This window comes from Nanorana parkeri, unplaced genomic scaffold, assembly GCF_000935625.1.
Source record: "Nanorana parkeri isolate BGI_ZX_2015 unplaced genomic scaffold, ASM93562v1 scaffold215, whole genome shotgun sequence".
Lineage (NCBI taxonomy): Eukaryota > Metazoa > Chordata > Amphibia > Anura > Dicroglossidae > Nanorana > Nanorana parkeri.
In genome coordinates, this window is record NW_017306483.1 from 1,498,188 (window position 1) to 1,570,276 (window position 72,089).

Below are 72,089 nucleotides of genomic sequence, written 5' to 3' on the forward strand. Positions count from 1 at the left end.
TACTTTTCAGGGATTATTGATTTCCTGCACAAATGGGCAGTGAAATGCTGGAGGAGATACTTCACATAACGGAAGTGAATGCTGCTGCTAAAGCACATTTTTGGTAGGGTGCACTGCACTCCTGATTCCTTGTAGGATTACCACACAGACAAGAAGTCAGTGAAAATATCTCCCTAATGGGGTCGCACTGAAATAATAACTTAAACTAAACAAAATAAAAATGTGGCTGTAGTTTATCTATAAAGCTCACCACACACATTACTATCTGTGCAATCTATATTAGCTTTACCAACAAATATGTGGTGGAGGAGCTAGCATACAGGGTTGTATACAGACTGATGGGATTGTTTAGGTAGGCTGATTGTATAGAGATTGTATCATAACATTGTAACGTTACAATCTAATAGATTTAGATTTACAAAAACCGTGTAATAGGAGGGGCATCTTAAACAATCTATTATTTTTTGTTTCCAGTTGCCTAGGCCTTTACAGTGCATCATGGACGTGTGGTCAGGGGAGGCAGGTGGGGCTGAGCCTCACCTACAATTATGGAGGAAAAGGCTGACAGCTTTTTCTCCATTCAGATCAGCATCTAACAGGTTACAGAGCAGGGAAATCCTCCCCTAACCTGTCATGGACGGAGCGCTGGATGTTAATTACAGGCGTCGCTGCATCCAGCTTTTGACAGCTAGTTAAGTTACACAGCAGCGGGCTTCCCCACTGCTTGTGTAACCTAACTATTGAAGCCAGAGCTGTCACAGCCTCTACTCTTTGTTAGAGGCGTGAGCTCTGTGGATGGCTTGGGCCAATGGCAAAGCGCCATTGGTCCAAGCTGTCCAATCAAAACAAGAAAAAAAAACGCTGAGGCCATCAATCTTGATGCCTCAGCAGTGACGAGCAAATGAGGGACAGGGAGGCTCATCCCTGTCTCCTCCCTTCCTCCTTTACACTAGCTTGGGGACCAAGGGACGTGCAGTCAGGGGAGGAAGAGCCTCACCTAGTATTATGCCTCACCTAGTATTATGGAGTCTGAAGCTGACAGCTTTTTCTCCATTCAGATCGGCTTCTATCAGGTTACACAGCAGGGAAAGCCTCCCCTCTATGTAACCTGTCATGGACGGAGTGCTGACTGTTAATTACAGGCAGCGCTGCATCCGGCTTTTGACAGATAGGTTACGCAGCAGCGGGCTTCCCCACTGCTTGTGTAACCTAACTATTGAGGCCAGAGCTGTCACAGCCTCTACTCTATGTTAGAGGTGTGAGCTCTGTGGATGGCTTGGACCAATGGCAAAGCGCCATTGGACCAAGCTGTCCAATCAAAAAAATAGAAAAACGCTGAGGCCATCAATCTTGATGCCTCAGCAGTGACGAGCAAGTGAGGGACAGGGAGGCTCATCCCTGTCTCCTCCCTTCCTCCTTCACACTAGCTTGGGGATGGGGGTGGTGCTTCGGCCAGCAGGGGCGGGGCGGGACATGCTGCGGGCAAGGCTGGGGAATGTCTAACCCGAAACCAGAGGTACCGCACGTCGCTGATGCACACACCTTTTAGTAGCTGTCTGCATGCAGCAGTGCAGGCTGCAACCTTTCAGAACAGCTGAAGTTAACATCGGTTACAGGACAATCCATAAATAGACAAACCTGTTTTTTAGACTAGAACATATTAATACACTTGCGATATTAAATAATAATTATTATTATTTTTAAAAAACAGCACATAAAATATAAAGATAGAGCTGCATCCTTCTGCATTCAGAAGTTTCTTACTGAAAACACCATTGTACAACAAATCCCAATAAAATGTTGCTACGCACAACCAATCCTACACCACATGGGTCTATAATGAGCTTTATTATTTCCTTATGCTCAAAAACACATTGAACAACCTAAAGTAGAAGGATTAGTATAGCAACACCACATTATCAAAAATACAGAAAACACCCTGATGAGTCAAGTAGAGAAAGATTGCTTTTTTCAGCAGTAAATCCTGGGCCCAATACACAGTTTCCCAAAATGGGTGATGTCATTCGGGGGGTGGAGGGGATCTGCTGTCAGAAAGGGCCATTGGTAGTGGGGGCTGGAGTGAGTGGCTGATTTGTCTGACAAGGGCAGGGGTAGGGTTGCCACCTGTCCAGGATTCACCCGGACAGTCCGGGTTTTGAATGCTGTGTCCGGGTTTCATGGCAGCAGAAACCCGGACACAAGACGTCAGGCAGACAGGGGCAACCAAAATTAAGATAGGGGCTACTGCCCCCCCACTGAAAATAGTCTCAACTGTGATATTTACTTATGAATAACTAGCGCTATTTACATATGAACACGTCACGGCGTGTCGCTAGAGTGTTCGGGTTTCACTTGAAGAAAAGGTGGCAACTCTAGGCAGGGGGCGGTGATGGATACTGGGCCGCGCTGTCAGCGGCTCTGTCCAGCATCCCACTCGGCTCACTGATGTCATTGGTTGCCAAGAGCTTGGCGGACGCAAGCCAGAGCGTCCCCACTCAGCTCCTGGCAACCAATAACATCAGTGAGCTGAGTGGCACACCACAGAGTGTCAGAGGTTGCTAAGAGCTTTTAGCTCATCCTTGGATGCTATTAATAAAACAGACAAATTGTTTTTGAAGGTCCTTTACCTAAACTTTACTGCAAAGGAAGAAAAACATGTTAAATATATGAAATTCTAGCTTCCTACCTGAGGAAACAGTAGAAGAAGATGAGAAAAGGATCACTGAAAGCGATATATAGAGTAGATATCGCTCCATTATCCAGCTACTGATCACTCTTTCCCCTAATAGATGTCTCCTCCAGTGTGTGGCAGAACCAGATTAACCTGTGGTTGGATTTAGCCGTAAAGATATATCATTGTCACCCTCTCAGGGCTTCAATCAAGGAAATAGAGGTGTGTCCTGGCAGCTATTCATCAGTAACAAGAAAAATCCCCTTTTGAACCGAAAGTAAATGAACAGTAGTTTATTTTTTGCTGTTGGCTCACATGGACTGCCATGGTTTTAACACACTGGAGTTAGAAAGATGTCAAAATATTATTTCTTCTAGCCTAATATCTAGTTTAGTTGAGGAACACAGTTTTTCATTTATGATTGTGTTCAACCTTTCGCTGCCCATACTTCTCAATTTTCAGAGATGGCAAAAAAAGGAAACCTTTTGTAACACTATATACTGTATGTGAGATAGAGAAGTAAGCTGGCAAAACATTTCTTTAGTTTCATTTCAAATGTTTGAACGTCAATTCGTTTCGGCATTTGGACTCATGTGAAATTAACGAAAATTCGTATTCATCTGAGTTAAACAATAATTAAAAATAAAGATTTGTTGCAGAAAAGTGACAGTAAATGTTTACTTTGTTTCTTTTTAACTGTGGACAGTTCCACAGAAACAATAAAAGCAGAAACAGCGTACGGTTCCCCCTGGCAAATCATATTAGACCCTTTTGCTCTGGTAGGAATTTTAGGGGGTACCCCAACGCCAAAAAAGTTTTATTTTAAAAGCATGGGGTCCCCTTAAAACCCCTTACCAGACCCTTGATCCGAGCAGCAGCCTGGTAGGGCAGGAAAGGAGGGGGATGAGTGCGTGCCTCCCCCTGCACCATACAAGGCCCCATGCAGATAAGCCCCCTGCCCACAGACCCCCACAACCACCGGGCCAAGGTTTAGGGGAAGAGGCCCTTGTCCTCATTGACAAGGGAACAAGGTGCTTTTCCAAGGGGCCCCCCTGGAAAAGCACCCCGCCTAATGCCAAGGGCATGTGGCCTGGTATGGTGCAACTTCGGGAACCTTGTGGTTTAGCCGAATGTTCTATGTGAGCTGCAGCTTTTGGCTTCAAAAGATTTAAAGGGAAATATTTTTAAAGAGTTTTCAGATATACAAGGGAAAACAAAGGTTGATACAAATAATCCTGCATGTGTGTGTGAGCGAACATATTCAAAATATTGTTCAGTTTAGTTATTAATTATATGCAGATACATGGTGCAGCCATGAGAAGGGGGAGGGGATACATGGAATTCTAGTGTAGTTATCTTACCTGCAGAAAAGGGGTGAAGAGATGAGAAAAGAATCAGCAAAAGTAAGATGTGAAATAGATATCCTTCCATCATCCAGATACTGGTGAGATTTCCACCTGCTGGGTGTCTCCTCCAGCCTGTGACAGAACTAGGATAACCTGTGGCTGGCTACAGCTTGTAGAAATAGACTTCCCACCCTACTACAATCCAACAGGTCCAAGTAAATCCTTGTTAACTTAAAGTTAACTGGAACTTATAGGTATGAAATGTAAAAACATGTATCTATAGAAAGTGTAGCCCCCTATCACCTTCTGTGAGGTGGCTGCTAGACATTTAGTGGTAGCCAGGGCCGCAGTCTGCCTGACAGTATTATAGTGGCAGTCATCTGGTTAATTCCAGGCGTCTAGCCTTGCCTATATCCCCCTGGGTGGAGTGGGACTCTGTCATATTGTGGGTCAGCCAATGAGAAACACTGTAGTGTATGTACAGTACAGCAGCCAATCACTGGGTTTCTCTTAACAAGTGGTGCATGCTGGGATAGGGTACATATACTGGAGGGATTTGCAATGTTCTCAGACTAGTCGGGACCAGCCATGGATTAGGGCTGGATGCTGTCCAGCCACCCCCCAGGCTAGGCCTGAGGCCTCGGGGTGGGGATATGCTGGTGTGAGGGAAATGTTTCCCTGAGGCCTCCAACATGGAGGAGGCCTGTGTTGCTGCCAGAGGAGAGAACCAGAACAATGGAAGGCTTTTGAAGTTACCTGGAACTCAAAGGACTTCAGGGGCAAGGCTGGTGTCTCTCCTGCTGAGGATTTATACTCATCCTTACTGACCTGCCGCTTCATATGCTATCCACTGTCTCCCTAGTGGATCTACACTGAGATGCTAATCAGGTCTGGTAAGTCTGGAGCTTATGTCTTTACACCCTGGAAGCTTAGGATCCCTATACCCTCTCTCCCCAGTGAAGATGTTCAATAAAAGTTATTCAGCATTATACTACTGGAGTGGACATTAGTTTGTGGGCACCAGAAGAAGGGCGGTTAATGCTAGTGGGTGGGCACCTGAAGATCATACCCTAGACAGACGAGATGAACCGGGCATTCCAGCGGCTCCTTCGGGGGTGAGTGCTACAAAAGCAATAGAGATGTCAAAATCTTTCAGTCCCAAAATCACATTCTTCTACTTTTGTTGCCCTCTGTTGCAGTTGGCTGTACTCTAGCTGTGAGAAGTTTCTCTTTGGCCAGTCCTTGTTTCAGTTTGGCCATTCCATGTTTTTCTTTGGTCTGCCTTGTTTCTGTTTGGCCATTCCATGTTTCTCTTTGACCATTCTCTGTTTCTCTTTGGCCAGTCCTTGTTTCTCTTTGGCCAGTCCTTGTTTCTCTTTGGCCAGTCCTTGTTTCTCTTTGGCCAGTCCTTGTTTCTCTTTGGCCAGTACTTTTATCTGTTTGGCCATTCCATGTTTCAAACCTGCTTATCCATGGAGTTATCTGATTAGCCAATCGTGTGGTCGCAGGGCAATTCATAAAATCACACAGATTCAGGTCAGGTGCTTCAAATAATGTCTACATTTTACACAGCTCTTGTTTATGAAAGGGTATCTATGATCAAAAACATCAAATCTGTATTTCTATCCCACTCCTAATAACCATATCCATCTAGAATTTTGTAAACTGAAGATGCCGTTAGGATGTACTTCCTCAATGCACTGACATGATTTCACTCAGCCCTGTGAATATGCACTTTCTGTGTCACCACTCTCACATGGCCTGCCTTCTGAACTACAACTCAGCGTCTGAACAATGTAACATTATCATTGCTTGCTGGAAGTAATGCATGATGGGATATGCAGTTGTAGCGCTCACCCCCGAAGGAGCCGCTGAATATTGAAATGGGTTCTCCTACCTGTTGGTTCTAGCTACATCTGGAGCTTATGTCTTTACACACTGGAAGCTTAGGATCCCTATACCCTCTCTCCCCAGTGAAGATGTTCAATAAAAGTTATTCAGCATTATACTACTGGAGTGGACATTAGTTTGTGGGCACCAGAAGAAGGGCGGTTAATGCTAGTGGGTGGGCACCTGAAGATCATACCCTAGACAGACGAGATGAACCGGGCATTCCAGCGGCTCCTTCGGGGGTGAGTGCTACAAAAGCAATAGAGATGTCAAAATCTTTCAGTCCCAAAATCACATTCTTCTACTTTTGTTGCCCTCTGTTGCAGTTGGCTGTACTCTAGCTGTGAGAAGTTTCTCTTTGGCCAGTCCTTGTTTCAGTTTGGCCATTCCATGTTTTTCTTTGGTCTGCCTTGTTTCTGTTTGGCCATTCCATGTTTCTCTTTGACCATTCTCTGTTTCTCTTTGGCCAGTCCTTGTTTCTCTTTGGCCAGTCCTTGTTTCTCTTTGGCCAGTCCTTGTTTCTCTTTGGCCAGTACTTTTATCTGTTTGGCCATTCCATGTTTCAAACCTGCTTATCCATGGAGTTATCTGATTAGCCAATCGTGTGGTCGCAGGGCAATTCATAAAATCACACAGATTCAGGTCAGGTGCTTCAAATAATGTCTACATTTTACACAGCTCTTGTTTATGAAAGGGTATCTATGATCAAAAACATCAAATCTGTATTTCTATCCCACTCCTAATAACCATATCCATCTAGAATTTTGTAAACTGAAGATGCCGTTAGGATGTACTTCCTCAATGCACTGACATGATTTCACTCAGCCCTGTGAATATGCACTTTCTGTGTCACCACTCTCACATGGCCTGCCTTCTGAACTACAACTCAGCGTCTGAACAATGTAACATTATCATTGCTTGCTGGAAGTAATGCATGATGGGATATGCAGTTGTAGCGCTCACCCCCGAAGGAGCCGCTGAATATTGAAATGGGTTCTCCTACCTGTTGGTTCTAGCTACCAGTCCCCTTGGTCAGCAACAGCACACCGACACTCATGGACAGAACGGCTCGAGTCTCAGGGTCTTTTTAGGGTTATTTATTTGCAAGATCAATAGGAGAGAGAGGGTTTAGGATCTGTAGGATGCCCTTGGAATCTTCTGAGGACAGCTTTCTCCCCTAGCAACCGATAAGGCTGAAATCACTGCGATCTGGTCCCAGGGACCAATAGTAGTAGTAGTAGTAGTAGTAGTACTGTGAACAGATACCTGGAATAGGGTGTGGGATCTCCCTTATGGATCCCAGACGGACGCTCGCACCAGCTCCTCTGCGGTACCCCTCATCAAGCGGACTCCTCCCCGACCCAGCTTCCATCAGGTATTTTCCTTAGCAACAGGATCTGGAATCTCTGCCCTCAGCATCTGCAACTGCCAAGGAGCACTCCAGTTTAGTGGTAGTATCCTCTTAGAACAAGGCACCCATCACCTGCCACGTGCATGGGCCCAGCGAAGTATCAGTGTATCCTAGGCCTCCAGGGCCCTCAGCACCTGCCATGTGCTGAGGATGTTGGAAGTGATGGGCAGACGGAAGGCAGTGCTCACTACATAAAAGGGTTTTTTCAAGTAAGCTTTGATTGCATCATTGAAAACACCTCTACTATGTATTCCTATTACAATGCTGATGTCATAACCAGAGAGGATACGCTGGGACTTTACAACTCCTTTAACGTCTTGCCGTCCGCCCGTAGTACAAAAACAGACGGACGGCACTGCTGCATTTGCGGGTTGCCGTCTCCAGACGGCAATTATTTTCTGCTCGTGCGCGCCCCCTAGCGGGCACGCACGGGCAGAAAAGACCCGACATTTTTTTTCAAAATTTAGGGTACTTTTTTTGTTATATAGTAAAAAATAAAAACCCCAGTGGTGAATAAAAGCCACCAAAAGAAAGCTCTATCTGTCCCCAAAAAATGGTATGAAAATCGTTTCAGTAAAGCGTTGCATGACGGAATAAACATCAGTCAAAGTACCGCAGCGCTGAATACTGAAAAATGGCCTGGCCAGGAAGGGGGTGAAACACTATGGCCTTCAAGTGGTTAACACCGCGGATGTCAACTGGTTAATACATAATTGAAGCAGAATTCCAGGGACAATTATTTTAATCTCTGCAGTGGCGTTACACCTGCACTGCGAGGGTTAAGTGCTCATTTTGGTCTAGGGTGGAAAATAATTAATGTATACTCACCCAATCTTTGGAGCCAGCTGGTCGTCACACCGCTCTCATCAGCCCGTTTCCTCCTCTGCTGCAGCAATAGAATGTCGAGTCACAAGGGGGGTGCAGGGGGTGCGGCCCACACCCGGGTGACACCACTGAAGGGGAGACACCAAAATGACTGACAGTCATTTTGGTGTCACCCCTTCTGCAATGGACCGACAGTTGCAAGAGAGAGAGGAGGGGACCCGGCGGCATACCTTATCTATCCTCTCTCTGCCGGCATCACCAAGGTGGACGCTGGCAGGCATCAAAAAGATGACCGCGCATGCGCGATGACGTCGCGGCAGGTGACACCCGGCCTCGGGATGCCCCTGCCTCGGTGTCCTCATGTTCTATACACTGTATAGAATATGATGATTTACAGGACCTTAGGCTGCTGCACGAGAGGAGGAAATGGGCTGCAGGGTCCGGTCTAAGAGCAAGCCGGCTCAGGGGATCAGACGAGTATAACTTTGTCCTCCGTAGACCAAAATGAGTACTTAACACTACTAGGATTATTAGTAATTGTCCCTACAGTTCTTTTTTTTAAATACAAGCATAGTAAGTACCTGAATTTGACCTGGTAGCAGCCTCTTACCGCAGAGCTCAGGCTGGGAGAGAGAAACAGCACAAGTAGCCAATCAGTCGTGCCACAGTGCACATATGCCAACAAGGAACATGCTTATAGGAGGAGTGAGCAGAGTGACATTAAGAAAAGCTCACCAATACATTCTCAATGTCTAGTCACAGGCTGGGGGGGGGGGCTAATCTCTTGCCAGACAGGGATGCCCCGCATGTAAGAGCTGTGTAAATCTCAGAACTGGATAGACCAAAATTATAATTCTTTGAATGGTAATACAACTTCTTTATATGTATTTTATAGGTGCATGCAGATGTTTGGACGGAGTTTAATCCTCCCGACATCCAAACTTCGCCAATCCTGAAAACCCGGGAATTTCCATGTCTGTTTTGCATATTTCATTCAGCAGAGTTGGGCTGGGCACCTTAAAGGTTTGGGAACAGATTTCGAGGGCGATGTCACAGCAATGATCCGGCACAAGTGATTGCTCTTAATAAGGGTGCCGGACACCCAGCAATTTGTAGACTGTAAATGACAACTAATTCAATCTGAACTCCGGAAGATACAAAAGACATAAATGAATGAAGCTATGGAATCATTAAAGGAGAACTATGGGGTCAGGGCTTTTCCCCATAGTTCTCCGAAGGGTAACGAGAGGACACAAATTAGCGTCCTCCCGTCACCCAAAACACAGTATATAGTGAGCTACAGCTCATGGTATACTGAGACGCCGCAGCCGCAACGGATCCCGACAATTCTGTCTGGATCCACCCAGCTACGTGAGTGACAGCTGGCTCTGCCTATCTAGAGGCAGAGCCAGCTGTACCCACCCCCTCCCCCGTCCATTCCGCCAGTCAGCGCTGGAGGATCGGAGAGGGGGAATCCCTGCATGGAGCCGTGAGTGACAGTCACGGCTCTCTGCACAGATAGATCGAGAAGTGAGCGAGTGCCGGTATGTGTTTGCTCACTTCCCGATCTACTGAGCCGACCTGTCACAGTTTCATTGTCACAGGTCGGCTCTGATTATGAGGCTGAGTGAAAATCACTCGCCTCATAGTTCTCCTTTAAATGTATATTTTAAATACAAGCTGTGTAAGTACCTGAATCTGACCTGATACCAGCCTCTAGCAGTTCCTGTACAGAGACTGCACTACAAGGAGCAGATTGGTTCATGTGCTGACAGGAAGCATGCTAATAGGAGAGAGCAGATTGACAGCTCTGCTGTCTACAGAGAACAAGATACGATGGAGTTCACCGAAATGGAAGAGCTACAGATGCGGCTCTCTAATCGTGCGGCCGCTCACTCCTCAAGGAGTACCCGGGAGGCCCTCTGTCTAACAAATATGATTAGAGGGCCGCATCTGCCTGCTCCAGCCAGCCCGGATCACCTCGGTATACCCTTGAGAAGCGAGCGGCTGCGCGATTAGAGAGCCTCTAGTAGCCTCTACAGCCTCTGTAGCGGTGCAGGTGGCAGAGAGGCGGTGGAGGGAGCCACTGCACCTGCGGCCGGGGGCTTCATTTAGCGCAGGGGGTTCAGTGACGGGATATGCTGCGGGCAAACTGGCTGGTGCGGCCACAGGAGAGCCCTCACTACCAACTAGAGCCCCCACTGACCACTGATATACGGTATATAATTATATATTATATTGCCGCCCACACAGTACTGGTGACCCTGGGCGTAACTCCAACCTCCATATGGAAAATGCAGACTCAAGGGATAATCCCTAAAGAGAAGGACGTGTGTTCCAAAAAGTTTACTACTGCAGGCTTTGATGATCAAGTTGAAAGTCCAAGTTCCTGGTCAGAAAGTATTTTTCGGCTGAAAGCGTGTGCTGTTACCGCTGTTGTAAAAAAAATATGACACAATGGATAGTCATGGTTAATATTTATATTACTGTGAATTGAGAATTTACATAATTTTCCTTAAGCCATTATTTATTGGCACTAGTATAGTTTGTTTACATACTGCCATCTGGTGGTCATTTTGGTAATAGCCAGTGGCGTCACAAGGGGGGTGACAGTCATTTTGGTGTCACCCCCTCTGAAAAGTCGGGCACTCAGTCATGCACTGAGAGCTCGACAGTTGCTCAAGAGAGAGGAGGTGACCCGGCAGCATACCTTATCCTGCCATGTGAACGTCCCCTCCTGCGGTGCGGGTACCGTGTGACACCCCGCAGTGACGTCACGCACGTATGCGATTACACATTGTGGGGTGTCACCCGGTACCTGCACTGGGTGTCACCCCGCCCCGTGAAGCCTCTGGTAATAGCACCATCCTTTTCTGTGTTCCCTCCCATATTATGATGTATTTTCCTTTCTTAATCATTATAAGTCTTCTCATAAAAATGGCTGCTTATCTTATGGCCACATGTTCACATGCTCACATGGGGGAAAGCATTACCATATTTTGACCTGCACATATTGTCTTTTCAATCATCTGCTGCATCCTGTTGTCTGCTGTAACCTACTGCATTCAATAAATATCTTTGTGGATGAAAAGGTGTTTAATTATTTCAGCTATCTGATAAAGATTATCTGCGGTGATTGTATTGGCTTATACAGGCCAGGCAGAGGTCTCAGCAAGGGTTAAATCACTGATACAACAGTTGTAACACTGATACAACAGGAGTCAAAATAATGCAGCTAAGGCATGGGACCCCCAGGAAACTAAGGCAGCTTGGAAGAGATATTGTGCTGAAATGCAATTAGAAGTGTGCATAGGTATAGAAAACACACATATATGGTATATGTAGCTTACAAGTACATAAAGTTTCCCATTATATACCACACAATTATAGGTGCCAGGTAGACGTAGCAGATTCCGATAGTGGTGGTGGCACATGATTGTCTTTAGTATACAGAAGACTGATTGGTCCTACAATGACTATAATGTAACTGATTTGTTGGAGAAAAAGATCTGGTGCAATAAACTTCTTCCTTAATCCATTCCGATACATCGATACATCAATGGCCCGGTGCCAATGTAACATATCAATGTCTTCTGCTCTTTCCAATAGTCACCAAGCCAAATACTATAAGAACCACCAGAAGGATGACAGCCAGACATGTGGCAATTATCACTCCATTGGAGATGCCTCTGCTCGATGGTTCAACTGACTCGTCATCTGCAGAAAGGAAAACACACAAAATATTACCATGGTGCCACTGAAATCAATGAAGATGATTAATACACATTTCTTATGGTTTAGGGACATATTAAGAACTCCTTTTATTCCTCAGCATTTTTATAAAGGTAACTATAGAGGGAACTGTATGTATACTGCCCATGCACACTGTGTTTTCATGACTTAGAGCTGCTTACACTCAGGAGGCAGCAATTTTTAGGACTGTCTGCTAGGGATTAGGATACTCTACAGTTTGTTCAAAGGGACAACTTCTGTTTAAAGGAGAACTATGGGGTCAGTGTTTTTCCCCATAGTTTTCCTTAGGGTAACGGGAGGACACAAACTAGCGTCCTCCCGTTACCCTAAGCATTAGTGGGCGTTCCTGGGCAGCCTGTACTTGCATACAGACCACCCTAGGTAATGCCCATGTGAAGCCTCCATAATTGAAAGAACTGAAATTCAATGAATGAAAGGGGGCGGGCCAAGGACAGTCAGCCTGGGGAGGCATGAACTAGATGATGCTGGATGTCCTCCAGCCAGAAAATGAGGAGGGCTCTATCTGATATGCTGCAGCTTCTAATGCACATTGTGCGAAGCTCTCCGGGTCCGCAGTGAAATCACACTAAGCAATTTCAGTCCAGGAGAGGAGCCGGTACAACTGTGCAAGACTGAAGGGAAGGTTGGAGTTCAGCTTTAAAATAGTGTAAAGCTGATGCTGCCCTTTAAATTAAGATTTCTTTGGGCATATCCCAGTTTATAATATACAGACACACCTAACTTGACCCAGTCCTCCCTGAAGGGTGAACTCATGCTGATATGGTCGACACTACAGGTATAGACATCTTCCTTCTCCAGGGTGATGTTCATTGACAGCCAGGTGAGGTAGGTGATCTCGGGAAGAGGTAGGGTCACTATCTCCATCAGGCTTTCCGGCACCGGCTCTCCATTCTTGTACCACGTCATGGAGATGTTCTTGGGGTAGTGCCCATATGCCCGGCAGCTCAGTCTGGAAGTGGAATTTGTGATGGGCGTCTGTGTCACTCTCACAATTGGTTGTTCTACAGAAGGAGAGGAATGAAAAGACAAAGTAAAGAATCCAGAAATATCCGACAAGCTATGTAGATCCAGGCCAAAGTGCAGATGCAGGCCAAAGTGCAGATGCAGGCCAAAGTGCAGATGCAGGCCAAAGTGCAGATCATGGCTAAAGTGCAGATCATGGCCAAAGTGCAGATCATGGCCAAAGTGTAGGTCATGGCTAAAGTGCAGATCATGGCCAAAGTGCAGATCATGGCCAAAGTGCAGATCATGGTCAAAGTGCAGATCATGGCTAAAGTGCAGATCAAGGCCACAGTGCAGATTAAGGCCAAAGTGCAGATCATGGCCAAAGTGCAGATCATGGCCAAAGTGCAGATCATGGCCAAAGTGCAGATCAAGGCCACAGTGCAGATTAAGGCCAAAATGCAGATTAAGGCCAAAATGCAGATCATGGCCACAGTGCAGATCAAGGCCACAGTGCAGATTAAGGCCAAAATGCAGATCATGGCCACAGTGCAGTGCTTTTCACCTAATGGTAACCAATCCCCGGGTGTGCTGCCTGCATTATTTTTATTTTTTCATGCATTTTTTCTTTTCTCCAACTGGTGATCCTGCCAGTAACATACTTCCTGTCCTAGAGTGACAACGCTCACTCAACATCTTGTATCTACATAGTAGCAGCGTTGCCACCCTTGGCTGCTCTTTTGATTTGGACTAAAAACACTTCCCTCTTTTCTTATCTTCAATACATGGAGTGAAGTTGGGATAGCTGGTAAAACTGATAACATTCTTTGAGAGTTCAGTGCACAGGAAGTTACAAGGACACTGGATTTCTGGCAGGATCAACTGTTATTGTCTCTACTTGCTGAAACTATGCTTGGCGTAGAAAAAAGAAAACAGATGCAGACACATCTAAGGATGCAAGAAACAGTATCTTTTTTAGTTTACCCCCACAACCAAAATGTGCACTTAACCCTTGCAGTTTAGGGGTAAAAGTCTCCCTTGTGTAGACATTGGAAAACCCCCAAGTACAGTATGCTTCTGGTTGCCGCCATTTTGGATGTGATGACAGCAGTCCAACAGACTCAAACTGTCACTCATATTACACTCTACAATATTCATGTGTATATACAATTTATACACATTCAATATTCATAGTACCCACATATAATGTTATGCAGGGGGGTGAAGGGAGGGGCAGACGAGCTGGGCCAGCACAGAGAGGAATTAGACACTCCCAGAAGAGGAGAGGGCTATGGCATGGAGGGAGGGAGGGGACTGTGCTAGGAAATTGACTCCTCCGGGAGTGAAAACTGAAACATCAGTTCTGGGTTGATGCCCCCTTTTACATTTCAGGTACAAAATGCAGGAATTATCCCCTGGTGGGTCTTTTATTCTTCCTGTGCCATACATACATGTAATAGGACAGCACGGTACCTCTCCTGTTAAACGTGCAGTTCCCCAGTGACAGTAGCTCGGTTATATGCTGCACGCATGTATTCAGCAGAATATCCCTGTTCTTCTCTCCCATAGTCTTGTTACGATTAAAGAGATCAGCGAAGTGTTGTCCTCTAGAATCCTCCGCGATCCAGTGAGCCTTCTCCACAACGAAACTGAGGAACGGTTTTCCATCATAACGATAACTGCATACTGTGTCAATTGTGCCATTAACGTATACAATGCACCCCTGCATCCTCTGCAGAACGTGGAACCCTGTAATCACACCAGAGAGAGCCAAACACAGAATGAATGCAAAGCATGGAACCTGTGACTAAGGCATCAGCTCCTCCTAAAGTAGTGTATACAGGGTTAGAATTTAGAATGACCGTTCAAAATTGAAAAAGTTTTCCTCGATCGAACAGTGAATGTGGTTTTCGTTCAGAAACTCCATTCATTCCAAAATTGAATGTTAAGAGAACTATGGGGTAAGTGTTTTCCCCATAGTTCTCTTAAGGGTCATGGGAGGACATATTCTAACCTTCTCCCGTGACCCAAAGCTCAGTATATCGCGAGCTACAGCTCGAAGTATACTGAGACCGCCGCAGCTGGGACAGATCCCGACAATGCTGTCGAGATCCATCCAGCTGTGTGAGTGACAGCTGACTCTGCCTATCTAGAGGCAGAGCCTGCTGCACCCGCCCCTTGCTCCAGTCAGCGCTGGAGGATCGGAGTGGGGAGGGGGGGGAATCCCTGCAGGGAGAGGTAACTGATAGTCACGGCTCTCTGCAGGGAGATGATCGAGAAGTGAACGGTATGTGTTCGCTCACTTCCCGATCTATTGAGCCGACGTGTGACAGTTTAATTGTCACACGTCGGCTCGAACTATGAGGCTGAGTGAAAATCATTCGCCTCATAGTTCTCCTTTAAATAAAAACGAAAATTAAACAAAATTTCCAATGACAGTTGGCAAGTTTCTGATGCCAGTATTGAACATCCCCGCTGGATACTTTGTATGAACGGTCGTTCAACAATTCTATTTGTGTATACCCTACTTTAGTCTTTCTAAAAAGACAGATCACTGTGAAGGAGCTGAGAAAGAACTGGAATCAGCCATCTTGCCTGCTGGAACAAAACATCTAAATGGTACAAAATATTTTTGTAAAAATTATTTTTCATTATGCTGTGTGAATGGGAACGTATAACAAACATATAAAGGGGGTTTCTCAACTTTGAGTGCAAGATTGGAAATACACTTTAAGTTAGCCATGCACATTATAATTCAGTTCAAAAATAATTGTTTTCAAAACATTTCCAAAACATTTTGGTTAATAAGGACTAATGGACGATTGTTTTCCACTGTATTGACCTGAAAAATGGAAGGCCTGGGTTGGAAACTTTGTCATTTCTTATCTGAATTAACAAAATGATGTTAATGTGATCCTCAGTCAGGAAAAATAATACTTTCTGTAAAGCACATGTGCTAGGAAATGTTTCATCCAAAATTAGAACTTTCATGTTCATCTGTTTAAATGATTATGAATGGTAAAGGAGTGTATGAAAGAACAATACAAACAAAGGTCACGACCGCATGACAATATGACACCTAGCAATGCTAGCATGAAGGATATTGCTGCCACCATTCACCTGCATGCATAGGTATATAGCACAAAGGTGCCTTATTTGTTACTAGGACGCCAAGCAGTTTGAGCCGCCTGCATCCTAGCAACGGAAGATGCTATATGACTCCTTGCTGCCTGGCATCCTTGGTTGCTACGGTGCAGACGGATCGAGCCACTGAGCATCCTTGGATGCAGGCAGCTCCTTGCTACCTACGGTCTTTGGTTGCTAGCATGCAGATGGCTCAAGCCACCTGAATTCTGTAAACGAAGGGGTGGTTGCATTAAGTTGCCTGCATCCTAGCAACATAAGACACAAGGCAGCTCCTTGCTACCTAGAGTCCTTGGTTGCAATTATGCAGGCAGCTCCAGCCAAACATCTTTGGAAGCAAGCAGCTCCTTATTATCTATGGTCCTTGGTTGCTAGGATGCAGGCGGCTTAAGCTACTGAGCATCCATGAAAGCAAGCAGTTCCTTATTACCTAGGGTCCTTGGTTGCTAGGATGCAAGCTGCTCAAGAAGCGTAAATTCTGGAATCATGGTTGCATCCAATCCCCTGCGTCCTATGAATGAAGGATGGTAGATGACTCAAACTGTCTGCTACGGCGAAAGTGGCTACTGTAAAGTGTTTTTGCGCTATATACCGTACAGGCCCGGCGCTACCGCAAGGCATGAGGCTGCCTGAGGGCGCTGAAGGGTGAGGGCGGAAAAAAACAGGGCATTTTGACAAGTACTTGTACTTGTCAAAATGTCCCGATGCTTGCGCTGTTTTCTTTTTTTCTTCACTTACCTTTGGTGCGGGAGAGCAGCGGCGAGTCAGCGCTGGTCCGGTGGGAGGAGCTCCAGGTGGGGTCCTAATTTAGCTGGCCGGCGACTGCCAGAGGATCCCGACAAGTCTGCAGTGTGTACTCTATATGTACTACATATAAAGTACACACTGCAGACAATAGATGTACAATTATCCTCTGCTAATATGAATGGATTAAATGATCCATAGTACATAGCACACCAGTTAGTGTTAGTGAAAAGGAAGGGCAGTTAGTGTTAGTGAATAGGGAGTGCAGTTAGTGTTAGTGAATAGTTAGTGAATAGGGAGTGCAGTTAGTGTTAGTGAATAGTTAGTGTTAGTGAATAGGGAGTGCACTGTTAGTGAATAGTTAGTGTTAGTGAATAGGGAGTGCAGTTAGTGTTAGAGAATAGTTAGTGGTAGTGAATAGGGAGTGCAGCTAGTGTTAGGGAAAAAGGAGTGTGATTAGTGTTAGTTTATGGTCCTGCTCAACATATTTTGCGGTTCTCTGTACTGTTCAAGCGGGGGGGGCGCAAAAATGCACCTTCGCATGTGTAGGCAAAAATCCTTGCACCGGCCCTGATACCATACAAATGTAAAATCCGATCCATATGCAGGCCTCAGGCACAGATTTTTCTATTTTGATTTTATTGATCCCTATGCCTCTTGAGCACTGGCCCATAGAAAACAATAGACCAGTGTTCAGATCCATAAAAATTGCTGTACTGATTAAAACACAACCGACTCTCGACTGTGTACATGAGTCCCAAATCATTTAAATACATCCCAGGTGCATTAAAAAAAGGTACCTGAGAAAAAGACCCCTGAAGACTGTGTGGAAGCAGGGCTCTCTCTGAAGAGGTCCTTTACGGAGTCAGATCTATAGAGCTGCAGTAAAAAAACTCAGGTTCTCTACTGGAGAATATTCTTCTCCCCAACATCTGAAGAGGATGATATTTGTACCCTTCTTACAAAAACTCTCCTTTAATGATATAATAAGGTGCTTACCTTCCGTGTCATTCAGATAAGTCTGGAATATTCGGAACAAGCTTTCCTGGCTGCGCTGGATCATCAACTGATTGAGACTTGCATCCAGTAAGGTGGCATAAGTGCTTCTAAACCAGGGCACTCTGCGCTCAACAACCTCGCTAACACCATCGTACCAGTACAGTGTGATGCCATCAATGGATCGGGTTGCGTAATATGATGGGTAGTTGTAGCTGGACTTGGTGACGGTTATGAAGAAGTAGTGTGAGTGCTTCTCTGTGTAAGAGAGAGAAAAACGTATTAAATTGTACAACATATGTATTGTGGATAAAGTAGGAAAGAGTAAAAAAAAAAAAACCTGCTGGGTTATTTGTCTTGCTGTCTTTGTACCATTAGGGAATTTTCCCTTCACTTCCTGCCCCAGAGATGCAACAGGATACTGGGGATGTGCTTCAGGGGACATAAGGGATCATTCACAAAGGTAGCAGGTCAGGATAAGGATACATATTTTCAAAAAAGTGACAGTAATTTTCTGCTGAGACCAATACGATTTGAAAATAATAGTCACATGACTAAAATAAAGATACTTATCCTTGTGTTGAGGCTTTGTGAATTGAGTCTATAGACTGTTAACACATCACTGGAGAATGCTAGAAATACCTGCTAACAGAGGGCAATAGGGATTCATAGACTACTCTCTGTAGGGGCCCTGAGGGCTGCACAAAAAGTGCCAAAGGGCCCCATGTGGCCCCTAGGCTTAAAGTAACATTAAACCCTCAGATTTTTTAACATAACCCAATACTGTAATGTGTGCCTTACTGTAATCCATGGTAGTTTCCCTTCTCTTTGCTGCTCTTCCTTTTAAATTTGTATCTGTTCTCATGCTGGGCAGAACTTTTGTTTTGCAGATGACTGCCTTGTCTGAGGAATAGATACACGGTGTCTGTGTATAGGTTTGTATAGGCTTGTAACCTGAGCCAGCACTACAGGAAGAGGCCCTGAGCTGAAAAGGGAAGTTCTCCCCCAGCATGAGAAGACATGAGGATTTAAAAGGAAGAGCAGCAAAGAGAAGGGAAACAACCATGGATTACAGTAAGGCGCACATTACAGTATTGTTTTATGTAAAAAAATCTGAGGGTTTAATGTCACTTTAAAGTTGGACACTAGGAATGTATATACAAATAAGGTCTACCCTAACCCAAAATACGTTAAGCAGATCTCCAGCAAATGTATTAAGCACAAATATCTGTCCCTGCACTGTATAACCCACTGAAGTCCTCTGGGAACATTGTTCTGTCTTATGGGGTTTGTAGAGAATATATTGTTGTATAAAATATTGTTTTGTGTGCGTGTATGTGTGTGTGTGTATGTATGTGTATGTATATATGAGGGATGCACAAATACCGGTTTTTCGGTATCAAGTACGAGTACCGATATTTTACTTTTTTTGGTACTAGCCATACTGATACCAATACTGATACCGGAAGTCCCATTAAGAAGCCGGGCGGCATGTAATGACTCGCCACCAGGCTTCCCGATTAGCAGGGAAGCTGTCTCCATGCTCCCTCGTCACCAGGTGATGACTCACTGTCCAGTTTCCTGGAAGCTAGGCGGTGAGTCATTACACACTGTCCGGCTTCCTGATTGGCAGGGAAGACAGCTCCATGCTCCTTGATGAGGAGGGAGCATGGAGCCCGCTTCCCGGAAAATCAGGAACCCAGGGGGCGGGTAATGATTCGCTGCCCGGCTTATTTGTCAATAAGTGGTATATAAGATTTAGAGAGAGATTTAGAGAGTTAGTCTCATGTGGTGTCCAATCACAATGCTTCTCTTGGTATATATGCAGTACAGATTAGTGGGGATGCCTGCTCTGTATATAGGGATGATAACTCCTGTGGTTTAGAAAAGAAGAAAAATGTCCTCATCACTCCTATCAGCTCTTTAATAAATATATAAACAGTAGAAAGGGACTTAAATCCTTTGTCTAGTTGTTAGTACATCTGCCTTGCAGACCTGGGGTCCTTGGTTTAAATCCTGGCCAGGACACTACCTGCATGGAGTTTGCATATTCTTCCTGTACTTGTATAGGTTTCCTCCCACACTCCAAAGACATGCTGGTCGGTTCATAGGCTCCCCTCTAAATTGCAGTATTACGTGTGCATGCATGTGAGAGATGGACATTAATGTATAAGTTCCTTTCCTTCCTATTTATAGTGCTCCATAAACTGACAGTGCTATATACATATCTGTAATAAATGATAAGTCTGGCATCCTCAGAATCTCTGTTACAAGTTCTTTTCTTTCTGGTACTAATGATCATATACTTGCACATCACCATCTAGTGGCAGAATGGGAGAAGGACGCCCCAATCTATGTGGAAGATTTTATATTTTGGTGTGATCGGGGGCATAACTACACATCATCTCCTGCTGCCTGTCCTGGATACATACTTTATGTTAGGATCAATGACACATATTACCACAGTTGACACAGCCAGCTGCTACAAAAAGCATTAGACGAGGGGGCCCAAAGTTTTGCTATGGTGCTTATAGCTGCCGGAACTCTGTTTACATGTGTAAAACCGACTGTCGGCTTTACACTGGAAGCGATTCTGGTGGCTGAGGGGTCAGTGTAGTGAGCACCTCTCCCCGTCCGACACCCCCATCTTGCTTTCCGGGCTCTGCTTCCCCTCCTGCAGGCCCAGGACAAGCATCACGGGTGTCAGTAGAAAGCAGGGAAGGAGCCAATGTTATTTTCTGCTATTGATATTACACTGCTTTGTATTGTAAATTATTATGTTGAGGTGTATGCCTGACATCTATTTATAAATTAGCGCTACTACAACTTGTTTTTTTCTGATTATTGGTATTTCCCACTGTCCTCCCCTCCTGTCTAGTGTCAGTTGGTATAGTGTTGGATAATCCCTTGCTGCTTCTTCAACTTTCCCTCATTTAGTTGTTGGCCATCATCACAGATACTAGGCTGAGAAGATATATGTCTTTTTACACTTGAAATGACCAGCAAACATCCTCTGTAATGCACTTTGTGAAGTAAATCTACAATGGATTTAAGCTTCTGTGTCTTTTTTTTAATCTTTATTTTTTTCATTTTAAAAGAATTAAATAAACACAACAATTCATTAGCATTTTGCAAACAGTGCTACATGGACATAGTTGAAGTGCACATTGGTAGTGGGGCGACAACATAATCAATATTCTGGAGGAACATAGGTAGAGCTTGATGTCCTATGGGTGCATCCAGGGAAGCAGCAATATAAATCGGAGTATGCATTGTGGAAAGTCCCATTACCATGTGCAATAAGGAGAGTAGAGAATAGTAATAATGATGGAGGGAAATGGAGGAATTGGGGAAGAGGGACAGGAGCAGGGGGAGGAGGGAGGGAGAAAGAAAAGGGAAGTAGGGGAGGAAGGAAAGAGGACTGTGGGAGAGGGGTCATTAAAACTGTGAAGAAAACAAAGATATACAATGTAACAAAAGAAAAAAAAGGCAGGCCAGCTGGGGGGATCCGCAGGTCAGCTATTGCAATATTTCCAGTCTCAAAGGGAATCGGGTATTATCAGTAGTCATGTATGTAGGAGTTTTCCTTGTTTCTCACATAAAATGAAAGCTTCTAAGGCCCCGTTCACACTAAGCGACACTTAGCTCGAGCGGATTTCCACGCGACGGTTCGGGCGACGTTCCAGCGACCTTCACCGTCGGGCTGCATTAAAGGGGTTCTAAACCCTCTGGGTTTTTTTGCCTATATTTACTGTCAGCAAGCAGTAAATATAGGCAAGAAGTTTTTTAAAAAAAACCTGCGCTTTAACTAGTTTTAAACTTACCTCGTTATCGCTGCTCGCTCCCGCACCGAGAATCAGGAACTGCTTGTACGGTCGCAAAGGATCTTGGGGCGGGCGCATGCGCAGTTCCGATTCTCGGCCGGGAGACGAGCAGAGACGCAAGGTAAGTCTATGGACGCGTGCACCCGCATGCAGACACCGCTGGATCGGAGGGACAGAGCAGTCAGCGCTGGATCGGAGAGACGCCGCACTGCTGGAGGGACACATGAAAACATGGGGAAAGAAGAGGAAGATCGGAATAAGATACATCATTTAAGGTAAGTGCTAACATCCGCGGGAAAAGGGGTCCTGCAGGCGAGACTTGCGACGGGCGACATGGAGCTGTACATTAAGACAGCTCCATTGAAAATCATTGGCCGGCAACTTCTCGCGATATTGTGCAGCAAAAATGTGCGATATCGCGGCGGAAATGGCGGGATTTTCCGCTCAGTGTGAATGGGGCCTTATTGAAGAGTGAGGCTGTCTGTGGATTATGCTAATTCAGCTGATGATGATACTGCCTGTAATTATCAAGACCCTAAGGATGTATGTCGAAGCATAAAGTGGAATCAGAACAGATCCTATCATTGTATTTCTTGTCAATCAGCCAACACAAATGTTTAGATATTTCTGCCTTGTACTACCGTTGTCACAAAAGATTTGATTTTTTTCTCGCCCCCACACAAAGGAAGTTAGTTTCATGGTAACACCGAGTGCAATGAAGTATGAATTCCCACTCCATGGACAAGGAGTCAATGTGGATAAAATAACAGAATGTACAGTAAGTCTACAGGCTAGATAAAAGAAAAGATAAGCTTGTCCAGTGGAAGAAACGGCAATTGTTTTAGGTCGCTGATGTCTGTAAAACTGAAATTACATGTAAATACGGGTTGTGAGTATTAAGGAACTTCAGTCAGGATATCAATTGCCGGTCACTTTACTTATTACCAGATTACATTACTTGCCTTAAAGCTGAACCAAACTATAAGCATTTCTAACACAACAAAATGTCATATAGTGCGGCTTACCAGTCCTTAGATATGGCGGCTGCATTAGTTTTACCTTTTATTTTTCCTGGTGATCCTCCCAATGACACACTTCCTGTCCTAGGGTGACAACGCTCACTCATGCAACTGTATTTATGGAGGAGCAGCATTATCACCCTAGACCAGTGTTTTCCAACCTTTTTACAGTCATGGCACCTTTTATAAGTATGCAAAATCTGGAGGCAGCCCAGTCTAAAATGTCACATATTTTAAGGGGGATACCACCCAAAAACACACAAACAAGTGGGTTTCCCCTTCAGAACGAAGGCCCCCTTCAAGTTAAGATTCCCCCATAACATCAGAGTCAGCCTTTGCATCAGAAGTTCTAATTTTTCATCAGAGTTCCCTCTTTACATTAGAGTCAGCATTTCCATCAGAAGTCCTCCTTTTACATCAGAGTTCCCCTTTACATGACTAAGGTGGCTCAGAGGTCCCCTTTTACTGGCACCACCCCCTTTACCTTCGATTCCCCACCCCCTTCCTTCCAATTAACACACTACACCAGGGTTGGAGTATAAATGGCCACAGCAGCCTTTTATTACAAAACTTTTATAAATAACAATCAAAACAACAATAACCAAGTAACAGTACAGTAGGACTTGCTAGGTTTCAAGGTCCTTGAAGGCACTATAACTATCCAAAACGCGGACCAGTGTCTGCGGGCACCTTTCTTAAAACGGAATGACCCCAGCCGCCATACACCTCCTCTGGGACGTACTTCAATTGCCCGCAGACCCACCGTGGTCCCTATTACCAGGTCATAACGTTTGACCTCACCACCACAGAAGGCCACCCACACCACTGATGGGTCCCTCCGTCAAATTATCCAACCCAGACCAATGCCTTCAAGGATCCAAACTGCCATAATGCTGCGACAAACTTTTGACACCACTAAAACCATACCATAAGTCCTGTTCCTTCTCCTGGTCACGCTGGCTCCTGGAACTCCTCCTTCCCGGATACTCTCTGAAACTTCTCCTGTAAAGCTTCCTCCTCCAATCCCGTGAGTATCCCTCCTCTAATTCACTTTTCCTTTAACCCTTTTCTCTCCTGGTTCCCTTTCCCACCCTTGCCATGTAGGCATTTAGCTTATTGCGCTTTGTTCCATAGCTCCCGGCCTGTCTTTAGAGTCACCCTTTGCATCAGAAGTCCTCCTTTTACATCAGAGTTCCCCCTTTACATCAGATTCACTCTTTGCATCAGAAGTCCTCCTTTTACATCAGAGTTCCCCCTTTACATCAGATTCACCCTTTGCATCAGAAGTCCTCCTTTTACATCAGAGTTTCCCCTTTACATTAGAGTCACCCTTTGTATCAGTGGCCCCACTTTGCATCAGTGGCCCCCCTTTCACATCAGAAGTCCTCCTTTCACATCAGAGTTCCCCCTTTACATCAGTGGCCCCACTTTGCATCAGTGGCCCCCCTTTCACATCTGAAGTCCTCCTTTCACATCAGAGTTCCACCTTTACATCAGCGTCACCCTTATCATCAGAAGCCCCCATTTACATTAGGAGCCCCCCTTTCACATCAGTAGCTCCTCTTTCATATCAGAGTCCCCCTTTCACATCAGAAGCCCCCTTCACCTCAGCCTCTATTCCCCCCTTCATATCACAGTGCCACGACCACAAAAATACGAGGCACCCCAGAGGGAGCCAGAAGACACACCAGGGTTCTGCAACACCCTGTTTGAGAAAGGCTGCTCTAGACTGCTGTCCTGATTTGGACTACAAACACCTCCCCTTCTCCTTTACATAGGGATAAGGGGTTTTTGTAACTCACAGAACATAGCTGAGAAGACTGTTGTTTCTGGCAGGATCAGTAGGTGTTTTTTCTGACTTGCACAAAATTCTGTTAGCTTGCAAAAAAAGAAAACTAATGCAACCAACACATCTGAGGACTGGTAAGCAGCAATGTGTTATATTTTTTTATTTCTTGGGCTTTGATATCTTTCGCTGTCAGAACCATTTTTATCAGTTTTTGTTTTTTGGATACATAATGCACGTTTTAGGACTGAAGATTTTCTGGAAATAGAGACCATATAGAATAAAATGATAACAATGCAATGTTTCATGTCACATGAAATTAGCACCAACCGAAATGTGAAGTAATACATATAGTTAAGTTAAGTTATGATTGAATTTTGGCCCTAGAACTATTGCTATCACTTTGGCAGGAACAGCAATACCAAATTTAGTGGCACAGTTGTCATTTTGGTATGAGTGCATGCCCAATGCATGTGTGTGCGTGCGTATGTGTGTGGGAGCTTTTCTTATTTCTTTTTATTAAAACGGGCTTATGTTTTGGAGAGGTATTTTAGGGAGTTACATTTATTTTTTTAGTGGTATATCTGTCTTTATTTTATGTTAATAGGGCCTTTATTTTAGGCTAAACTGCTTTTTTTTTCTTACCCCCAAGGTTTCCCTTTAAAAACAAAAAGTGGGCTTTTGTTTTAGGGGTGGGGTTTTGCACCCTGCTACATCGCTTGAAGGAAATATTTGAATATTTAAAAACAAATCCAATGTAGTAGGGTGGATTGGCTGATGATCAGGGCACCACATTACCAGCAATCTCAAAATATAAACATAATAGATGTATATATATATATAATGTTCGACACTGTCCTTCCTTCTGGAGGGTGGCTACTATTTTTGTTCCCCATGGTCCCTGTGTGTGTTGTAAATTAGTCACCGCTCCAAGCTCGCTCCTGTGATGGACGACAATCTCATGTTTAGTTTACTAATTTGTATTGAGATTGTCGTCCATCACAGGAGCGAGCTCAGATCGGTGGGAAGGAAGGACAGTGTCAACACCAATTCAGAGATGATTGGAGGATCTACAGCCGAGTGATACACAAATAAGATACATTTCTGTTACTAGTTCAGGGACTTGAATATATTTTTAGGATTTAACTCCTAAGTTTAGTGTCACTTTAAGGATTGACATACACTTTAATTATACAAGATTTTAGTGATTGGGTACACATCTACTTTAAGGTCTGTAATAAAAAATAAGGATTATATTGAATTTTCACAGGTAACACTGGCAGCATCTAAAGTGATCATCTTACCTGTATAAGCAATAACAGCAGATAAGCAAAGAATCACAGATGCCAAGAGTAAATATTTCTTCATCATACAGATGTTGCTGCTTCTTCTACCTGTTGTGTGTCTTCTCCGGTCTGTAGTGAGCCAATTAGCCTGCAGTTGGTGGTATGTATTCTGTCCCTCACAATCTGGTTCAGTGGAAGAAGTCTGGGTGTATTGCCAGCTTCTAGACAGTGCCAAGTAAAAGCTACTCGCTGAACTGGAAGTTAATATACGGCACTTGGGATTATCCCCAGTGGAGAGGTGCCATTGTGATTCAGAGTATTTATCACATTCTTGAGTAATAAAGAACACAAGCCAGGATTTTATCCATGACAAACATATCAATAATCACCTCATGTGCACTTTTGCAGTTAGACACCTAGGGGTCTATTCACGAAGCTGCCAAGTGAAAGACCGACCTGAAGTGAAGTGAGCTGAACACTGTTCGGCTATTCACTTCAGGTTTGTACGGCTGATTTCAGCCATATATCGGCTGAAATCAGCCGTACATCGGGTGGCTTCGGGTCGGCCGAACATGCTTAGCATATTCAGCTGAGCCGAAGTGCAGGAGGAGTTCGACTTAGCCGATCCAACATCTGGATTGGCTAAGCCGAACCTCCGACAGGCTACTCGCTGCTGTTCGGTCTATTCTTATAGATATCTAACAGCAGTGAGTAAATAGCCGAATGCCACTGAGGGGCATTCGGCTCGGCTGTTCTGCTCGGTCCCACAGAAGGCCCGATCAGAACAGAAAAATAGTTTAAAAAGTAGAAAAATAAAAATAGAAAACGATTGTGTGGAGCTAGCAATGACAGCTAGCTCCGCCCAACTGTTTTCTATTGGCCGGCGGTTCTGCTGCCGTCAAAAAAAAGAAAAAAAAATTGCCATAGGAATGCATTGCTAGATTCCTATTGGTTATTTCAATTTGCAATAGCCAATAGCAAACTAGCTATTGCACCCACCCTCTGCTGCTGTCAATCACCAGTGGGGACCTGATGGAGAACTGCAGCAGTGGGCGGGTACAATAGCTAGTTTGCTATTGGCTATTGCAAATTGAAATAGCCAATAAGAATCTAGCAATGCATTCCTATGGTGAAATTATTATTATGATTTTTTTTTATTCTCACAAGGCTCCGTGTCAGAATAAAAAAAAAGAAAAAGCAGTGTTTCTCTCCTGGGCGGCCGGGAGCGGGAGACTCCCGGAGCGCCTGGGAGAGTTAGGCTGTCTGGAGATCAGTGTCCCTGGTTAGCTGGGCTCGGCCAGCTTCGGCTTTCACCTTGGCTGAGTCGAGTCACAGCATATGCCTTCGGCTCGACTGAGTCGCCTGGCCGACTTCGGGAGCTGTACGGGCTATAATGAATATACTCTACTGAACCGAAGGGGTCCTGGGGCCGAAGCTAGCTGAAGGATAGGCCGAAGCTACGGCTAGATCCTTCGACTGCTTCGTGAATAGACCCCCTAATATTCCCAATTAACCTTCCGCACACCGCTATAGAGATGTGTCTAGTAGTGTGTAGATGGTTAAAGTGCAGCTATAGCCAAACCTTTCTTACCATGGTTATAATCTATGGTACTGTAGTGCACACTACTGATACCGAACTCATCTTAATACTACCTTGATTTGATACAACCCCTTTGGGACCTATTCTAGTGTCTTGTACTTTTGCTGCATGTGCATTATCTGACAGAAATGCAGGGGTGCCAATACTTTTGGCCATTACTATATATATATTATTTCTAATTGTATTTATATCTATATTTGTTTTTTTTTTTTCTTTTTCAATAAATAACTTATATTTAAAGCAGTAAGCAGGACTGCTCTTACTAATTAGCAGACATATGAGCAGCACACCTTAGATGTAATAAACATAACCTAAATAATATGGAACACTAGAAACCAAAGAAAAATACATATTTTGGGTTCATAGGTTGGAACCCGAAGGATGCATGTCTCTGTTTTAAATGCAAAAATAAATAACTATGTAATGTTTCCCAGTGAAATTAGTAAGTCACAAATACATACAGGGTTATTCACAGAAGGGTGAAGAGTTTGGAGAAGGCGGGAGAAGTGAACAATCTAGGACAAAGTAGCTGATTAGGAAAAATTCTCCAATTCGGCTCACTTTCCAGTTTAGCTATGTTGTCCTAGATTGTTCAAAAATTTCTCATACAAAAACCATATAAACCAACTATATACAGCTTGAGAACGAAGGATCCACCTCCTGCACCTCCTGAATTACAGATACTGTAGGTAAACACCATTTGGAAATGTCTTAAAGAAGAACTCCGGGAGATGTAAAAAATAAACCTTTGCAGTGGAGCTATCCCCATACTGCGAGGGTTAACTGTTCGCTTTACTCTAGATCAGGGATGGCCAAACTGCGGCCCTCCAGCTGTGGTGGAACTATGAATCCCATGAGGCTTTGCAAGATTCTCACAGCCACAGACATGACTCCCAGGGAGAGAGGCTTCATGGGATTTGTTGTTTCACCACAGCTGGAGGGCCGGAGTTTGGCCATCCCTGGTCTAGGGGCTAAAATGAAGAAAATGTACTCCCCTGATCCTCAGTCCTGCCTGGGTGCTAGACCAGTTCCTGCAGCCTCTTTTCCCAAGGGCTCCGGTGGTCTAAGGAGCCATGATGGCATAACATGTAATACAGCTGCATTAGATGTGGACACTGAGGGAGTGAAGGGGGTGAGCTAGAGTTGAGGGGGAGAGAAGTGACTGGTGAGTAGGACTGAGGATTAAGTGAGTATATTTTCTGTATTTTAGTCCCTAGAACAAAATAAGCAGTTAACCCTTTCAGTGCAGGGGGTAACCCCACTGCAAAGTTACATTTGTAGATTTCCTGGAGTTTCTATATAAACTGTCTTATGTGTGTATAGGTCATTGAGCTGCTTGCCCGTGTGTGTGTAAGATGGTAAATAATAAGCACCCAGGAAATAAACCAGCTCCCTTACAATGGACTCTAACATTCAGTGCACACAGTCAATAAAAATAATTCCCATGGCGCCGTGCCATTGCCAGAGGCAGGTTTCACTGGCATGTTTAACCTTTTATTGTATGCTTGGGGAAGGTCAGTGATGGAGTCCTTGTCAAGTGATAGAAACTCTGCTTGGACTGGTTGAAGAAACATTTATGTGATGATTTACTATAGAGATACGTCTGTCTCTTTTGTCTCAAAGACAAGGATAGGCAACCTCGGCACTCCAACTGTTGTGGAACTACAAGTACCATGAGACATTGCAAGACTCAGACAGAGACAGAAACATGATGGGATTTTTAGTTTCACCACAGCTGGAGTGCCGGGGCTGCCTACCACTTCTCTAAAATGTTCACTTACTCAGTGCAGCTGTTTTTACCTCTATCATCCAATCATGTACAAAGGAATTTCCTGTTCGTTTTTATTTTTCCTGAACTCGACTGGGTCATTTTAGTGACACAGCTTAAAGAGTAACTCCACTTTTGCTGTCATCATTCATTAAAGACAAATGCATGCACTAATACAGGTATGAATTCATTGCAGTTTTTAAATGCAAAGATTTAAACAGAGTCATATTACGAGTATTTATTTAAAAAAAGATAAAATCATTGTCATCACCCCAAACTGACCTGAGGCTCTTTGTATGCATAAAATCTATTCTTTTTTTTTTTAATTTATTGCAGCTTTACAGACTATTATTAAATGTCTTTCCGTCTTGTAGATCTGGTTTATAAGCATGATATAACCCGTGTCTGGGTGTGCTACCTCCAAATTACATTCATGTCTACAATATGTAGGAAATCCCCAGGTGAGAAAAAGAATTTAAATACACCACACATGTAACAAAAACAAAGAAATCCGTGTTAACGAAGACAGATGTTATCCCGCCAGCCTTAAAATGAACCTGCGGCCAGACTACGCACATTGAAATATTTACCTATTCTGAACATGCAGTAAAACACTTTAAAAACAAGGCTTCATTCACCTCTATATCTGTAGGCATTGTGGAGAAATCCATCTTCAAAGGTTAAAACAGAGGCACTGAAATCACAGCTTCTCGCTCTTTAGTTGTGAACCGCTTCACACCAGTTATATGCTTATATGTGACAGCACAGAGGTGCACCTTATTCTGTGTTGCCATATATATGCGCCGTTGTCTTGTCTTAGCAGTACACTCAATCAATCATCCTCATCCTTCAAGCTCCTGTTGCGCCCAAGGCAAGAACAGAAAATTGTGCCGCCCCCTCTAAACTGACCCCTGACACTTCCCTTTTTAAATAGAAAAAAAGATTGAGGACACAGAGTCCTCTGCCCATACAGGCGGGGGAGAGCAGTGGGGATCCAAGGGGAAGCTGGTGGCTATGCCGCCCCTCTTCTCCCTGCCGAGCCACAGCTGTGTTGGCCGCCTGGTGCTCCATTACCAATGGCGCCCTGTGCCTGCCATGGCAACAGGGGCGAGGGTGCACAGCTAGGCCAGCCCTGGCTACGCCCCCTCTCAGCTGCACCTGTGGTGAGTGCTTCGCTCGCCCCATGGTAGCTACGGCCCTGCCTTGTATTGTACAACACTAAAAATTAATTGTGTGAGCCCCATGAACTTTTTCTAACTTATGGCACCCTTAAAAGGTATGCAAACTTTTGACGCACCCCAGTTTAAAATGTAAGGGGAACCCCATGCAAAAACACACACAAAGTGGGGTTCCTATCTTTGCATCGAAGTCCTCCCTTCAAATCAGGAGCCCCCATTCACATCAGAGCCCCCCTTTCACATCAGAATTTTCTCTGTCATATCAGAGGCCCCCTTTCATATTGGAATCCCCCATTTACATCAAAGTGCCACCATCAGAAAATGTTGAGGCATCACTTAGGAAGCCAGAAGGCACCCCGGTGTGCCTCAGCAACCTGGTTCAGAAAGGCTGGTCCAGACCACCGCCCAGGCCCGGATTTCCCACAAGGCCACCGAGGCCCGGCCTCGGGGCGGCAGGGGGAGTAAATCCGGCCCTGCCACCGCCACCAATGAAGAAGAAGAGAAAGAACACCTCATGTCACCAGGCCAACCAGAAGACTGCAGGGAAAAGGCATATAAAGGGATTTCAAGAAACAAAAGTGCAGAGGAAAAGAACAGGGAGGACGGACAAAAGGTAGAAAACGTGGAGTTGGGCTTGAAGATTCTTCAATCATTGTAGCTCTTTATGAGAGCAAATTTTTGAGTCACCAGGGACAGGACTAGTAAGCGTTACTCCTCTTCTTTTACATGCTTCTTTTTAGGTTCTGCACTGACAGTTTCTCTTTAAAACGTCTAAAATACTTAACATTTTTGTGTGAACAGTCTTAAAGTGTCCCTCTCATGGGCAAACTGTAATTTCATGACTTTGGATCTCTGCTCTTTCGCAGCTAAATAATACAAAAGACAAAGAGGCTTAAATGGGATCATTGTGCAATATGCGGGATTCATTTTCTCCATTGAAACTCAACTTATTTTATTCATTTTCATTATTTAATTAAACTCTCTGCCAAACTTACACAAGCACAGAAAATTCTTTTAACACAGATTTGGCACTAAATCTATGAAATCTATGAGTACATGAGAACATTCAGGTCTGTAGCCAAGTAATACATGCACTGTGTTTGAAAGGGCAGCTTCACCTTTGGGTGGCCATAGTTATAGTGACCTTCATTAGAGTACAGCTCAGTTATAAGAATGAATGGGGCTGCGGCACATATGCACAGTTATGAAGAAAAGCTGGCCATGTTGTTGTGGGGGAAAGATCACTGGATTGAGGAGGAAAGTAAATTTAGGTTAGGAAAACTTGCAGTAAAGATTAAGAGATTGGGTGAGTAAACAGATATTCCTTTACATTCTGATCCTTTGTATATGTACATCCTGGATTACTATATTAAATGACAAGTCCCAAATTCTTTGAGGCAATGAACATTTACTGCAAACTTTAGAAGTGACATTGACGAGGTGCAAAGTTTGGTAGGCATTGTTGGGGAGTTGTGTTGTTGTTCTCTTTATTTTCTCCTTGTCACGGTCCAACGACCGGGGCACACAAAATGACTAAAAGTAGCGTGCAAAAAATGGTGCTTGGGATGCAGATCACTGAAAACACAGGAAGTAGGTGTCTGAGCGTTACCGGGGACGCACTACAGGTGCAGAATCTGAGAAGGGCTAGGTTTTTGACAGAGCCTCTAATGGTGAGGATGATTGGCTGCTGGACACCTTCCAGGTTGCGGCCCTCTAGCGAGCCCACACAGACACAGAGGCTAGTTCTAGTGCCCATGTGCTGGATAGAACAGCAGGCAGGGGTGAAGCCTATACACAGAGAGCGGTTCTGGATACGCAATAGTAGAAGTCCAAACAATAGTGTGATGGGAAGCAGCAACAACACAGCTATCCAGGATACACTAAAGAGCGAGGCTGCATGGAACAAGCATCCATCCAAGAGGTCAGACACACAGGTAAGCAGAGGTGCAAGGGCTCACTGAAGGAGACGATAACAATCCACTTGCCGGACATCCAGGATTTCACTGGGAGCGTGAGGGAATCCAGAGACACACAGGGAACAAGGCAGGTAACAGCAATCCACAGGGATTCAAAGGCAAGCGATATAAAGGGAGTCCAACTTAGTGTAAAGACATGTTGCTTGAACGGCACGGAAAAAGTGAGCTGGACTTCTAATGGAGAGGTTCAGAGCGGATTGGCAGGACACTGAGTACCTCAGACAAAGGTAAAACCCACTGCTGGGTCATCCTACAGGAAAGTGTGACACTCCTTGGTAGCATCAGGACATTTTTTATCCAGATCAGTGAAATGGGAATGGGTAAAGTCAACTTTTCGTTGCTAGAAGGTATTCTTGCTGTTAACATTAGAGGTCCATCTGTAGAAGGATGTATAATCCTTTAAAAATGTGCCAAGTTACCAAACGTTTGCCAAACTGCTTATGGTATATAGCAAAGATTACAACTGTGTTTAAGGCCAGCTCTGGCCTACCACTCCTTGAGGCCCTTCCCCAAGTATGTATTTTATGCTATATATAATTTTTTCTTTACTTACCTTTTCCAGATGTCTTTAGGCCAGTCACATAATAAGTCAATCTTCTTACTCTTTGGATCTCAACGCCACTCTCTGGGCTCTCTGGCTTTGGATCCATTAAGTCCTTCACTTATAGTATGTCTTCAGTCTTCTGGCTTGAATGGCACTGGACATCATGCAAACCAGAAGACTGAGGGCATCTAGACATCAAGCTCCAGACTTCCTACCAGGAGCTGAATACTAGGCATTCCGTGATAGGATGACGGGCAATGACCAAGAATTCACTGCAAAAATATGAGGTGTCCTCTGAATGATTGCTGTGCTGAGCAAGCGACCCACTATGTTTTAAAAGCACTGAGGTAGCCGCTGAGCAAAGCGGCTGTTCCTATACAGAGGTGGACTGACCATACGGGCATTCGGGCACGGCCCGAGGGCCCGCGGCCACTAGGGGGGCCCATGGCCTCACCCCCTCCAATAGTTTTTACAGCTGACGGGGCCCAGAGAAGACTGCGGCTCGTCTCCTGCACGGTGCAGGCGGCACCAGACTCTCCCTGGACGGCCGAGCATCCCGTTGCTGTCATCCAGATGGCTGAGGTGAGCAGCAGCAGCGGTGTGTCCATCCCCCCTCCCCCCCGAGATAGTGCCACTCCATCCCCCTGCCAGCGCTCTGTCACCCGCAGTGGTAGGACCGCTGCATGTTCGGGCGGATGTGCGGGGACGGAGAGGCTGTGACAGTCAGGTCTGCAGGCACCGCTAGGCCGCACACCCTGCTGTGTGGGAGAGGACCTTCTCCTGCTCTCCCATCCCCTGGGCACCAAGAAGAGAGGATAAAGGCTGGAGGGGGGTGGGGGTGGGGTGGAGAGTGTTGAAGCTGGTGGTTTTAATTAAGCTGATTTGCAATATTATGTATTTGTAGTCGGGGCAGACTGACCATACGAGCAGCCGTCCCCTTGGAGGCATCCCACCCCCTGTACCCCTTCCAGCCCACATGGAAGGAGACACGGCTGTGATAAAGCGGCGACGGCAGTGTCGCCCGCCTACAAGGCCCACCAGACACTGCCGTTGCTGCTTTAACACAGCAGCGTCTCCTAGTTTGACGGCTGCGAAGAGTCCAGAGGTAGGGGCGTGTCATGCTGGATGGAGGGTGGACCTACCGCCGGCTGCACGAGAGCCTGAGGCTGGGGGGGCCCCACTGAGGTCCCGTCCCAGGCCCCCGACTGGAGGATTTTTTTTCGTATTTTTTTTCTTTAAAGGAGAACTATGGGGTTAGGGCTTTTCCCCATAGTTCTCCTTAGGGTAACGGGAGGACACAAACTAGCTTCCTCCCGTCACCCTAAGCTGAGAAGCAGCAGCTGAAGTGGATCCCGACAATTATGTCTGGATCTGCCCCGCTGCGTGAGTGACAGCTGGCTTTGCCTATCTAGAGGCAGAGCAAGCTGTAGCCTCCCCTCCCCCGTCCGTTCCGCCAGCCAGCGCTGGAGGACCGGAGCGGGGAGGGGGGAATCCAGCCCCTCCCCTGTCACGGCAAAGAGCCGTGACAGGATCGAGAAGTGAGCGAACGCCGGTATGTGTTCGCTCTCCTCCCGATCTATTGTCACAGGTCGGCTAGAACTATGAGGTGAGTGAAAAGCACTCACCTCATAGTTCTCCTTTAAAAAAATAAAATAAAATCTTGGATTCTTATGTGAATATTTTATTCTTACATCATAGTGTAAGCATCACTACTACATTTCTACTATTTACAAAAACCAGACCGTAACCTGGAGAGCCGGAGCCCATCGCTGGTATGCCTTGATTTTCTTTTTTATGAGCTAGAAATGGGGGGAATTTTAATCTTTTAGGCTCCATTCACATATAGGGTTTGCATTTCCCATGTGGTCTTCCGCATGGGACGCAGACGTTATATGTGAAACAAATGCATGATTCCGCTCCTTTGTGGCCATTATATAGTTACGAATGCACGGAATCTGCCGGATTAATGCACTTGCACTATTTTGGGGACCACGTGGTTTCCGCAATATTGCAGTGCATTACACGATCGTTTATGAATATTTACATTGTGCTAAGCTGCACCAATGTAAGTATATATACATTTTTAAAGCTAGTGTTCAGCTTTAAACAAAGGTCTTTGGTTTAATGCAGAGTTCAATTGTTGCAGAGTAAAAATATGAGTCTATTGCTCTCTTAAATGTGTCCTAGCATTTCTTCATAGTTTGGATGGTAAACAGGAGATCTGACTGACAACTGTACTCAAAAGTGTCAATCAGTCCTCACCCCATCAAAGGGTCAAGGGGTGTATTGATAGTTCTGCTGGAGTATTTTGTTATGCTCAGCAGACATACCTTTAATGCTACTATTTTATATACATCTATATTTTTATCTGACAAGGTTTTACAATCTGACAACCAACATCTTATTGAACAGAATGAAATTATGATTTGATAGACACCAAATGTGATCTTATGTTTGCCTTTCCTAGGCAGTGTAATGTGACCCATTACCCTTCGGGACCATGTAGTATAGGCATGTTTAGTGTCTACCTGATTGGTATCTTATTATACATTTGTGTAGCCACTTTTTGTAAAGGTGACCCCATCACAGCAGGAATTATGGATTATTTATAAAATTTGCTTCTCATCGTTCAATTTTAGGTCAAAACTAAACAGACTCACGCATAGGTACTCCTCATTTGTTCTGCAGCCTGTTTACAACCCTGCTAATAAAGTTTTATGACATGTCTGCTTTGTTTCTAGCTTGAAGTATTTTCTGTCAATTTTGCTTTAAACTAGATTTTTTTGTCAAATGTGTCACCTTCTCTGTCTGCCCAGCACAGGCATGACATTTAAATATGACAGTTTCTGTTACAGACTTGTGCATTTTGCACAAAATGAGGGAAGCATTGTGTTTAGTGTCAGGTCTCATTACCTTTGCAGTAATCATAAAGAGAAACAACAGCAATGACACTAATCATACACATATATTGAGATTAGAGAATTTTAGCAGTTCCCAAAATGCACTGTTTTCCATTAATATTTTCACATTGAAAAGGCCTCGCTAGAATACTGTTTCCAGACCAATCACAATTACCTAGTACTGGGTACTCTCATTTTTACAGAGTTAGAGAGTTTATATCCACCCAGTTCAAAGCACATGAAAGATTTTACATGCCATGTAACCATGAAATACTGTATATTGGGTCCATCTAGGATATGTTCGTAGCCACTTGCTACATGCTAGTTTTACCTATTCAGCAGTTACTTTGTATCCATATAAACCTTTCATGTGCAGCTGAGTACAGTATGCTGCTGCCATCTTGTGAGCTTTAACATTTACTACAGAAACTATTACAGTAAATGTAATCCAGCTTGCTCAAATATAATCTAAACTTTAGTATATAAAAATGTAAACACCAAAAAGGAAGGGCTCTGAGTATTTTCAGGTGCTACCAATAGATAACTGTAAACAAAAAATAAGTCAAGGCAACTGGACTTGCTGTTATTAACCTGCCCAGAGAGATATTAAAACAGCATTGTATGTGTACCAATGGATGTACAACTGTATTATTTTTTAAAATAAAATATATCTTTTTAAACAATGTTTAAACCATAAAAAGACACAGGAGTAGATAATTAAATTATTAAACATACATAATTTACAGAGTTTACAAAGATACTTATGAATTAACACACATAACACGTATCAATGCATTTTGTTAATGCACCACAAAGAAGAATATCAGCTTTAACAGTAACAATCCCCTCCATTTAGCTCAAAGTGCTTAACCATCCCTCCCCAACACTTAACCCCTAAAATGTTTCCTTAATACCTGTGTATTTAAAATGTGTATATGTTTATATCAATCCCCTACATTTATAAGCTACTTAGCACTGTGAAAGTGTCATAAATACATTTGCAAATTTGTGTTTCCAAGATTAGTGCAGGGCTCTATTTAAAAAAAAATATTCCAAAATATTCCCACATGGGGACCCTACCCCATGTTGAGGGCAAGTGGCTTGGCATGGTACAGGAAGGGAATGGCTGTATGCCCTTTCCTGCTCTGCCAGGCAAATGCTTGGATCAAGTGTCTGGTAAGGGATTTTAGGGGGTCCCCATGCTTTGTTTTTTGTTTTTGTGTGTGGCGTCCCCCCTTAAAATCCCCATCAGACCTAAAGGGCCTGCTTTGAATCAGGAAGGGGGGGAGTACCTGGCATTGTTTATTTCATTACTTAGTTTAATTAAATTAGGGGGTTTTTTTTAAACCCCATCCGAATGTCTAAAATGTCTAAAATTAAAACATTTTAATTCAGATTTGTTCCAGAAAAATCCGAATGGATCCGAAATGAAAAGAAACAAAACACATTTTTACTGTTTACATGTCTACCAAGTATGGCTTTTAAATAAAGTTTTCCTTTCAAAACATACACACAGCTCAGTTCGTTTCCCAGTCTGATCTTCATTGGATGGTATCATGTGGGCTCATTGAAAATGGAAGTGCAATAATCATCTCCAAAATACCCAGAGCAAAGGATTTTTTGCTATGGGGCACTGTTCGCAACACTCATCTTTAAAGTTCAGCTCCAGCTATTTTATTTTTTTTTGGATAAAGGGTGGAAGATTTAGCACCTCTGTCAGGATTTATTGCTGTCTCAGTCCCAGGTAGGATGTTGTCCCCTCACTTCTTCTCTGTTGGGACAGGGGCAGAAAACTATAATAGAAATAAAAGTATAAAGATGTAAAAAGTATAAAATGTAGTAAAAAAAAAACTTTTTGTACCAAAACTAGAAAAAAATAGTTTGGGCTAAATTTAGGCTTTTAGCCTGCAGTTCACAAGTCAAGCAGGTGATTGCCATGTGTTGTTTTGAACCTGTTTCGTTATTGATGGCTGCAGGTATTTCATCATTTCATATTTACTTTATTTAAATTGTGTCAGACATTTATTTATACTGAAAGTGTTACAATGTTGTTAACCGCAGTGCTGAAAAACAATTAGATAATGGAAAGTGTCTTTATCACAGTAATAGCACAACCTACCAATGCATTAATTAAAGCCCAGCTCCAGCCTCAGCTCTTCTTAAGTCTGTTTATGTCTCTCTATGCCTTATGATAGCATAACAGCATCTAATAATGGAAGAATGACAGCCTACCTACCTGTGTGTTCCACACACTAGCGGAACTACCTGGATCGCAGCGGTCGCATTTGTGACCGGGCCCTGGCATTCCACCACTTGGGGAAGGGAGAGGCCTGGTCTAAAGGGGCGCCAGGCGGGGAATTTTTTCTACATTTAGCTCAGCTTTAGACAAGCAGGGCTAAATGTAAAGCAGATGAGCTGTTTTGTACGAGTGATTTCAGTGGCTATACAGAATATATATGAAATCACTTGTATGCAGCGTGCTTGTGAGTTGTCCGAACCAGCCCCACTCCATGGTCAGCCCCCCGGCTGGCTTCCTTCTTCTGTGCCATGGTTTTTGGGGTCCCTGCTCTTCTGGGGGACCCCAGCCCCCGGCAAGTCAGTTCAGAATAGAGAGCAGAGAGCAGAACAGAGAACCTACATTATCTGCGCTGCTCCGTGATTAGTGGCACAGGACCGTTGTACTCGCAGTTCTCCTGTGTCAGTTGTCACAACCTGAGCTGTACAGAAGATAGAGCACATGTGTGCTCTATCTTCTGTATTGGAGGGAAGGCTCATAGAGAGAGCCTGTCACCTCAGAATGCTATCACACGGGGGATTATTAGCTACTGTATGATAGCAATAAAGTTAAGTGAAAAAAAATTGAAAAAAATAACAAAATGTATAAAAAGTAATAAAATAAAAACGTAGTAAAAAAATAAATAGTGATAGTCAAAAATGGCTGGTGAACACTTACCAGAACCACCTGCCAGCCTCTGCAGTGCTAGTGTCTCACTGCGGCTTTGAGCCACAGAATACAGAAGGGAAATGCAGACGCTCGACACACCCAAAAGCTTTGGATTCTACAGCTGCAGATGTGCCAGAACACATAGGCGGTTATTCACGGAGCTCCGACTGATCCTTCGGCTAGCCTCGGCCGCCGGAGCCCTTCGGTTCAGTCGAACCGAAAGGCTGCTGTACGAGCTATTGACTATAGCCCGTACAGCTCCCGAGCGGCACAGCCGAAGTGACGGCCGAAGCAGGGCAGGACCCAGTTGTTATTCATTGGTCGGGACCTGCTGGAAGACTCTAGCAGGTCCCGGCCAATAAGAAACAGTTGGGCGGAGCTTGCTGCCACTGCTAGCTCCGCCCATTATTTTTTTAACATTTATTATTTATTTACATTTTTAAACTTTTTTCTACTTGTTTTTCCTACTTTTCATAGAATTGCTTTTCTGCTCGGTACAACGGAGGTACTGAGCAGAATAGCCGAGCCCTGTGACATTCAGCCATTCACTCACTGCTGTTCGGCCCCTATGTGAATAGGGGCGAACGGCAGCGAGTGAGCTGCCGGAGCTTCGGCTCAGCCCATGTAAATGTTGGATTTGCTGAGTCGAAGTCCTTCTGTACTTTGAAAGGAAATGTTTTTATTCATTTATTCATCCATCTATCTACCCACCCAAACATCCATCCATTCATCTATCCGTCCATCCTGCCATCCATCCACCCATGCACCAAACATCATCCTTCCATCCACCAATTCACCCTTCCATCCACCAATTCACCCTTCCATCCAATTACCCATCCATCCAATTACCCATCCATCCACCAATTCACCCTTCCATCCAATTACCCATCCATCCAATTACCCATCCATCCACCAATTCACCCTTCCATCCAATTACCCATCCATCCAATTACCCATCCATCCACCAATTCACCCTTCCATCCAATTACCCATCCATCCATCCACACATCCAAACACCCATCCATCCACGCATCCAAACACCCATCCATCCATTTATCTACCCACACATCCATCCATCCACCCATCCACCCATCTTCCCACCTACACACACCCATCTACCCATCCATCCTCCTACCTCTGCCCATCCATCCAGGTATCCATCTACTCACTCGCCCATCCATCTATCAACTCACCCATCCATCCACCCACCCAAACACCCATCCCTCCATCTACCCACCCACACATCCATCCAATAATCCATCCATCCTGAAAAATACATAATAGAGACATTACTTGATAGTATAAACAACATCCTTATAACCAGTATCTGGCTCAGTCTGTCCCTAGCATAAAGATAGAGTTAAAATTTCCTCCGGAACCGGAAAGGTTTGTGTTTGTTTTTTGGGTTTCACTTTCACTTTACATCTTCTTCCTGTCTTCCTGTCTTCCTGTGTTTTAGGTGTCCTCGGGGGGGAAATCTACAAATATTTAAGGTCAGTTGTATTCCTGAACTGCTTTACTTTTCATGCTTCTGGCTCCTTAACTTGTTTCTGCTTGTTTACTAAACTATTTATAACTTATCCTCTAGAACTGACAGGCAGGTCTGATTGGACCGTACATCCATGTGAAAGTGGCTTAATGCTTGTAACATAAAAATAAATAAATAAACATGCTGGGGGGGTTAAGACTGGAGCAGACAGAATCTAGTTGCCCATGTCAACCAATCAGCTTCTCTCTTCAGTTTGTTTAGTTAAGATATGAAAATAAAAGATAGAAGCTGATTGGTTGTCATGCACAGCTGCTTTAGATTCTGTCTGCTCCAGTTTTGATAAATTCCCCTCACTTTGTTTTTCATTACTCAAGTCTTTTTCCCTTTAAATTGCAAAATCAAAAACAATTTTTGCAATACAATGTTGCCAGAAGAAAGCCTAGTTTGAGCATTTACCCCCAAAAATTATGTATTATTTTGTTATCTTAAAGTGACATGGAGATTCACTCTCTCTAAGGGGGTTATTCACGTAGGAGCCGAAGGATCTGGCCGTAGCTTCGGTTGTTCCTTCGGCTCTCTTCGGCCACTGGAGCCCTTTGGTTCAGTCTAACCAAAGGGCTGCTGTACTATTCACTATAGCCCTACAGCAGCCGAAGGCGACCGAGCGGCTTAGCCTAGTCGAAGGCATATGCTTCGGCTCGACTGAGCCGAAGTGGGGCAAATGGCCTTTCACCCCGCAAATGACACCTGGGCGGAGCCAGCCGTGCTGCGCCCAGTTGTAATGATAGATCAGCATCCCCAAATGACCTGGGGACACTGATCTGTCAATAAACAATAACAACTGGGCGGAGCTATTCCAGATGTCACAGCTGGCTCCGTCCAGTTGTTATTCATTGGCCGGGACCTGCTAGAAGACTATAGCAGATTCTGGCCAATAGGAAACAGTTGGGCGGAGCTAGCTGTCACTGCTAGCTCCGCCCAATTTTTTATTAATTTTTTTCATTTTTAAAAAATCTTTATTTGTTTAAATGTAATATTTATTTACATTTTTAAAAGTATGTTTTCAATTTTTGTAATTTTAACTCTTTTCATCGATTTGCTATTCTGCTCGGTTCCATGGAGGTACCGAGCAGAATAGCCGGGCCAAAGTCATTCTGCACTTTGGCTCAGCCGAACATGCAGAGCATGTTCGGCTGACCGAAGTGCAGCCGAAAACAGGCATACTGAGCCAGAGTGAATAGCCAGAGTGAATAGCTGAACAAGTCGCCTAAAGGCCTAAGGCCGGCCCTGCCTCTAGTGATGGTTTAACCCTGGACCTCAGTATGGACAAGTTACATATGCACGGGTAACAATAACATTTAATCCACATTACAAGACTCGTTTTTATTTTCCAGGTTTCCATTAGAATGAGACATTCTTATATTTACTAGAGCTGAGGGAAGTCAAACAAGCAGGAATGGCAAAAGCACAGTGTTACATTTAGCTTTTCTAAAAAAAAAATATTCAGAAGCCAAATGGTGAGTTAATTCATGGAAATTAATACATTCAGAGTATCTGTGTAAAAACATAAAATGTATATTATAAGATGTTCCTAACAAAAAAGGAAAAAACACTGTCAAGTATGCAAAGTTATTGAATCAAAACCATCTCTGATCATTTCATATTTCGACCTAAGTGTAGAGAAGACAATTGTGTACAAGGATACCACAAGCTGCACCACGTCTGCATGTTTTTCCCTGGGGCTTCATTAGGATGTGTGGTGAAGCCACGGGGGCAAAACACGTAGACACCTTCCTGTGTGACCCTTCCCAACCTGCAATTAAGTCTGGCTAAGATGAAAGCTTGGCAGTGTTTTTTTTTTTATCATAGGCATGCAGCACCTTCCCCCATCCCAGTGTGGTGTAAAGAAATGTGTGTTAAGTGTAGGGGAGACCGAAGAGAGACATAGACTTGGAAGGGAAGTCTAGTCCATCACTTCTTATACACTGAGTGGCCAGATTATTATGACCACCCCATCAGTACTTCGTTGGGTCACGAGATAACTCCACGCGATGACTTCGTTGGGCCGCCTCGTGACTCCGCAAGATGGTGAAAGGTGATGCGAGGAATCTGACACTGCACTGTTGCCCTTCTGTTGTCTTGTACCAGTCTTGCCACTCTCCGTTCTGCCCTAACATTGACTAGTCGCTGACGGCAACAATTTGCACGTTCAGACCCAGATTTTCGGCTGACAGTCCAGTCTTTAAACACTTTAACAATGAACCACTCTTGAACATTTAACAAATTCTGCTGTTTTGCTGATACTCGCTCCATGGCTCGCGCCAACAATCATCCCACGTTCAAAGGCTGTTAAATCGTGATGTTTACCCGTATCTTCCCTATTTATAATGGTCTGGCCCTCTAGCAACTTCAGCGCGAAATTATAGCTAATTATAGCTAATTTGCCTACAAACGTCAGGTGGTCATAATAAACTGGCCACTCAGTGTATATGAAGGCATTTTTTTGGGTTACCAAGTGCTATGAAGTGCACGGAAATGGGTGATACAGATATATGGGTGATAAAACTAGCCGGGGTCCCTATGAAACCTGAAATAAGGGCCTATGCCATGCATTCTACAATCTTCAGTGGTTTATATTTATGAATTCTTGCACTTTGGTGGACATGTGCCCTATGGCATACTGGTCTATACAGCGTTACTTGGAAGGCGGATCCATCAAAATATGCATTTGGCTTACCCAGGAATAGCTCTTCCCAAAGGGATATTTTTGCGCGTGCCATTTTCCATTTCAATTCAGGAAGGAGCCCTCACTTTCTTGTATTGTATTATGTGGGAGTTGGATGCGTCTCTATTTATGTTTGATTTACACAGCAATAGCTCCCCTACCCCCCAAAGAATACATCTGTACACGCAATTTTCCACACTCCAGTTAAGGGTCATTCCATTTAATTCCATTGCCAACATTTACCTCATTTGTTGCTTTTTAGAAAAGTAAACAGCTCTGCAAGCTCTCACAATTTATGGTGGAGCACTAGCTTTATTGTTATTTTTGGATATAATTGTCGAATTCTTGGGAAAACTTACATTATTGCACTTTGAGAAAACTCTTCTTCACTGTTACCCTGCATCTCTTTTTATAAATATTTATTGCTGTTCCATTTTGAACAGTCTACAGTATATTATTCAATGCCCAGCTTGGTCTGGTCACTGTGGGTAGATTTTCCAGACAAGGTTATCAGTTTTATCGGGGTTGGTGTGGATGTATACGGACTGTTTAATAGATTCACAGAAAAAAATATCTGTAAAAAAGTTAATATTTTGTTGGTGGTGTCCTTGTTGACAATTATCTTTTTCCATATACAGTATATAGCCTTTCTTTGTGCTGACGTTGGCCCATTATGTGTGGGATGCAATCGTCTACCAATTAAAAAAAGTTATATCACAGCACTCTCCACTATTTATATAATGCAACCCCCCAAAAAGCCTAAAATGGGGGGCTACCAGAGCTGTGAGTCTATGAACCTCAGATAACCCCAGATGCACAGATTTATTCGGTCATCAGGGGTAAAAAAAAGTTTTTTTCGGTCTTAATTTTGTGATTCAGTGGGCTTTATTAATTAGAAAGGAAAGTGAGAAGTGCACTCCACTGATCCTGTACTGGATTTCCTAAAGTGTAACATGACTCTGAGCTTAAGTGAACCCATGTGTGTGTTTTTTTTATTCACTACACCTTACAGGTTTGCAAATTGTATATATTATCAGTCCTTAGATGTGGTGGCTGAATTAGTTTTTTTTCTTTTTTTCCCTGGTGATCCTGACAGTAACACATTTCCTGTTTTAAGATGGCTCCACTCTATGAAGTAGAGAGCAACAGAGCTACCCTTGTCCTCCTGTGGAGAGGGTGGTGGTAGATGCACTAGCAGACAGTTTTAGATGGACCTGACTAACAAATTAAATCTGATTTTTTTAAGAGGTTACATCAACATTTTATTTGTTTTCCTTTTGGGATAAAGATTGTACATAAATGAAAAAAAGCTGACTACTGTAAGTACCCCCGTCAGTGGTAAATGGTTTGCCGCAACCTTCTATTTGCCATTGTTGGTGGACATGTTGGCCAGACCTACTGGCAGGATCCGCAGGTGAAAATAAAGGGGAAAAAAGCATGAAAAGGAAAACTAAAGCATTCACCAAATTTAAAGATAGTTAAGCGGCAATATATGTCTCTTTTAGGATTAGAAATGCTTTATCTAATACCTCTTAGAAATCCAATTAAATGATTATTGCATATTCGTTCTTTCAGAGGTAATGATTTAACAACATGCTTTGTTGTAGGTCACTAACTCAGCTCTGGCGGCCAATTTCACTTCAAATAACTGGGATAAAAAACCATGGATACTATTGCTCTTATTTTACATTATTCCTGACACACAATGTGGTAAGTACGGTTGTAATTCTAAACCATGTTATGATTAAGGTGTATGTACCCCAATAATAAACTTTTCTTTTTTGCTCCCTCCCTTTGTGTTTAATCAGCTCCCTCCACCCACCCCTACCCCCCCCCCCCCCCTTTTAATAGGCCCAAGATACACATTACAGTGATATTTCTACCACTTTTGTATTGTTTTAAATCAACATGGTGGATCCCCTTTCTAACAGTATGTTAGTATGTCTTTTCTTAGAACCACACAGTCTGAGCTATTACTACACTGGAATGTCCCAGTCAGGTAGAATGAAGGAGTTTCATGCAATGACATACGTTGATGACCAAGAAATAATGACATGTAACCAAAAGAAATACAAGTGCCGTCCTGTAGCCTCCTGGATGAAGGATAAAGAGGATGGCAGATATTGGGAGAAAGAACGCCGTTTATTCAAAGGCTGGGAGAAAGCATTCAGTCAGAACTTACTTCTTTTGAAACATTGGTTTAACAATACCAACAGTGAGTACAAGAGTCCAGGGCATTGCATATGGAATTATATAAGAACTCATTGTTACATACTTTGGTTTGTATTAAAAGGTAAAAGAAAACAGGAGACACTCCTAAAATTATATTTCTACCTATACTGAGAGGGGGACTACGAGGGGAGGCCAATAAGTTCTTACCCTCACCGTGATCTAGATGTGCTAGGGATCTGAAATTTTGCAGGTTTAAAGGTGGATATCTTAGTAATATGCATGCCAATTTGTGTTTTTGTAGGTCATGGTGAATTATAGTTAGAGCCAAGAGAAATGGAGTAGGTGTCATGCCAGACAAAGTTGAATACCGAGCCGTGATTAGGTTCCTCCATCTTCAAGGGAAATCTGACAAAATAATCCATGAAGAGATGTCAGCTGCGTATGGAGATAATTGTCTATTATATGAGACTGTGAAACGATGGAAGAGAGAATTCAAGTGTGGTCGCACAAATATACAGGATGACCCAAGGGAAGGTCGTCCGTCAACCGCCACAGAACCAAGTGTGGTGGCGAAAGTTGAGCTCGGTATCCAACTTTGTCCGGCATGACACCTACTCCATTTCTATTGGCTCTAACTATAATTCACCACAACCTACAAAAAAAAAAATGGCATGCATATTACTAAGATATCCACCTATAAACCTGCAAAATTTCAGATCCCTAGCACATCTAGATCATGGTGAAGGTAAGAACTTATTGGCCTCCCCTTGTATAAGAGGTTGATGTTATGTCCATTGAAAATACATAAGTATGACTGATTCAATTATTCTCCACAGGTTTACTTATTCTACAACTACGGTATGGCTGTGAAATACAGAGCGATGGTGACATCAAAGTACATTATCGGTATGGCTTTCAAGGCAGAGATTACTCGCTATTTGATGCATTAAGGTTGGCATGGGACCCCATCATGGACTATGTACAGTTAACAGATGAGATCAGGAACCAAAAAAGGGATATTATGGAGTCAGTGGAATCTTATCTTGATGAAATTTGTCCTAAGCATCTGAACAAATATATTGGTTATGGCAGAGATGATTTGGAATGGATGGGTAAGGCTTCCTTAACATATACTGTCAAAAAATAATAATAAAAAAAAAATACCTATGCAGTACATTGCTGCAATGCACATGTCCTATGCTTTATCCCTTTAAAGACCCTGAAAGTACAGAAAAATATCAGTTGATTTGTCAAAAATGCTCCTATTATGGGTTGACAACACGCAGCAATTTTGTGGACAGAGTGGTGTCAGCCATGCACAGCTCTCTTTTGCTACACTACTCAAACCGCCCCACTTTACTTCTCCACAACATAGACAATAATGATTGCATCGTCCAAGATAAGAACTAGGAGGGCTCCTTAAGATAACACAGGAAGTGTGCACAAGACCGCTATGAATTTCTGATGAACAGGTATTTGTTTTGCACTTATCAAACAGGAATAAAATGGAATATTTAAAGGAGAACTATGGGATGAGTAAAATACTCACATTCCCATAGTTAGGGCCAATGCGTGACACTGAAGCCGTTACACATCGGCTCTATAGATGGACAACTGAGCGATCACATGTCACTGTTCACTCAGCTCATGATCTACTTGCTGCAGAGAGTGGTGACTGTCAGTCACCGTTCCCAGCAGGGATTTTCCCCTCATCTCTCCGTTCCTCCAGCAATGACTGGAGGGACAGATGGGGGAGGGGGCGGGCACAGCTGGCTCTGTCTCTATAGCGGCAGAGCCAGCTGTCAATCAGACGGGAGTAGTAAATGTCATCCTGTGACCCTAATGAGAACTACATCCAAACAATGTTAGACCATACTTCTTTTTTAACAGACCGAAATGTAGCAAATAAGAGAAGTTTGTTGTTAGGGCTTACATACACTTTAAAGCACCCTTTAAAGACAGACAAAAATGGTCAAGTAGCTTGAGAATGTGAAACTCTTATTTTTCTGCACTACTGTCAAAATCAATCGTCTGTTTAACCCCATTAACTATTGGATATTTGAAAATCAAACATTGAATGTTGTGTAGACATTTTTTTCAAATTAGGTTCCCTTGGTGTATTGCCAGTTTTAGTTTTTGATTCTCTAAGATTACAATGTTTTTATGTGCCCATAGCCATGAATACTGAGTGTGGCCCAATTGAACATGTGCAAATATATCATAAGCACAGCTATTTGGAGTATTCTATCTATCTATCTATCTAACCTTGTCCGCCGGTATAAAAAAATGATTAATACATTTTTACGGGTGTTCCACTTCAAGAATATACCTCATATTGCTATAATTACCCCATAATGAAATGAAATGGGTAATAGTATGTGATTTTGTGTGCATGTGAATGTATGTATAGCCAAAACGTTTTTTCAGTTTTGGATCTCCCATTTCTTTCTTTACCAGAGGCAATGGTCACCAAGACAAATAAAGAGTCAAGCACAGCTATAATACTCAGCAAAGGATCTAACCCTTTCTTACTCTATTCAAAACTAGAAGAAACGTTGGGACTTTACATACACTTTAGGCTTGTCAGCATTAATTTACTAATGTTTTGAATCATCTATGTACATGAAGGGATTCTTGGGTCCTATTCCACACTCTTACAGCTTCAAAAAAATAACCTTCAGTTTAAACAACTGTGCACCAAAGAATCTCTGATATCACAAATGTCATGTTGTCTCTTTCCCAGCCCCACCTGATGTGCACGTTGTTCCACTTAAAGTGACAGACAGAGTGATAAAACTTCAGTGCCTGGTGTACGGGTTTTACCCCCGAGCTGTGCATGTGAAGTGGGTGAGGAATGGGGTAGATGATGTTCCTTTAGAAGAAATTAGTCCAATTCTCCCCCATCCTGACGGCACCTATCAGAAAAGAGTCAGTATGGAAGTGCCAACAAGAGAAGAAGACACTTACTCCTGTCATGTGGACCACAGCAGCCTAAAGGAGGAAATTGTACGTTTGTGGGGTAAGTTCTACATTTAAGGTATTTTGAAAGTGTAATTCCACATTTGTTAATTTGACATGGGGTATCGACCTGCAACAAAGGTTATTTTGTTAATTTTTGCCTTTCTATTTGAAATTGGTAGCCCACAATTATATTTAGTGACTGCCAAAGTAAAATTCAGTTTTAAGTTTGTTTCATCGCAACAGACAAAAAGAAACTGGCACGCTTGAACATTTTTAACTTAGTGGCAAAGCATTTTTGTCATTATATATGTGTATTTTAAAATCAAACATTTTCTTTTGTTTTGGGTAGAGCAAGCAAAGGTTAAAACCTTAGTATTTTTTTAATGGCCTCTGTGACCCTATTGGCAAGATTTCCATAATTTCCTGTCCAGGTGACAATGTGTCATTAGGACTGGAAGTGAGTTAAAATCTCCAGGAGGGACACAGAGATAAAAATATGTTTTAAGTAGAGAAGGGAAGACTGCACTCTTTTGCTGTCTGTGCCCCTATGGGAAATTTTCCTTGACTGCCTCTTCAGGTTACAACACGATCACCAGGACATGAACTGAGGGAAAATCTCCCTAGCAAGGTCTCAGACAGCAACAGTTGCCGGAGTTTTACTTCAAGGTATATTTGTCCTCCATAAATCTATGCCAGGAAAGTTATATCAACACAAGGATTGTAAAGTTATGTTTAGGGGTTAAGGATTATTGTTGGTGTTTAGGTTAACTGTTAAGGATACAGATTGAGTAGCCCATAGGCGTGGGGTGACTGTTGCCCAATACAGTTGGCTTTACCCAGATCAGTCTCATGTCTATAGGGGCCAAGCATCAGGACACTGACTGAAGAGGTTAGAAAAGCAGCATTGGAAGCATCTAATTATACTGATTTCCTGCTATATCCTCCCTTCACCCATGTCATATACCAAAACATTTGCTTTAATAAGCAGGGATGTTAGGTCAAGGTGAATGTTGCTGTTTATGGAGGAGTTCTGTGCCAGTACGGATACCAGAGAGTAGTCAGATCCATATTGTATGGCCAATCAGTGCCCAAGACCTATTAGTACCTTTAGAGTTATCCAAAATATGTAGGTTGAACATTACTTAGGGGTAAGAATGTCACGGCATAAACTAAAAATTACACTGCCATGAAAATAAAATATCCCCAATAAGCTCTGCCTGCCCAAATTTTGTGAATAATTAGATTTTCCGTTGTCCATGCAGCCAAATAATTATTTCTTAAGGAACAATCTTCATTTGAAGTCTGCTCATGTTGGGTGCATTTCTCAACCAGTTTACCTCACTGTGTCAGGCAATCAATCTCATCATCAGTCTTTGACCTTCCAGCAACTGGAACATTCTTTGGTGTAATGCGAACTAAGGAATGGTTAAAGTAGTATTAAACTCTCAAACCTTTTTTCAATGAAGAATCCAGATCAAACAAATATACATTGTCCAGCAAAGTAATTCTTTACATTTTTGCCCTAACATTTACAGTCATGATGTTTCCAATTAGTTTAAGTTAGGGCAACGATGCCTGAACGTTGCCAGAAACATTGCTACTGGATGGATTTGAATCTAATAAGCAATAAAAGTTGCACTTCAACCCCTCTCGCTTTATATATAAATTAATTATTTTATTTTTTTTAGTACTACAGATGGGCTTCTAAAGGTTTTTTTTCCCCATCAGGTCCTCAGAAGAATAATTTATCGAGACGGATCAAATACTTTGTAATTGGAGCTTTTGTGTTTTGTTTGCCAAATTTTATACTCTTAGTATATTGGTGTAAATACACAGAGGTAAGTAACACAATCACATGATGTCCTGCTAGCTGTATGCTACTTTCAGAAGATGTATTACAGATCTTAGCCCTTATCTAGGTCTAGGGGGTCTATTCACTAGTAATCTGCCGTAGGCAGCCAAGTGAATGACCGACCTGAAGCGAAGTGAGCCGAACGCTGTTCGGCTATTCACTTCAGGCTGGCACGGCTGATTTCAGCCCTATATCGTCCGAAATCAGCCGTGCATTGGGTGGCTTCGGGTCGGCCGAACATGCTCACCACTTACATGAATTACTGGTTTCTTCTTCCCATAATGTCCTGTATGTTTTTAAATTGGAGCAGCTGTTGGGGTGGCTGGGAATCTGTGAATGAAAGACTACAAGTCCCATCTGTTGCCACAGCTGAGGGACTCGTAGAACTCAATGCAGCAAAAGTGCGGTCATGTCGCTTGCAGCCCATCAATTACTTCCTCCAGCCCCATAACTAAAGTTGCCTCCCTCAGTACAGACCTGGGATAGGTGAAAGGTTCTGCAGGAGCCTGTGTATTGCATCCGCAATTCACTAATCGGGGTTACAATGCTATGCTGGCTCTAATGCAAAAAAATTGATCAGTTCACATTTTTTTATTTTTTGCAAAAGGTGAAATATGCCTTTGAGCAAGGGGCTATTACATTTCTATACATTTTGAACATTTAATTTGGGTTAGTAAAGAAAATTAAAAAAAATAGCCAACTGAAAATCAGAGAATAATAGAGGAATAGAAATGCTTATATTTTCTTTTTTGTATTGCTGATTTTTTTATAAATTCATTAGATGAAGTTCTATAGAACACAAATGTTTTTTTTTAATCTAACTGAACCTGAAGCCCCCCCCCCAAAAAAATGGGACTGTTAAGTTGTAATTGCAGGTACCTCCAGATGTCTAGAATTCAGTTTAACATTATCTATTTTAAGGCTCTAGCAACCCCGAATGTCAGCCAGTTCCTGAGGCCAAGAGGCTGGCCCAGCCCTTCTAATCTCATACAACTCCTTCTTGGCTAGTGATGGGCCAATAGTTACCGTATGTTGTAGAGGGTGGATCCAGCTCTCAGCTAGAGGAGCTAGTCAGCATTTTTTATAGTACAGCACCTGATGTAAGGGACTCCTAGTGCTCTCAGTAGAAAGCTAACCTGAAGAGCACATACTGTAAGTACATGCTAGTGACACTAAAAGAAGCAATTTTTTAAAAATACGTTTTTCAAGCAGTCAATGAAACCTCTTTAAGCACCAACTTCCTTTTGGGACTTCAGGACATGGCATGACAGGAAATCTCCCCACTGGCACAGATAGCAAAAAAGACCCTTCCCTACTCCAATATATAAAAAAAGTTTTGGATTTAGATGACCTTAAGTTTAAAAAAAACAAACAATTATTATTTTCTGTTTTAGGAAACTAGCGATGACAGTCGTCCTCTACCCAAGGAGCCAAGTTCCTCAAGCCTTGAAACTCAGCAGACTTTTGAGGTAATTGTTGTCATCTTTCTGAGATAGGGAAGCAGGAGTACTGGCAGAAGATGATGGAGCAGAAACTCACATCTCATGCTGCATCAGATATGGTTTATATTTTATGTTCGCAGCAATTTAATATAATCAGGAGGCACACTTTGAAGAGCTTGTGAAAAAAATAAATCACTATCCCCTGGATGTGTTGGGGGTGCGACCAAAAAAGTGGATGTGGATTTACAGCTTCTATCTAGAGTCACACCTTTCCACCTATGCTTTTTTATATTTAAGCAGGGGGGGATTGGGGGGATTGGGGGGAAAAAATTAAGCGGGAGGGCCCATATACTGAATCTTTGTCCTATGTAATGACTCTACAGAAAAGCTTATGCACATATAAAAAGTGAGGTCAACGGAGTGCAAGGTCAGTTGTGGGAGAGGCAAAGCTTGGGTGTGTTTAAAAAAAAAGAAGGTACAGGAGTAGTAGGCTAGTGTCCCTGCAGGATAGTGTCCAGAATATCGCAGGACTATCCCACAGGATCAGTGACTAGTGATGTGCGTAAGCTTCACCCAAGTGCTGCATGTATCGCATCCTTTTTCAATGGTGACTTCTGTCGGAGTGAGTTGCAATAGGTTCTAATTAAATCTCACAAAACAGCCTGCTGTAGTAATTGCTATTTAGCTGAATTCAATATGTAATTGAACGGAGGCAAAAGATAAAAGACTGTATATCACATAGAAGAAGAACCTCTACTAGAGACAAAGTGACAGAGTCTGGTAGGTCAGCAGGGGATGTTGCATGGCTTGAAGTAGTTGCACAAGGTTCCAAGCTCAGAGTTACTGCTCTATTGTTGGTTAGGTTGGACCCAAAAAAATACAAATTAAAAACAAAATTCCATACTTGTTTATGATTATTAAAGATTCTAATTTATTTATTTTTCCCCACAGCTACATTGCACGAATCCATTGTCTGTGGTGGGGGATATCGCTTCAACACATTCTAATATAATTTTGCATGATAAAGACACAAAAAAAGTCTTAACATGTTGACAGTTTTCAGTAAAAAAGACACTTGGTTTGAATTTAGACTTTATTTGCATTGCACTTACGGTACCTTTGTTTGTAGGGTAATAAAGCTGCCACATCTGTATCTCTAAATTCCATAAATTTGATTTCAGTCAGTTCAGAAGATGATTGTGTGTCTGTAGGTATTACACAACCTTGGCTGCTGACCCTTCTTGGAGGAAAGAATCACTTTGCCAGGTTGTATTTTGCTGTTAGAAGTTTCATAGTGCTGTGTGAATCCTGTATTATTAAATGTTTATTTCTAAAACAATGGTTGTGTGTATATATTATTATTACCAATTGTGGACAAAATTCATTAAAGTCCCCATTGCATACATAGCACACCCTGTTGTTCTCCTCTACTTCCTCTCACCCCTCCAGGACACTTGCCAGCAATTTGCGGCTGTCAAAGTAACAGCCAAAACTTGCTGTGCAATACAGCAGCTATTACAGCCACTGCTGTCAAAACAGACACATGATTCAGATACAATAGTACGTTATTGTTACATTGTATCTTTTCTGTTTCATTAATAGGCAGATCGAAAGGGGGACCTTCGATCTGCATATGATGTCACATAAAGTGTATCTATACCCAAAACTTTTTTAGTTGTATAAAGAATGTGTCAATATATAAAAAATAAAAAGTTGATAGAGTTTCTAGCAATCCTCTACTTAACCGAAAAAGTATTTTTACTTCTGTCTGTGTTGCTGTTAAAAAGATTTTCCCTCACTTCTTGTTCTGCGGACAACCTTTTTATCAGACAGGATATGAAGGAATTGTTACAACAAAGCCTCCAATGGCAGTAAATCTAATAGAAGTTTTAGTCCTTCCACAACCTATCCAAAACTAGAAACAATGGGGGTTATTCACCAAGCTGCCAAAGGCAGCCAAGTGAATGACCCAGCCAAAGTAAAGTGAGCTGAATGCTGTTCGGCTATTCACTTCTGCTCAGTACGGCTGATTCCAGCTGTACATCGACTGAAATCAGCCGTACATCAGCTGACTTCGGCTGCACTTCGGTCAGCCGATCATGCTCTGCATGTCCGGCTGAGCCGAAGTGCAGAAGAACTTCAACTCAGCCGATCCAACATCTGGATCGGCTGAGCTGAAGCTCCGGCAGCTCACTCGCTGCCGTTCACCCCTATTCTCATAGGGGCCAAACAGCAGCGAGTGAATAGCCGAATGCCGCCAAGCAGCATTCGGCTCGGATATTCTGCTCCGTGGTACCGAGCAGAATAGAAAATCAATGAAAAAAGTAAGAAAAAAAAAAAGGTTGCAAAAAAGATTTTAAAAATGTAAATAAATAGTTAAATAAAAAAGAAAGAAAGAAAAAAAAACAACAATTGGGCAGAGCTAGCAGTTTGTCTTTATCCCTTTTTTATTACATGATTGTATTGATCTGGGAGATTGCCAGGCACTTTGATTTGCAAGTCTTGAATGACTGTACTGTGTTTTCATTTTTGTTTCTTATATCTTGAAAATATAATAAAATACTTTGAAAGTTAAAAGAAAGCATTGTTTGTCTGAATAATGTATGTATTATTTTATCATAAGAAATGACAAAGTTATCCCAGAATAAACAGGATATTATGTGTAAAATGTGCTCTGGGCCATAAGCAGGTTCAGGTGAAGTAAAGTTGAAATGGTTAAAAACCAGTTTAAATATGAATGGAAAAAAGTATCCACAATCATAACAGTTTCCTTGATAAACCTCTCAGCCTCCTGCTAGAAAGATATTGAATGCCATCCCCTGGCTTTGCCCCCTCCATTGGCCAATATTTTTGTTTTTGCTATTGAAGTAACTTTTTACATTAGGATCCTCACTCTGGTGAGACGGGCCATGGCCGGGGGGGATTAGTGCCATGATCTGCACAGCCACTCAGGGACCACGTGTCCCAACAGGCATTGTGGCTCCCTAGCTGGGAGGATTGAGGAGTTTATGAGTTATGGATTGATTCTATGGGGGTGATTTACTAACTTAAACACACGCACGCACTAGGTGCGTGTGATTTTTACACAGCAAAACGTATTTATCAACCAAAAAGTCTCTAAAAGCATATTTCCACTAATGCCATATATGGAAAAATCATGCACATGATGCATATATAATGCTGCTTCACAGTTTAGACAAAAATGGTTAGCTCATGCATTTACATTCCTGCATTCATCAACGCAAGCAACACAACATAGAGCTAATTTACACAAGATCACCTTGCAAATTCATGCAGGGCTTTGCACAACACACCTGCTGGGTGTGTACACACTACAAAGGTGTTTAGATTCCACCCATAGATCATGCTGGGAGGGAACACACTACAGAGGTGTATACATGTTCGTGATGTGTTTATAAGGTTAGTAAATCAACCCCTTTTTCTCATTGCCTGTCAGTTCAGTTGTTTTACCTCTGCAGGATGACTATACAACACCATATTCTGAGGGGAATTTATCAAAACTGGAGCAGACAAAATCTGGAGCAGTTTTGCATGGCAACCAATAAATGCACTGATACATGCTGAGAATGTACACCTAGCCAAGCATGCGCAGCTCAGTGTACATTCTACAGAATTTTGCAAACAGGCACGTAAGAAGGTTTATTTGTAAAAGAGACATGAGACTCAATTCACAAAACTTTTACGCAAGAAGAAGTATCTTTATTTTAGCCACATGATTGTAATCTCCTTGGACTGAATTAAAAACAATTGTCACTTTAAAAAAACAAACAAACATTCTTAGCTTTGTCTTAGCTTTTACAATTCAGCCTATAGTCCGTCTCTCCTGCAATAAAAAGTATGTTTGTTTGCAATTCCTTATTTTTTTAAGTACTGTACCGTTCCACTTCAAAGTAAATGTAAACCCCAAATAAACAACAGTTAGAGGGTTATTCACAAAGCTAGCCAAAGGATCAGCCGAAGCTTCGGCTGATCCTTCTACTAGCTTTGGTTCCGGGAGCCCTTCGGTTCAGTCGAACCGAAGGGCTGCTGTACGGGCTATTCACTATAGCCCGTACAGCTCCCGAAATACGGCTGAGCGGCTCAGCCGAGCCGAAGGCATATGCTTCGGCTCGACTAAGACAAAGTGACAGCTGAAGCGGGGCAAACGGCCAGCCGTAGGGACGGAGCCAAAATGACCTGGGGACGTTGAACTGTCATTTAGGAATTACAACGGGGCTGAGCCAGCCATGACTTCACGGCCGGCTCCACCCAGTTGTTCATTGGCCGGGATCTGCTAGAAGACTCTAGAAGCTGCCGACCAATAGGAAACAGTTGGGCGGAGCTGGCTGTCACTGCTAGCTCCGCCTAATTGTTTTTGTTTTATTTTTGAAAAATCTTTTTTTTTTCAGATTTAACATTTATTTACATTTAAAAAAATATTTTTTCAACTTTATTTTTTCCCCCACTCTTTTCTTTGAATTGCTATTCTTCTTGGTACCACTGAGGTGCAGAGCAGCCGAGCCGAATGCCGCTCGGCGGCATTCAGCTATTCAGTCACTGCCTATATGTATAGGGGCACACGGCAGTGAGTGAGCTGCCGGAGCTTTGGCTCAGCAGATCCATATGTTGGATCGGCTGAGTCGAGGTCCCTCTGCACTTCGTTTCAGCCGAACATGCAGAACATGTCCAGCTGACCGAAGTGCAGACGATGTACGGCTGATTTCAGTTGTATCAGCCGTACAATCCTGAAGTGAATAGCCGAACAGCGTTCGGCTCACTTCACTTCGACTGGGTTATTCACTCGGCTGCCTTCGGCAGCTTTGTGAATAACCCACTTAGTTTTCTGAAGCTCTGTGTATCCAAAACAATTGGTATTTCATTTAAGCCCTTTCATTGCCGTTTTTTTGCAATTTTTTTTTTGCACACATGCTAAAAAGCACATTTTAGGCCTGAAGACTACTTCCAATCCGCCAAAGTATATATTTCCTAAAAGCAGAGGCCCTGGAAAAAACGTGGTAGTTGCAGTTTATTTTATTGCTGCATGATATTAGCACAACGTTTATCAAACCATAATTTAGTAAAAAATACACTTACTTTAATTTTAGTGCACCCAGTTTTTTGGTAACATTTAAAAGATGACGTGCTGAGAAAAGAGATATTCGGTTGTAACAATATGCTAAGTATTAGGGTTACATTCATGGGGCCCTTCAGTTGTTTGTAGGGTTTGGAATTGTTGGGTGTTTAGTTTTAGGAATATGCCCCTGATACTGTATTTACTTTGTGGACATTCCAAAGGCTGAAGCGTTGATGTCATCCAGGTCATTGTTTAACAGATATTATTTAAGTTGTTCATCAATGCGTTAAGTATAATGTCAATTATTTAGGTGGTAAGTATTTCACTTCCACAGGTAATATAGTGCGGAAACATGGCCTTCAGAGACTTTGGTCATCACAGGTGCATTGTTGGACCATAATATGCTTTCTATAGTAGATTTTTTTTTGTTTTTCAGGAAACCATTTGTCAGTAATGAATACTTCAATGGGTGAACATGATATGATAACATCGCCACATGTCCAACAGGTCACACTTGTGCACAGTTTTAATTGAGAGCAGGTTGATATTTTCCAGGTTTGCCGGCAGTGTCAGCAGTAATAATAATAGTGAACCCTGATGAGTTTATGTATTTGTTTAATCTATTAGAGGAGAAATTACACCTGTTTCACATTCTGCTCATATATATTGGAAAGTGTATTTCCAACGTTATTACATTTGTATTCCAAATAAGATACAAAACATAAGGGTCTTCTATAGATTTAATGTATTTAAATGCAAGAAATCTATCCATCCATTCAACTTCCCATCCATCTATACAACCATCCATCCATCCATCAATTTACCTTTCCTCTCAATTCATCTACCCATCTATCTTTCTAATCCATCTATCTACTCATCCATCCATCCATTCATCCATTAATTTACCTATCCATCTATACCACCTATTTATTCATCCATTTATCCATCCATTCATCTTCCCATCAATCCATACATCCATCCATACATCTATCTATCTATCCACCCAATTCATCTACCCATCTATCCTTCCATTCATCCATCTATCTTTGTATCTATCCATCTGCTCATCCATCCACCCACCTATTTATCCATCCATTCATTTACCCATCCATCCATCTATCAATTCATCTATCTATCTATTCATCCATTCATCCATCTACCCACCCATCCACCTATTTATCCATCCATCCATCCATTTTCTACCTAACCTTATAACCAGTATCGGGCTCAGTCTGTCCCCTGCATGAAGGAGTTAAAGTTTCATCGGAAATGTTTATGTTTGCTTTCCTGCTTTCGTTTTCCTTTACATGTTTGTCTTGTGTCCCTCGGTATTAGGAGTCATCAGGGCAAGTCCACGCATATTTAAGGTCAGTAGCATTCCTCAACTGCTTTAGTTTTCCTGTTTCTGGCTCATTATTATTGTTTTTATTCTGCTTGTTTATTCTGCTATTTATAAATTATGCTCTAGAACTGACTTCTTACAGGAATTCTGTATGAATATTAGGGAGGAGGGAAAAATAATTATACAAAGGTATTTGTTAACAGTGGCAAAGGTGTTCCCATTTCAGAATGATTAAGGTCAGAGATATTAATATAATCTAATTCAGATTTACACTCAACATTAAAATGCGAGCAGGGCACCCAACCCTCCAACATAGAACATGGCAGAGCCTGTATCAGTTGTGAAATCCTGCATTTAAAAACTTGAAACAAAACACCAGGCAGTGAAAAATTAAGTTTTATTTTGACTTACAACCAGCAGACAGAATATGATACATACAACTGTGCAGAATCCATCAATATAGAATAAAACCAGTAGACACTGGCAAAAAATTAGTTTAGTTTAATTTCGTTTTGATTCGGATTTTGTGTTATTTCGTTTTTCAGGATTCGGGTGTGAAAGTCAATTTGGATTCGGAAATTCCAATTCCGTTTCCGAAATTCGTTAGCAGTAGTTTCGTTTGAACGTTCTTTGTATCAATATGTTTATTGAAATTTTCACATAACAAACATAATAAAGACATCGGTTCGTTCTTTTCGTTTTCATTTCTTATTTTGTTTCTTTTCTCCTTCTCTTATGTCACTTTGCTGCAACGAACTAAACGATTAAGAAAATAAAACGAAACGAACGTTCGAACTACCACTAATGAATTTCAGAAACGGAATTTCAGACGTCCGCTCAGACACGCCCCCTCGCGCGCGCCGCTCGGCACGCGTGAGCGGGAAATTGCCGTTTTTTTAAAACAGGCAGCGATGCCTGTTACCATACAAGCGATCCGCCGGCTTTAGAGCCGGCGGATCGCGTGTATGGGGTGCCGATCGGAAATTTTAAAGCTTGACATGTTTGGTGTCTATTTACCCGACGTGACCCGATATTTTATATTTTACCAAAAAACTGGGTAATAATAAACGTTTCCTAACATAATGTAAAAAAAAAAAAAAATTCAAATTTTTCTGTAATTTTTCCTAATTATAATAAAAAATAAAACCCCCAGTGGTGTTTAAATACCACCAAAATAAAGTTCTAAAATGGTATAAAATTAATTTCGGTACAGCGTTGCATGACGGAATAAACGTCAGTCAAAGTACTGCAGCGCTGAACACTGAAAAATGGCCTGGCTAGGAAGGGGGTCTAAACACCTGGTCTTGAAGTGGTTAAACTTATTCATATCATAAAGTACATGGTTGTTACCCATTAAATAAGTGAGAACTATAAGGTGTATCGCATATTATGATGCAATTTAAAAGTAAATGAAAATTCATTGGATAGATAAGTGAACACAGTATGAATCTGAGGCCTTAAAGTTCAACCAGCTTGCCCAGATTTTATAGAAAGAGGCATAATCATCCCGATTAGAATACAACAATTCTTCTAGAAGTCTAGTAGAGTCTAATTTTATAAACCAGTCGGATATTGAGGGTATTCGAGTTGTCCTCCAATATCTGGTATCAGTGACTTAGCAGTGTGAAGCATAAAGGAAACCAAAGATTTCCTATATTTACTAGGCGAGTCAGAGGTAGGAGGAAGTAGGCAGATCTAAGGGTCTGAGGGTAGTCGTATGCCACATACTTTGTGAATAATAGAAGTGACCGAAGTCCAAAAGTGTTTATTTAAAGGGCAATACCACCGTATGTGTTTGAAAGTACCTGGAGATCCACATAATCGGCAGCAGTAAGGATCATAAGGAGTATTGAATTTATGTAATTCAGTAGGAACATTATACCATCTGGATATTACTTTAGAATTGGTCTCCAACATGGGGACATCAATTGAGGAAAAGGTCACTAAGGATAATATTAAATTGGTTTCATCAGGACTATGTTTGCGTTTGAGTTCCATTTCCCATTTGCGCATATAGATTGGGGGGGGGGGGGGGCATATTTGTGGAGAATTGTTGGAATGAAAGACAATGGGAGGGAGCAGTCGTAGAACCTAATAGAGATTCAGATGGTGTAAATTCCTTAGGTGCTCTTAAAGGTTTCGGTAGTGAATGGATAAAATGAGACAACCGGTCATATTTCCAGTAGTCTAGAGGGAACGAGCCCCATTTTTCGTAAGATAGACAGGCGAAGTGGGGAACCTTCTAATACATCACATAGTTTCAACTTAGACGAGGTTGACCAAATAGAAAATAATGGGTCGTGTTTGCCTGGTGGGAAAAAATCAGACCCTGTTAGAGGTATAAATATTGAATTATAAGGCCAATTGAATTTACGATAATGATAATGAGAATTAAACCCCGGTAGCAGTAAAGAAAAAAAGTTCTACAGTGCAGAGTCCATCAATATAGTATAAGAACAGATAATGAGAATTACACCCCGGATACAGTAAATAAAAGTTCTACGGTGCAGAGTCCATCAATATAGCATAAAAACATGATAATGAGAATTACACCGAACATACAGTAAACAAAAGAAGTTCTGCAGTGCAGGGTCCATCAATATAGAATAAGAACAGATAATGAGAATTACACCCCGGATACAGTAAATAAAAGTTCCACGGTGCAGAGTCCATCAATATAGCATAAAAACATGATAATAAAAATCACACCCCAGATACAGTAAATAAAATAAGTTCTACAGCGCAGAGTCCATCAATATAGAATAAGAACAGATAATGATAATTACATCCAGCATACAAAAAAAACAAACGTTCTACAGTGCAGAGTCCACACATACAGGATAAGAACAGATAGATTGCAGAAGTGGTATAGTAAAAATGTTCATGCAAATGCCATCATACTGAGAACAACTTTATAGAAAAGACATGGATTGTTGATGTCCGCATTATAAACTGTATAAAATCAGAAGCAGAAAATACATCCCACAAATTACAAAGTTAACACACCTGGATAAGGATACTTATTTTCAAAAAAGTAGAAAATGTTAGAAAAAAGTAATAAATGCATTCTTCTTCATAAAAAGGAAAAAAGTGGGTTATCTTCTTGCTTCAGAGCCAGGAAAGCATTGCAACCGCGACCAGAGGATCACGGGTGCAATGCTTTGGCTCCTGCAGACTGTTCCTCCTGTCCGTGTATGTTCCTTAGTATGGACAACGGTAACATGGACGGGAGGAAGAATGAATGGACTGCAAGTGTGTTGACGTCATCGCACTTGTATTCTATTGAGAAGGATAAGTCCCTCAGGCGTGGTGGCTGATTGGACTTGTTTCTCCATTCACAGGTCCTGTGAAAGGATCTATGATTAAGTGATGTGTCTTTGTGGGCAGAGCTAGGCACAGATGAAGCAAATTAAAAAATCAACATCAGCCTGCGAGAAGAAGAATTCTCCCACAATTAGGGTAAGTGGGTGTCTTGCTATCTGACCTTGTTTCATGTTACTCTCTGAATATGACCTTGAAACATGGTCAGAAAGGTAAACCTAGCCTTAGAAGCTGTTCACCTTATCAATAAAGTGGCCCATGCAGACAAAGGGGCTCAGTAGGTTAAAATCCATTGTGCACTTTTTTCAAAATGTAGTTGACTGACAAGTGCAGTGACTGTCAGTCATTTTGGTGTCACCACTCCAATGGTGGCACCCATATGCGGGGTGCACCTTCCTTGTGACGTCACTGCGTCACATACTGTCTTGTCAACTGATGTATGTGGTAGTGCTAGACCAGTAGTAAGAAAAATCAGTTTTAATGTAAATCCAAAATATTGGGGGGTGTACTCGATGGAGGAGGTAAACCTTTGATAACAGTATGTATGTGGACCTGGTTATGGCCCATGACTGCTGCCTCTTTGGTATCAATGGGGGAGATTGCTTGTCAGATCAAATCCTGGATGTGTGGTAAGGAGTGCCTAAAAAAAAAAGGCCATTTTGCTTAAAGATTCGCTTGCATTGTTTAGCTTGAGTGGAAATGTCAGATAAAACCAACAAGTTTCTGGGAATTGCACAACCCCTTCTTCTGTGCTTGAGTAACACTATGTAATGCAATTGGGGAAAAAAAACATTTGTAGCCTAAATTAGGGCTGTATTGGGGCTGGGTTTCAGTCACAGTTAGCTTTGCTGACTTAATCTCTCAAGAAGGGGATGTCCAATTCGCCTGAAACGTGTCTCAATCTCACATTTAGTTTACTAATTTGTATTGAGATTGTAGTCCATCACAGGAGTGAGCTTGGAGTGGTGGCTACTTCACAACACACACAGGGACCATGGTGTAGCCACCCTCCAGAAGGAAGGACAGTGTCAGCACCAATTCAGAGATGATTTGAGGATCTACAGCCGAGTGATACACAAATAAGATACATTGCTGTTAATAGTTAATTATTTGAATGCATTTTTATGACTCCTGAGTTTAGAGTCACTTTAATTCAAAATCATCTCTGAGTCACATTTTGACCTCCTGACATGAACTTTTTCTGCTTGCTAAACACATCCCTTAAGTGTAGGGACAGAACATTGTGAACAAGGATGCTGCAATTTGCAGATCTCCCAACAAAATATAATTCATATAAATAAAAACGATATTAGTATTAATAAAATAAACAGCAGAGATGTTTTGCAGATGTATTAAACAGTCCGTATACATCCACACCAACCCCAATAAAACTGACAACATTGTCTGTAAGATCCACCCAAAGCTACCAAACCCTTCTTATCTCCCGCTCAAGCTGGGCAATTAATAAAATAGGCCGTTTGAAATGAATCAGCAACAAATACATATACATAATAAGAGATGCAGGGTAATAATGAAGAAGAGTTTTAATGTAAGTTTCCCAGATAATTCAAAACTATATATATATAAAAAAACAGTAACAGTTCCACAATAAATTGTGAGAGCTTGCACAGCTGTTTACTCTTTTAACAAGTCACAAATGTGGTAAAATATGGCAATTGAATGCAATGAACTAAACTGGGGTGTAAAAATTGCATGTTCAGATTTATTCCTTGGGAGGGAAGGGAGCTATTCTGGGGTAATTCAAATACAAATGGAGATGGATCCAACATCCAGATAATACAATACAACAAATTGAGGCTTCGCCCTGAAATAAAATATAGGAACTTGCATGCACAAGCACATCCCTAGAGCTAATCCTGGGTCATCCAAATGCAGATGTTGATGGATCCACCTTCCAAGTAATGCTCTTTAGACCAATATGACATATGGCACATGTACACCATAAGCAAAGGATGCAAGGATTCATAAATATAAACCACTGAAGATTTTAGAATGCATGACATAGTTCTTCACTGCACTTTTCATAGGGACCTTGGCTAGTTTTATCACCCCCATATACTGTGGATAACCAGGGAAAATAACTACTTATATAAGAACTGAACCCGTAGACTTCCCTTCAAGTTCTTGTCTCTTGTATATGTAGCGTCCCCATTACTCGGTCAGCACAGGATAACACTACCAGTGGCTCCTAAGGGGTGATCTACAGTAAATGAATTAACAGGTCTCCCTGTATTTCTTCTATAAGAATCCTCTATAATGGATCCACAGCAAACCAGCACACCTTTAGTACTGGGGTTGGTTGCAATGGGTTACGACAACTCCAAAATCTTCTTGTCTAGGGATAAATTCACTCTCTTTTCCCATCAGCACTTAGCGCACTTTCTGGTGATCGATTGAAGTGAGGTCCAGACTGTAGTTATGATGCTCAAAACTTTTATTGCAGAACTTCAGGGAGAGAGGAGAAGGGTTAGGATCATCCAGGCAGATGTAGACTCCATTGCACTGCAGAGTGTGATTACTGTTTCCATGCACAGCAGGTAGAGCACCTGGCATAGCTTTACTTCAGGTAGAAGTTACTAGTCATGTCTTCAGTAGTAACCACTGGACCTGCTGCCATCAGGGTCCAGGGTCATCACACGGATAGTCCCCAGGCTTCAGGCCTAGCCATCTCAGACAATCTTGTGCAGCCTCCGCACAGGCAGGGCCAGGGGGAGGAAGAGAAAGCTCACATGGTCCACCCTAAGTATTTATCTCCTCCCCCAGCATGCACCACTGGCCATCGTCTAACAGTGATTGGCTGGAGAGTGATATCCACTCATAGCAGTCTCCCATTAGTTGCTCTGTTCTGTGACCAGGGCACACCCTGCAGTACACCTAGCAGCAGACAGATGGCAAACAATGACAGACTGTTTAGGGGAAACTAAATGAACCCAGACTTCAAATCAGCATCAGACCCCATACAATCTGATATCACTAAATTTAATAGCACCCTTTCCAGTAGGGTGCTACATTGGTCTCTTACATTTCCATACACCACACTTGGATGGGGAGGATGGCCCATGCCTGTGCATTAAAAAAAAAAAGCTTTCATTTTAGTCAGACCACATGGCAAGGTCGGAATTAGACTTGTGCGCCGTCAAAAAATGTGTTTCGTTTCGGAGTATCCGTTATTTCGTATTTCGTAATTTGTGTCCGAAACTCAATTCGGATTCGTACGAAATATGAATTTTCGTTAGTTTCGGCACATTTTCGTAACTTTACGAACATTCGTTATGATGAAGTCAAAAAGCAAAAATACCTTTGTTAATATTGGAGTCGATGGTAGTTGTTTTTTTTTATCCGAAATGCGAAATTCCGTTAACGGATTTCGTATCCGAATTTCGTATTTCGTATTAAGAAAAAAACCTACCATCAACTCCAATATATTAACAAAGGTATATGGCTTTTTAACTTCAATATAACGAATGTTCGTAATGGAACGAAAATCCGTTAACGGAATTTCGTATTTCCTGCCTGTATTGTAATGCAACCCTCAGCAGCAGCGAATCCGAATTTCGTATTTCTGATTTAAAAAAAAATCTTGTCATGTTGTTCAACCTCATTTACAGGGGTAATATTAGTTCCCGTTTCAAAGAAATTTGGATCCGAAATTCGTTAACGGAATTTCGTATTTCGGATATCATTCGGAAACTGCAATTTGGATTTTGGATGCTTCCGAATTTACGAATTTCAGGAAAATTTGTACGAATTTCGATTCGTAAAGAAACGAATCGCACATGTCTACTCTAGTGGGAATGGTCACGCAAGGAAGTATCTACATGTTTTGCTCCACCCCTACAGCTTCATCAGTACTTGTGTTGAAGACTCTGGGGTGGAGGCAAAACAAGCAGATGCCTTCCTGCATGACTCTTCCTGGCATCTTTAGATGTGCTTTAACTAATACCTTCCAACAATCCAATTGATTGGTCTGTTTTGCCTATTCTTGCTTTCAAAGTTAATGATTTAACAACATGCTTTGTTGTAGGTCACTAATTCTATTCTGGTGTCCATTTTCACTTCCAATAACTGGGATAAAACACCATGGATACTATTGCTCCTATTTTACATTATTCCAGACACACAATGTGGTAAGTAAGGTCATAATTCTGAACCATGTTATGATTAAGGTCTATGTACACCCATCAATGAACTTCTCTTATTTGCTCCCTTTTTGTCTGTTGAAGTCTATCCCTGGGGGAAAAACTCGCCTTGCAGTGGGGCTGCCCCCACACTACGCCTTTTGGTCTTGTGCACCTGGGAAAGTCCTTTTGCTTAACTATTCCACACTCCCACAGGCTCTCCCAAGGTGTAAGACCGGCACATGCAGCCTCTTCTCCCCTAAAGGAGCTGATCAAGCACAGATTGACCTTGATCAGCTTCTTCCTGGCCTCTGTGGCAGGAAAATTACAAAATCATTGTCACTTCCGAGTCCGCTCAGCAGGGAGTAGATCACTTACGTTTAAACCCTCCCTACTATTTTAAAAACTAAAAAAAAAAAATATATGGGCTGTACATACACTTTAACTGTATAGACATTACACATAACTGTATAGACATATGACGTTATAGAAAAACATTTGTATAATTTGGTATAGCTGCCTCCTGTTTATATTTTTTTGTGCTTATACAATGTTTGTTGGTGTGATCATTTTGTCTATGATAGAGAAGGTTTTTCTTCTTTTTTTTTTCTCTTATCTCTATAGGTTGAACTTGATGGACTTGTGTCTTTTTTCAACCTGACTAACTATGTAACTATGTAAAGAGTACGTGCATATTCACACCAGCTCTTTCCTTGGCTTGGTGAAGATTTGAAGCTTATATTGATCTATGAAAAATTGCATTTCTATTCTAATGTGATGTAAAGACAACTCTTAGGCCCCGTTCGCAACAGGGCAGTTAGGCTGCGCAGATTTGGCTGCGCTAAACCGCCGACATGAACGATCCCATACATTACTATGCGGACCGTTCAGGCGACCGCGTGACCCGAACCGCCTGCCACCCGAAATGCTCCCTCACCCTTTTTTCCACACTGATCAGCACGGTTTCCATATAGATTTCAATGGAACCGCCCTGATCAGCATGGTTTTGGGCATTTTTTATTGCGTTTCAGCGCTGAAACGCAAATAAAAACTCAAAAAAACGCCCTTTAAAAATGTCCGCGCTGATCCGCAACCCCCCTGGTGTAAACAGGGCCTTAAGGCTATAAGTGTAAGGATCTGTGTCAACAGGGGTTGGGCTTTTGTTGATGGCATTAGTTTGACAAGATTGAGATAGATGCTCCTGTGATCATTCAGGCTAGGTTCACACCTGGGCAATTCCTGACCGGGTGGCAATCGTGCACAAAACCATGCGGATTGCCAGGCGGTCACGAAGTTGCCCACCACAGCCGATCACGCTGGCGGTGCCATTATTTTCCAATGGCACCCCAGTCGTGCCGGGCGTATCGCGCAGTTTCCGCCGAGATTCCGTTCATGCAATTGAACATGCGGCTAAAAAAAAGGAGTGCGTCGTGTGTTGCAGAAAAGGTACTTGTATCTTTTTTTAGCGATTTCCGCACGGATGTAGCCCCATTGAAACCATTAGGGCCACAGGGCAACCGCTATGTGCACTAGCATACAATAGCGCGGTCCCTGGACGCGCGTCCTGGGTATCGCTCAGGTCTGAACCTAGCCTTAGAATTCATTAACAGGTACATTTGACCTACAGTTAACCTCCTTCTGATCTGCATTTGATCTGCTTTAAGCAGAATTTGCATTTCTATAAACTTGCATGGGAGGGCAAAACCTATTTCCAGTGAAAAAAAGCCCATCAATATCGAGCTTTAAATGGATCCATTATACACATTACAGTGTCAATTCTGCCGCTTTCGTATTGTTTTAAATCAGCATGGTAGATTTTAGGGATGCACCGATACCAAGTACAGTACTCGGAACAAGTACATGTACCAAAACTTTCCAGCTCCAAGACTAGACTAGAGAAAAATTCAATAGTTAGGAGGCCGCTGTCAACCTAGTAGATTTCCTTTGCAACAGTATCTTCCAAGAGGGACACTTGTTCAGGTGGCAACTCTCTAAGAAGGGATTTCTCCTTACTCTGGAGAGTGTTCCTCCCACTTCCTGTTGGGACTGTAGTAAAGGAAGTGAAGGGGAATCCCCCCGAAGGAAGACAGATGGTAAAAAAAAAACCTTTCCCTGTTCCAATATAAACAACATTTTTGGATTTAGATAACCTAAAGTTAAAAAAACCCCATAAACTATTATTTTTGCTTTGTTAGGAAACGTGCAGTGAGAGTCACCTTCTATCCAAGGATCCAAGTGCCTCAAGCCTTAAACCCCGGCAGACTTCTGATGTAATTCTGTCAGAGTGAACCTCATTAGGTTCTAAATAAGTTTAACAACAGCCTGCTGTAGCAAGTGATTTTTAGCTGTATTCAATGGGGTTTAAGGCAAATAGGCTGTTCACTATGCAAAACAATTTTCCCTGAGCTTGGTGAATACCTAAAACCCATTTACAGGAGTTCTAGTCCTTCCACTATCTATCCAAAACTAAAAACAAAGTCTCAGGGCTTTTGCATATCTCTACAAGGGAGACTTACAGGTTAATAGCATGCCTAAAATAGGCTAAATATCAAAATCTTATGGGTAGATTGTTGTTGAAATGAATGGTCTGGTGACAGGGTCTCATTAAAAAAAAAAGTGCAACATTTAAAAAAAAAACTAAAAAAAAAAGTATTTGTAAATAACTTTGCAATGTTTTGTAACAGAATCATAATTTTTCACAAGTTCCAGTGACACCAGCAGCATCCATCATTGCTCATGCCATTCGTTCACCCCTGTCCTCCTACCTAGGGATGTTTGGACTGTAGAGGTAAGAAAAGCCAACCTCATCATCATCTCTGGCTCATCATCCAGGTATGTGACACACACTTCCAGTCCCAGAGTGACAACGCTCACATACTGTACTGTGGAGGCACAGTGTTGTCACCCTGGGCTGCTCACCTGATTTTTAGCTACAAGCACCTCCTGTCTACAGAGGTGTTCTGTAGTTTACAGAAGATACCTGGGAAGGCTTATTACAATGTTTTGAGATTTCGATTCACTGTAAATGACTAGTACAGTTTTCACTTCTCCATTACTTAAAACATTACAAGAAAATAAACATATCCACAATGTATTCATTTTTCAACTAGGTTAATACCTAATAGGTATCGACCACAATGTACAATATATTGTAATTGTAGAAGATAAACACTTAAGTAAACAAGTAAAAAATAGTGATGGGCTGAACACACCTGAATTCGGTTCGAATTAGAACTTTACAACATGGAAAAGTTTGAATTCGAATTCAAACTCAATGCAAGTCTATGGGGCCAGAACTTGTAAAATCGATTGTCCCCTTTTTGAAGGCTTATATGCAACTATGCAATTTATTGGCCATAAAAAGGGTATGGGGGTCCGGGTACTGCTCTGGGGGACAGGAATCAACAAAAAAAACACTTTTGAAAAAATACAGTTTTTAAAGGAGCAGTGATTTTAACATCACTTAAAGTGAAACAATAAAAATAAAAAATTCCTTTAATTATCGTGCCTGGGGGGTCCCCCTAGCCATTTAAAATAAATAAATAAAAAGCGTGCCGTTCCCTCTCTCAACCAATACCAGACCCTTCTGGTAGGAATGTTAGGAGGGACCCCATTTTTAAAAAAAAAGCGTGGGGTTCCCCCCAAAAGTAATGCCAGACCCTTTAGGTCTGGTAGGAATTTTAGAAGTGACCCCAAGTTACAATTAAAAAAAAGAAGGTGTGTGGGGTTCCCGCTCAAAGTCATACCAGGACCTTAAGGTCTGGTAGGAATTTCAAGGAGGAACGTCACACCCAAAAATGGGGGAAAAAAGACGTGGGGCTCTCCCCTAAAATTCCGAACCAGACCCTTGATCCGAGCACAGGCCTGACAGGGTAGGAAAAGGAAGGCTGCTTTTGCAGGGTAGCCCCTGGAAAAGCACCTTGTCCCGTGCCGATGAATAAGCCCTGGGGCTTATTCACATTAGGGTACCCTTTTAATAAAGGGAACCCAAATGCGGACCTCCCCCCTTGTGAATGAGTAAGGGGTACTTGTACCACTACCTATTCACTAAAGGGTTGGTCAGGTGCAAGGTTTTAACCAATCAGGGCTCACAAGGCACTGTGCTGTGTGCAGTGTTTTGTGGGGTGCTTGGCGGGTTAACAGCCCTGACAGTTATTGCGTTCGCCGAACACACGAACTGCTGATGTTCGAGTCGAACTCTTGCTCAACTCGAACATCAAGCCCATCCCTAGTAACAAAAACGACCAAATCCTGAATTCCTTTGTGGTGCTGAGTGATAGATTTCCAAGTCTCCTTTGCCACCAACATTTCTGCCTCCAGCCACAATTGTTAGGCTCAGGAGCCTAATTGGGCTTCCTGCCACCAACAATGTTAAGTACCTTGAAAACCAAATTAATGGCCAATGTATAATTGTGCCAACTCTAATAATCGCCCCTTTTCTAACGCCATTCCATGAGCAGCAACCTGATTCCAAAGCCAACAAAGGGATGCTGCCAGCTGTGACATGACTTCAACACAGAAAATAATTAACACAACCACCTTGGCAGTCCTCATACATGCATGGAGCAACAAGGTTTGTATAACCTTACGTGATAATAAACAGTATCCTCCTGTCACCAGGGAGGGACGGCAGGGACTTGTTTTCTCCCTGAGACTTCCAGATTGGGGGAAAAATTACATGAAACTAATGACATGCCCTAAGTCCCTCCTTTTCCCCCACCCTGCATTATTTGTTATAATTTTGGGGAGCTTTAAGCAATTTGCAGGTCTAAAATGTGAATTTTAACATGTGTGCAACAAAAAGCTCTGGCAGCCACAGGGATATGATTTTACAACTGTTAAAGAGCTATAACCTTTGTATTTGCTTTGCTAAAATAACCAGCTACAGCTGGATACATTTACATCCTGGAAAAAGTCCCTTTACAAGTCCAGCCTTTTATCAAAGAAGAGCAAATCATCGCCTGACACCTGTAGCAATGATTTCCATTCCTTGTCCTCGGGTGGGGCTCTACATTCCATAACTCCATAACTACATAGGTAACCAGTCCTGCAACCCGCAGAACGTAAGTTCTACAGACAGAGAAGCCCAGAGGTATTTGGAGTGTACTACTTGTGACCCTACATCTGCAACCTAAGACCCTGATTGTATCAGAGATACTTGGATTTTAGCAGGCGGTGGATACAGCCTTGGATTGCACATATCAGATTTATTGCACAGCAGGTTGACTTTCAGCAATTGTTGCCTTCCGGTGACAGCCACAAGTGCTGCCAATTTTTTCCCTGGTCTACATTGATTTATTTGACGCTACAACGCCCTGCTTTTCAGGTTGGCATATTCAGATCTGCTTCATATTCTTTTGACATTGTGAGTTAATAGCTAGTTGTAGTTAACTACTCTGACTCCCCACTCTCTCTCTTCCTTTTATTCTCTTTCCTTCTTTTCTCTCTCCCTTCCAGCACTCTCTCTCTCTTCCTTCTTTCCTTTCTCCCCTCCCGCTCGCTCTTTCTTCTTTTCTCTCTCCTTTCTCTCTCTCACTTGTGCTGGACATCCAGTGTAATAGTACAAGAGATTTGGTTGCATTGATTAAGTGAATGTGTATATAGTGTTTGTACGGGCCTATGAGTATGGCTGTGTCATGCAATGGGTATGTTCTTGGATGGATGTTGGGTACTTGACCAAGGTTTTTTACTCAACAGTGGAACAAATATAGAAAGTCTTTTCTACACAAATGCTACTTTTCACTGCTTCATTTTACTGTTGTTAAACTTTTATATTTTCTATTTATATTTCCAGGCAAATAATCAACTTGAGCGAAATCCGACCCAGGATTTATACGGCCTTTCAGGTTAAAGGAGTCTACAGATATCAGGGAATGCTTGCCCAATGCGGCTGTTTTCTGAGGTTAGTAATTCCCTTGAAGCCTCCCAAGAAGAATGAAAGCATTAAAATGTAACTGAAGATAAAACTTTTTTGAATAGAATTGGATAGAGTGGTGGGGGTTTAGAACTCATGTTAGGGAGATTCAGTCTGATTGCCAATGTCTCTAGGAATTAAAGTGGGGGAGAGGAGGGAAAGGGGAGGGGAAATCCGAAATTTTGAGTTGCCAACAGAACAGGAATAGAGGGGAAACTTTACAATGGGGTCACTGGTTCCTGTGGCAAATGTCTAAGAGGGGTTTTCCCTCCCAACGGAAAAATATTCTCTTGCTTTCTACTGCGTCTACAGGACAGGAAGTGGGGGGAATTCTCCCTAATCAGACACAGATGGCAAAAAAAAATGGTCAGGGGTTATAACCCTTCCTCACTCTATCCAAAAGGAAAGAAACGTTTTGACTTTAGATATACTTTAAATATAATCTTAGCAATGTATATATTTTATTTTCTAAAAACAACACCTTATAATGGGACCCCATACATTATTTACTTATTTATTATTACAGGTATGTATATAGCACTGACAATGTATGCAGCACTTTACATACAGAACATTCCCATCAGTTACTGCTCTCAAGGAGCTTACAACCTAAAGTCCCTTTTGCGCACACACTGGGCCAATTTAGACAGGAGCCAATTACCCTTCCAGCATGTCCTTAGAGTGTGTTAGGAACCCCACGCAAGCACAGGGAGAACATGCAAACTCCATTCAGATAGAGTCCTGACTGGGATTCGAACCGGGGACCCCCAGTGCTACAAAGCAGATGCACTATTATAAGTACTATTATTGTATAATCAGTATTAATTTCATATCAGGCAGTATATCAATTTGCATTTACAATTTATCACAGCAGTCTTTTGATCTGTTTCAGTGTCCTGCTAAGAATCACTTAGGTTTTTTTGGATGTTTGTGACGTTCTCTGTCCAATAAAAGGGACATATTTAATCTTATTACTGAGTGCTGGTGATTCCCTGCTTTTCCTGCTAAGAATCACTTCACTATTTCTACCATATCAGTACTTTGTATCCGCACTGATTAATTATAAACTTTGTATCAATGTTGCTAACTG

General features: G+C 42.5%; 1 protein-coding gene across 1 annotated transcript; it reads right to left on the reverse strand.

The window, feature by feature from the left end:
- Nucleotides 1–11,726: 11,726 nt before the first annotated feature.
- LOC108786523 (major histocompatibility complex class I-related gene protein-like) lies at nucleotides 11,727–32,830 on the reverse strand. Its single transcript, XM_018555841.1, has 6 exons — nucleotides 32,734–32,830; nucleotides 25,677–25,841; nucleotides 17,747–18,001; nucleotides 14,333–14,608; nucleotides 12,634–12,918; nucleotides 11,727–11,860 (listed from the first exon to the last, which is right to left on the reverse strand). Exons 1-6 carry the CDS (start codon nucleotides 32,828–32,830, stop codon nucleotides 11,727–11,729), a joined length of 1,212 nt encoding a protein of 403 aa, XP_018411343.1.
- Between the last annotated feature and the right edge of the window lie 39,259 nt (nucleotides 32,831–72,089).

What these genes read in the sequence shown, in the direction of transcription:
- LOC108786523 (XM_018555841.1), bottom strand. Translation starts at nt 32,830, where the DNA reads ATGGATCCAAAGCCAGAGAGCCCAGAGAGTGGCGTTGAGATCCAAAGA. An exon ending in TGCTGTTATTGCTTATACAG is followed by an intron (nt 18,002 to 25,676) that starts GTAAGATGATCA and finishes TCTCTTACACAG; the next exon opens with AGAAGCACTCACACTACTTC. An exon ending in CTGCACGTTTAACAGGAGAG is followed by an intron (nt 12,919 to 14,332) that starts GTACCGTGCTGT and finishes CTCCTTCTGTAG; the next exon opens with AACAACCAATTGTGAGAGTG.